Source organism: Kogia breviceps, chromosome 15 (genome assembly GCF_026419965.1).
Source record: "Kogia breviceps isolate mKogBre1 chromosome 15, mKogBre1 haplotype 1, whole genome shotgun sequence".
NCBI classification, from domain to species: domain Eukaryota; kingdom Metazoa; phylum Chordata; class Mammalia; order Artiodactyla; family Physeteridae; genus Kogia; species Kogia breviceps.
The window spans coordinates 60,821,587-60,893,394 of NC_081324.1; the positions used below are offsets into that span (position 1 = coordinate 60,821,587).

General features: G+C 42.4%; 1 protein-coding gene and 1 non-coding gene across 2 annotated transcripts; one reads left to right on the plus strand and one right to left on the minus strand.

Moving 5' to 3' along the window:
• Positions 1-4,572: 4,572 nt before the first annotated feature.
• VAPA (VAMP associated protein A) lies at positions 4,573-43,983 on the plus strand. The gene is made up of 6 exons (XM_059041271.2): positions 4,573-4,903; positions 23,813-23,965; positions 26,792-26,895; positions 27,397-27,477; positions 40,013-40,186; positions 43,224-43,983. Exons 1-6 carry the CDS (start codon positions 4,825-4,827, stop codon positions 43,380-43,382), a joined length of 750 nt encoding a protein of 249 aa, XP_058897254.1. The 5' UTR covers positions 4,573-4,824; the 3' UTR covers positions 43,383-43,983.
• On the minus strand, positions 14,162-14,268 carry LOC131742970 (U6 spliceosomal RNA). Its single transcript, XR_009331627.1, has one exon. It is a non-coding gene; the product is annotated as a U6 spliceosomal RNA (small nuclear RNA).
• Positions 43,984-71,808: the final 27,825 nt, after the last annotated feature.

A 71,808-nucleotide genomic window follows, 5' to 3' on the forward strand; every position in this document is an offset into this window, starting at 1 on the left:
ATGGTACCATAGCAGGGTAATCTATTCTATGGATTCAGCTGTTAAAAGACTGAGTTAGATCTTTGCCAATTGACCTGATCAGCTATCCATAATATACTGTCAGGTGAATAAAGTAACTGCATATGGTTTTACATATTTTACAAGAATTCTTATGAAAAAACGCAAAAGCCAAACAGCTGTTTTCGTAGGTACGGATAAAGTTGGGGAGTGGTACACAACCCAGGCAGTTAGCATTGGTCACTCCAAGTGGAGTGAAAATTGGGAGGTATAGGAGGAAACTTTTTATTCATATGCCTTTGGGTTGTGTCACTTGTTACAATAATCACACGTTGCTTTTACAGAATAACAGATTAATTGAGAAAACATTCTTCAAATTATTTTTCATAAACAAAGATTATTCATCGTATAGTTTTAACTGATTTACTTTACATAGTCACACAAAGAAAATGTCCTGGGATAAGGTTTTTTCCTAACTCTTCTTCCAGCCTTGATTTTATCTGGTGAAGCTTCCACCTGCCTTCTCTTGGAAGCTCTATTTCTCAGGGAAGTCTGACAAATATGCTACGACAAGCACCCCCATCGTACCACACTTCCATGAGCACTGCATCCCCGTGATGCTTCAGACCTCCTGCATATTTCAGGTGGTTGCCACTTTCTACCATATCTGTGTTTTAGAAAAGATCCCATGGTGTGCAGTGACTGTGTTTCGTTCCCGTTTTAGCCCCAGCGTCCCCCTTTCACTCCGTAGGGTGGATGGCTTCCCGTCCTCACCTTACAGGACCGCTGAGCAGATTGTCACACCACTGACCTCCTTCTCGGTCCGCTCCTGGCTTCCCCGTCGCCTCCCTCTCCGCAGCCCTCTGTTATCACAGGCAGGAAGCAAGGCAACCGGGGGAATTAGGTGCTTACACAGTCTGGGGAGGGGAGGAGGGGCAGGCTTTCCAGGAATGACTCCCAGGGCCAGACTGAGCCGCCCCACAGGGCAGCTGCTGTCTCCCCTGCTGCACGCCCTACCTCTGACCCAGGGATCTGGAAGCTGCACTCAAGCAGGAGCCGCTGCTCCTGCTGACCCTGCAACAACTTACCGCCTCTGGATACAGGAAGCTAGTGACTGGGTGCTGGAACGCTGCCGCAGAAAGCTTCCAGGTTCCCGGCTGCCTCAGCAGAAAACAGACAGGGGCAGAAAGGCGGCCTCCGTCTCCCTTTTAAATATCCCAGGAGTGTAACTCACTGGTCGAACTTATTCCAAGAACAGAATCCTACTTGCAAAGGAGCTAGTTCACGTTCGTATCTCCTGCTTGGACGTAAGCGTATAAGGGCAGAGACCATGTTTACCGGCTCACCACTGAATCACCTACCTACCACATGCCGGTCACAGCAGTCATTTAACATTTAACATTGATAAGGTAACAGTGGTGGAACGAGGCACTATTCCAAGCTCTTTGTGTGTATTAACTCATTTAATTCTTACAACAAACCTCGGTTATATGTTTTGTTATCCTTCCCAATTTACAAATGTAGAACAGGCACAGAGAGGTGAAGTAAGTTGCTATGACCACACAGCAGAAAATGGTGCTTGAACCCAGCCTGTACTCTGTATCCTTCTGCCTGAATGTCTGCTGAAGGTACGCTCATTTAAATGTTTACTGAGTTGAATTACACAGAGGATTGATTATAAACAAATTCATAATTACAGACCACCTCTAGAGTAAAGGTTAACATATTTAACTTTGGAGAAGAAGGTAGTTGTACTTTGTTACCATTTGCACTGGAAACTGGTGGGGTTTTAAAATTATTATTATTCTTGCCAAACGCATAAGAGATAATCTGTGCAAAGGTGAAAATTATTGATGATTCAAGTAGGCTGAAGTAATATTCAAGGACTTCATACGTCTTAGACTCATGAACACTTGGGAGTTAGAGAGTATATGCTTGAGCATATTTTTTGCTAATAACTTATTAAGGGATCTTTATGTAGCCACATTAATCAATGTAAAAATAGCAATGAACAGGGCTTCCCTGGTGGTGCAGTGGTTAAGAGCTCGCCGGCCGATGCAGGGGACACGGGTTCGTGCCCCGGTCTGGGAAAATCCCACATGCCACAGAGCGGCTGGGCCCGTGAGCCACGGCCGCTGACCCTGCGCGTCCGGAGCCTGTGCTCCGCGACGGGAGAGGCCACAACAGTGAGAGGCCCGCGTACCGCAAAAAAAAAAAAAAAAAAAAAAAAAAAAGCAATGAACATTGGGCCCCTGTTTCTCCATCCCAAACAATAGATGTCAATTACATTTAAAATTGTTGCCTTAATCACTTTTGGGTGTCATTTTTCGTGGCTTTGGGAAGAGCAAAAATGCACAGAGTAGAAAATTGCAATTTCCTTCCCCCACCTCCCTCCCCCCTCTATTTACTGACATAAGATGCTCTCACCTGTGTTTTCATTTCCAAACTTAACAACAAAAGTAACACTTGCTAATTATTATAAGGTTGTCCTGAGTAGCTGTGTTGTTTGTAAAGTTCTTGGAACTGGTAGAAGAAAGGTATTAATACCAAAGCACAAACCACTTAAATAGTGCACTATTGAATGAGGGTATGCTGTGCTCTAAAATAGTAATAGGCGAATTATTCCAAAGAAGTTTCATGTCTTCTTAGACCACCAGAATTGTAGATTCTTATAGGTTTAGACTCTATGCCATTTTTGAAGCGATACTGTAAAGAGAAAAAGTGAAATGGGCAGAGGTTTCTGAATGATATAGATGCGGAAACTGGAATACATCCAATTTCGGCTTCCTCCTGAACTCACGGTGAACACGCCAGCATTGCCTCACAGGGAACAGACTGGCAAAGCTCTCAGCATGCTGGGCCTGCTAACTGGGGTTCCCAGTTAGCTTGCTGGAAAGATAAGCGTCCATCTAGCCGCGAAGGAGCCAGTCCAGCCAGGCTAAATTGCCCATGGATAAGAGTTCTTAAGCAAGTAAAAAAAAAAAAAAAAACAAACAAAGAAAAGAAGAAAGGAGTTTGTGGCAGCTTTAGGGTTGTCTGTTCACGACTAAACAACAAACATATGTAGGAGCAAATCCCTTGAAGGGATTGTCAACCTCAACTTTTTTTTTTTAACAGTAAGGCCTCTTTTGGTAAACATAGAATTTGTGTATTCTTTAATGAGAACTGAAATTTTAAGATAATTTGGTGAATAAAAGGAACTCAAAGGAGACATAAATTTAGAATAAGCTTTTCAAACTATTTAAGAACGGTTCCCATCCTCCGAGGTTTTCCATTGCTCTCCTGTGGCACAGTCTGGTACGAATGCTATGTTGGCTGCTCTGGAGAGCTATTCCCAGTTGGGCTCCGATGGCTGGACTGCTGTGAGAACGTAGACTTTGTGCCCGCGCCTAGGCCATGGTTCCATTTGTCTCATTTGTTTTCTAGACCCACTGGGCCGCGCCTTCATGGCAGCAGCATCAATTTGTCCTTTGTTTCGTGGTGCTTCCTAGGGATTTGAATTTGAGCAGCACTGTAACGGTTTATTTACGGCACATTCATTGTTTTCATGTTCTTGTCCCCGACTACCCCGGCAATCCGTTAAAGACTGGTCAGCAACTTTGCTGTTGGGATTTTTCTCCTTCGACTCAGTTTACTACAGGCTACCGTAAATGCTGCAGATGTAATTCGTTGCCAACATGTGAACGTGACACTGTTTTGGTTTGGGCTTATCATTATCAATCAAAACTGAAGAACAGATACGGCAACAAACGTTGTAGATTTTGACTTTTATTTCCAGTTTGATAACGTGTGCCTTGTCAGATCTCCAACGACGCGTCTGCTTCTTAAAGGAGGCGTGTTTCCTCTTCGGCTTTTGCATTACTGGAGAGAATTCAGGAAGGAGAGCTTGGATTGGAGAGCCACAGAATTTAGTTCTACCGACGGAGGGATGGGTAGAATTAGGGAGCACGCTGACAGATCCACGCATGTTTTCCACAGGGCATCTTCTATATTTCTAATCAGGTGAACCTCGGGTCAGTCTCCAGAAGCTGTGTTTCTTTTTTAGTGCAAACAAGACACCATCTGGGAACCAAAATGAGTGCTGGAGCGCCCCACCCCTGCCTCCAACCGACCCTTCTCCTTCCCGCCCGCCCACAGCCGTTACTACAACTCCCAGCAAGCACCGCGCAGCGCCACAGGGGACCAGCTCCGGCGGAGGCCCCGCCCCACGCGGAGCATGCTGGGAGTTGTAGTCAAACAAAAGCCTGACCGCTCCTCCTTGTGCTATTAGGCATTCCCGCTTGAGAGATGGTAATTCGCTGCCGTAGCGGGTTCTCCAGTCTCGCAACCCTAACTGTGGCTAAACGGGACCGAGGATTGAGCCTTTCCGCCCTGTTGTGCGCGCCGCATCGGCGCCCCAGAGCTGAGCTCCGCCCCGTCGACACCCGCTCCCTTGACAGCTGGGCTGAGCTCCGAGCGCGGCGGGCCGGGGATGCGCAGGCGCAGCGGCCGGCCGCGCGGGGCGGTGTGGAGGGCGGGCCGGGCGCGTGGCCTCGCAGCAGCCGGGGCGCGCACGTAGGCACGCAGAGGCGTCACGTGGGGCGCCGAGGATCGCAGTGCGCGCGGCCGCGGCGGCTGGTGTGGGGTTGAGTCAGTTGTGAGACCCGGAGCTGCGGACGGGCGGGCGGCCCAGCCAGCGGGCGACAGAGAGGCGGGCGTCGGGTTCGGGAGCCGAGCGGTGGCCCCGCGTCAAGTCGGGCCGAGCCGCGCCGCAGCCGCCGCCGCCGCCGCCCCCCGCCCGCAGCCAGCGACCCGCCGCGGGCGCGCCCCCGCTCTGCGCTGTCTCCGATGGCGTCCGCCTCCGGGGCCATGGCGAAGCACGAGCAGATCCTGGTCCTCGACCCGCCCACAGACCTCAAATTCAAAGGTGGGTAGGGGCGGCCGGCGGGAGGGGCGGACGGGCGGGCGGTGGGGGTCGGCCGCGCCCGGTGAGCCCCCTCCCCCGCCGCCCGCGCTCGGCCCCGCCCGCGGGGGTGCGCGCTCCCTTGCCTCCTCCCGCCCGGCGCGCCCGCCGCCATCTTGCGGCGCGCGGCCGCCTTGTTGCGGCGGCGGCCTCGTCCTTGGCCCGCGGGCCGGGGCGGGGTCCGGACGTGGGCGGCGGGGCGGGTGTGGGGGTGGGGCGGGTGGCCGGGCGCGGGCCGGGCTCTGCGTCAGCGGGGACTGGCGGCCGGACGTCCTCCGCGCCGGTCGACACCTGCGCTGGGGCGACACATGCACGTGGACTCCGCGGGCTGCGGGGCCAGAGGGAGCGCCTCGGGCGGGTTTCTCCTGGGGATGCTGAGGGCGTACGGGGAAGCGGGGTCCGTCCCAGCTCCCGTCACGGGGAGACCGAATCCTTTTGTGCAGGAGTCCGTATGTTGTCCTTAATTCAGGGACTGTGCCGAGCACGGAGCCTGTGAGATGTGTGGCCGCTCTAGTGTTTAAATCAAATCCCTCGTTGTAGTCCAGGGTTGAGTCCGAAAGAAAAACAGATTGCTTTCCGTAGGAAACGCTTTTTAGGAGTTTTAAAAGGTTGTATGAGAGGAGTATTGTATAAAGCCTTCATTTTGGAAGCTCTAGCGCGTTTCCGAATTTCTTTGAATGGAAATGTCAGTGAGCTGCTTGTTAGGTAAGGATTTGGTTTTAAGACAACTCCACGAAATATTAATATGTTGAGAGGCGCTAAGTGCATTTTATTGTAGCAAGTTTATGTGAGCGGCATGATTTTACATAGTTTTAGGCGAAAGGAAAAAAAAACTTTCGGGGAATCATGAATATATCGATTTAGATAATACCTAACTCAAATACCTATTATCTTAGGGTGGAGGAATTTAATGTAAACCTTCATGGTGTGTGGTTCTTCCGAGAATTTTAGTATTTTGCTTTTATTTTTTGGGAGGCTGAGTTTACAGAGGAAGTTTCCTCTTCTGGTTAATCTGTTTGTGTTGCCATAAGGGACTTGGATGCCGTTAAAAGTAGTTTTAGGTCAGGAAATGTTCGCAGAGTTTGACGCTTTCTGCTTAGAGAAGTTGTAGTGTTTCTATAGTAAGAGACTAGTAATAGCGAAGAGGCAAGTTAAAAAAACAACCAAAAACCCTACACAGTGACTTGCCAAATAGTTAACTCATTTCAGGTATTGAAGATTTACTAGCTGTGATGATAGAACAGGTTTTTGTGTTATGGATGAAAGTAGTTCACAGGGCCTATTAAAGTTTGGACATAAGTTGACTTTAAAAAAAAAAAAGACTTTCACTGGAAATTTTATAGGGACACACATTCACTTGGGCCATTTACTTAGCAAACACTAGTGAAAGCTTTGTGCCGGGACTTCCTTGGTGGTCCAGTGGTTAAAACTTCACCTTCTAGCGCAGGGGGTGCGGGTTCAATCTCTGGTCGGGGAGCTAGGTTTCCACATGCCTCACCGCCAAAAAACCAAAAACATAAAACAGAAGCAATATTGTAACAAATTCAATAAAGACTTTAAAAATGGTCCCCATCAATAAAAACCAAATATTAAAAAAAAAAGCTTCGTGCCATCTCTGTATTTGATTAAGAGTATTCAACAATGAGTAATTTATTCAGCAGGTATCAGCTTACATTTGGGATTCACTGCTAAGCAAGGTGGAGGCAAGGTCCACAGTTAGTTTGGTTTAATGGGGTAAGCATACAATTAACAACAGTAAATGTGCTAGGTTTTATCTCAGCCCTTGAAGAACTCCTAGATGGAAAAGACGTATAGATGCTGTAACAGAGGCAAAACAAGTATGAGGAAAGAAGCCACTCTTCCTTCCCGCTTGCTTTAGGAAGCAGCTTGCTTTCAAATGGGGAAGGGGGAGGGCTGGTCAAGGGAATGGTTTGCTCCTTTACTGATGTGAGAGAAGGTTGGCTTGTACTTAAATACCCAGTGTATTGCTGTGTGCTTCGGTTTAAAAGTGGGGTAATGGGGCGGATTGGGAAAGAAGAGGAGGGGTAGGATGAATTGGGAGGTGACATTTGGTGTCATTTGAACTTCTTAGTAAAAGTTATTCTTTTAGTCAGAGGGAAGTAGATTGCTCTGATGGAAAGCTCTCTGTATTCCGAAGAGCAGTTTAACACTGAGGAGACTCAGTTAGAATCAACAATCTCTTTATGCTTCATTTGATGGTGGTTTAAAAAGTCATTTAACTCTACCGTGAATTACCCGTAATTTTCTGTTTAAGTACAAGTCTATTAAAGGGTAGTTTTGCGAAAGTCACCTGCTGGTAGGTTTATTTGAATTAGTTTGACTTTACATTTGATTAAGACGGTTTCTCCAAGAGTGAGTCATTTAATCATTCTGAGATTGGGTGGTGAATTTTTTTGTTATATGCATAACAAAGTCATCTTGATATGAATTATCATCACTTTGCACAATTGTGGAGAAGCAGATAGCAGTTTAATAGATTTTCTACATACCTCAATATTTTATTGAAGTTTATTGTTTTATACAATTGTTTATATGAAAATACTTTTATAATGATGTCATGAATTCTAAAGTAGTTCTTTTGTTACATTAGTAACAAAAAAGAGGTAGATATTTTCAAATTCTGTTTTTTAAGCCCTGGCAGTAATTTGACCTAGAATTCAGATTTGAAATTTGGTATTACATGTGAGAGACTTTTTTGTGGGGGGTCCTTAAAATGTTTATTTACTTTTATAAAATTTCTTCCTTTGTATTATACAACATTTTATTTTTCCAACCTGTTAGTAATTCTGGAGGAGAGTTTGGAGAAGAAAGTTTAGAAAATGCTAAAATAAATTGTGAACGTATTCTTCCTTCTAATGATCAGAGAAAGAGGAAAATAGACCAAAACCATTGTTTTGAAGGTGATCCATAACAGTAACATCAGTAAAGAAAACTAAGCTCTCTGAGTGACGAGGGACTTGCAGTGTGTCAGCCAAAGCATCTTTGAATAGCAGCACATCATGATGAAGAGGCCTGAGTGAGGATGGGGAATACTCCTCTTGGTGGGTATTTGGCACGTTTTTAGGTATTTCAGATCACTTCTGTTTCACAGTGGCTACATCAAATCCCTGGGGTGATTCTTCCCCTGCCCCCCGAAATAGGACATGGTTGTCTTATTACTCCATTCCTGCACAGTTTTCAAGGAGCTCTCCACTGCCCACCAGATAAAAGCCTAACTCTTAGTGTGACATACAAGCCCTTCTGTGATGTGCTGTCTCCTCTTGTTACACCTGTTCGTCGGCACACGTCCACACTTTCTTCTCTGAGAAAGAAAAACCCTTCTCATATTTAAGCTTATTTGTTCTTCTATTTTTGCTGGTTAAGGTAAAAGTCTTTCATGACTCAGACCATGTTCCATCAGATATTTTCTCGGTCATGTATTCAACCACTGGCTTCTTCCTTTAAACAGAAAAATGCACTTAAGTCTTTCATTTTTAAAAAAGCCAACAAAATACTTCCTTGACTCCCAGCTCCTTGTGGTACTTGTCCCTCCTGTGCTTCATTTCCTTTGCAGTCAGACTTCTTGGGAAAGTAGTTCATGTTCCCAGTCTCCCTATTCCTCTCCTCTTGTCCCCTGTCCTCGCTGCTTCCTGATTGCTACTGCAGTGGCACTGCCACTTTCTCTCTCCCTTGACCTCTCTTTGGCACTTGCCATTATTGACAGTTTGTCCTTTTAAAAACTCGATTTTTCTGACTTCAGTGATACAGTTGTCTTCTGGTTTTCTTCTTTGCTCTTTACTTTCTCATTTGTGACCTTTTTCTTAAATGCTCATGTTTCTGAGATTCTGACTTGGTTTCAACTTTATCACTCTGAACTTGTTCAGGCTTCCTTGTTTCGAGGGCTTCTCTTTCCCCTCCTTTCTCTCTTTTTGCACGCATTGGTACACTCCCAAATCTGTGTTGAATTCAGACTTAAAATCACCTTAGGAATACATACTAATATTGACATCTGGATTTGAATGTTGCTCAGACATCTCAAACTCCCCATATCCCAAACTGGTTTTTTACATTGATGTTAAGGGGGAGAATGGTACAGGTGTGGAGGTAGTGGAGTGATGTCATATGTGTAGTTAAGGAAAGACACTTCTGGTAGCAATATGGAGTAATATGGGAGGGAGAGATGAATTAGGCAGCTGCTGCTGTCCATGCAAGAGGTGACCGCTTGTGGGGTGGTGTAGGAGATGCAAAAAGTTAAAGAAAGTTAAAAAAAGTTAGTCAAGCTGGTGAAACCCGGGGGTCTCTTAGGTGTGCACTGGGAGAGTGTGTCTTGAAGGCTCTGATTTCTGGCTTACACACCTGGAGAGAGGGGACAACAAGCACTGGCTGTCTCATTAGAACGGGTGTGTTCTACCCAGGGGGAGTGGGGGAGGAAGGTCCTGATCTCCTTGGACAGGTTAGCTACATTTAGGTCCTTTCAGGGTTGTCCTGAGGAGGTGAATCGTAGGCCTTTGGTGGTACGGGCGTGTTACTCTGGAGTGCTTTGGGCTTAGCTAATTTCTTTGCTTCAGGTGACTCTCTTTCCTTTACTGGTCAGCAGCTGCTCTCCTTTTCTCTAGCATCCCCTCCCTCCAACCTGTCGTCTACACGGATGCTAGAAAGAGCTACCCTTTGAAAAGTGCACACCTGATACCGTTGCTCCCTGGATTGAAGAACCTGCACCATTTTCCCATTATGCACTTGACAAAGCTCCACATCCACCGCCTGCCTCTTCATTTCTCTTCTGCTGTAGCTTTGGTTATATGAAACCATCTTCCCAGACGCTCTCAGCTGTTGCAAGCCTCTCCAGATGCTCTTTTCAGAGTGTTGTCCTCCCTCCTGTCAGGCAGGCTTTCTCCACTTCAAGAGCTCCTTCCTCTTGTGCTGTCTTTGATTTTCCCAGGCCCCTTGGGTCACTGCCTTCTTCATGCCACTATCCGAGCTTGTGCTTATCTGCAGTTACAGCACTCACCATTGTGTAGTATTTATGTTTACGTACTTTTCTCTCACAATCTGTACTGTAAAGTACTTGAGGATATGCTCATTTATTTTTATGTCCATAATAACAAGATCTGGCATGGGATGATTGTCCAGTGAGTGTTGATTGCACTAATAAGACTCAGATGATTTCTCCTGTAATTCTTAAGTTTTCTGTCTTGGATCTCTTTTCAGTAGGGTTTTTCATCTGCCTTTGCAGGTACTTGTGTTTTCAGAGTTTTGTAGTTCCAGAAAAGGGTGTTTTGTTAAGAGCTGACTAATGATAGATACATTGTTCATTCTTTATGCTTCACCTTTTTCATTTGTTAAGTGAGAAGTGGGACTGGGTGATTTCTTGGGAGGTGGTCCGGCTATCAGGGTTTCTGAATGTATATGACAGTTGAGTGCAAAAGGAAGACACAATTTTTCCCTGCAAAAGGAAAACACAGTTTTTCTCTTTACATATGTAAGGAATTGGGAGACCTTGATTGAGTTAAGTTCTGCAAAGTTTGGTATTTTGTGATTGTTAGTGTTGGTAATTTTGTTGTTGGTTTACTGTACTAGTTACCTGTTAGATTTCCCTTAAGTAAGACCTTCCTTAGCCATGCAGAGATGGTCTGTGAAGAGAGTTTGTTAGCAAGGACCCTTTTATTTTCTCAGAGGTTCTTCCTGACTCTCTTTTTCTTGTTGCTTTTCTATCTTGACTGACCGACCCTTCAATGAACTCCTGTTTTTCAGAGGAGATAGTGGTTAATATAGGATGGATCCTACTTGCCTTCATAAAAAGTTGGTTTAAAAGAAAATTACATGTTCGCCAGTTTATTAAACTTTACAGACCACAAAATGTAATATTATTTTGTATAACTACTAGAGAAAAATTCTTGTTAAAAATAGATTTAAATGCAAGAGGGGGTTATTTTTGCAAATGCTTGTTTACTGGGTTTATTATAACTGAAATGTGACTCAAATTACTGTTTAAAATTTCTTACGAAAACTTTCAAACATTTATAAAAACCTCTATACACTTAACAAAACCTCTATACTCTTAAATTTAATAATTTCATATATACTTAAGTTTAATGATTATTAGTATTTTACTGTGTTTTTTTGGGGGGCGGGGTTACCGCAGTATTTTATTTTTTTTTGTTTTTTTTGTTTTTTTTTGTTTTTTGTGGTATGCGGGCCTCTTACTGTTGTGGCCTCTCATATTGCAGAGCACAGGCTCCGGACGTGCAGGCTCAGTACCACAGTATTTTAAACAAATTCTGGCTGTTAACATCTCAAGCCTAAATACCTGAGCTTGCATTTCTAATAAACAAAAAAAGGGTAATTTTATTTGCAGAATCACGACACCATTATCACTTAATAAAACCAAAAATAATTCTTCAATAATCTGTTATTTCGTCTATTGAAATCTTCCCAATTACAGTCCTGGTTTTTAGTTGGTTTGTTAAGTCTGTGCATTGCATGTGGCTGTTGTATCCAGGTCATCTTAATCTTAACAGTTAGTGCCTCCACCACTTCCTTTTTATCATGCCATTTACTTGTTGAAAAGACCAGGTCGTTGTCCAGTGGAATGTCCCATATTGATATTTCTGGTATGTAGTTCCTGTAAATTTGGATTTGGATTTAAGGACTTTAAGATTCAGGTTTCAGAATTTTTTTGGTAAAAATACTGCATAGATAGAATTGTGTCACATCAGATGTGGATAACGTCTGGTTGTCCAACTTCTAGTGATGTTAAAGTTGATTGGTGATGACCGCCTTATTCCTCCCATGAAAAGTTACATAAGTATGAGTGCATTTATGGTAATATGTGTGAGGGAAAAGATCAGAAAGAAAATAACGTTAGCAGTCATTAGTTCTACTTTAGGTTGCTTTTTTTTCTTTTTGGCGGTATGCAGGCCTCTCTCACTGTTGTGGTGTCTCTCCCGTTGCGGAGCACAGGCTCCGGACGCCCAGGCTCAGTGGCCATGGCTCACGGGCCTAGCCGCTCAGCGGCATGTGGGATCTTCCCAGACCGGGGCACGAACCCGTGTCCCCTGCATCGGCAGGCGGACTCTCAACCACTGCGCCACCAGGGAAGCCTGGGATGCTTTTGTTTTTACGTTTTTACTTTTCTGTGTTTTCCAAGATTTCTGCAATGAACATTCAGTGCTTTTAATGGTAAGAGAAAAAAATTATTTTGTTATTAGACTCAGTACTTTGAGAGATTATATCAAGTTTCATTTTGTCCTACCTGTAATACTTTGTTTTATTTTTTATTAATAATTTAAGCCTTTTATACAGGCTGAAGTCTTTTTTTTTTTAATAATAAAGCAGTCAATAGAAAACAAATCTGTTAACTATACCGCAGCAGTTCAGAAATCAAGGCATATAAAGACAAGTAGAAAATCATGTTTGTTTGAAAGCAAGTCTAATTTATATCTAACTGTACATACATCTGTTAAGTTTCATTGGGCTCTTACTGTTAGGATCAATTGGTGGTCTTTTGTGAGAGCGTGGTAGATTAGTTTGGGGTATTTATTTCTCAGAGAATGGGCCCTGCCCGTAGACTGTATTGGAGGCAAGTAGGCTAAGCAGCGTGTTAAGTTCACAGGATCCCTGTTCGTCCAGACAGTGCTGAGGGTTCAGTGGTGGGCACCTCGCCCAAGGCCAGCCAGTGTATACATACTGATGGTTGGCTAGTCACAATGTTGAAGCCTCCTCTTTAAACACGATAGGTTTTAGACTTTTAAGGTCGCAGAGACTTGGAGACAGTGGCTGATTTGGGCCATGTCAAGCAGAAGTAGCCAGTTGAGAGAGAACAGGGAGAGGAAAGCAGGCAAGAGAGGTCTCGTGGTTCCAGTATAAGTTTCTCTTGAATGCAGCCTTTTGTGAGGCCAGCTGTACCTCATGTCCTGTGTCACTGAGATTGCTTTCATCTTTATAATCAACGCTTAAGTATGATTTTATTCTTCATAATAAAATTCCTTGCTTAAGTAAAATTAGACTTCAATATTTATGAGACTGTGTTCAACTTTATGACTGTGACACATATTTCACTTTATAAAAATAACCTCAACTAATGTCTTAAATTTTTATAAATACCATTTTTGATGCCGTGTCATTAATATACCATAGTTTTTTTTAAATTTATTTTTTAAAATTTTATTTTATTTTTGGCTGCATTGGTTCTTCATTGCTTCGCACGGGCTTTCTCTAGTTGTGGCGAGCAGGGGCTACTCTTCGTTGCGGTGGGCGGGCTTCTCATTGCGGTGGCTTCTCTTTGTTTTGGAGCATGGCTCTAGGCACGTGGGCTGCAGTAGTTGTGGCACGTGGGCTCAGTAGCTGTGGCTCACGGGTTCTAGAGCACAGGCTCAGTAGTTGTGGCGCAGAGGCTTAGTTCCGCGGCATGTGGGATCTTCCCGGACCAGGGATCAACCTGTGTCCCCTGCATTGGCAGGCAGATTCTTAACCACTGTGCCACCAGGGAAGTCCCAATATACCATAGTTTGCTTAGCTACTTTTCTCTGGCATTTGGGGAGTTCTCTAGGATAGTTACCTTGAACATTTGGTACTGTTTTCAAAATTCAGTTTTAAATGAATGAGATGTTTAGTTACTTATGTTTCAGCTTTTAAAGGATGTGATTGGATTCGGTTGCCATTTTTAAAATAGTTATGTTAAAGAATTGTTAATATGAGAGAGCTTTAAAGTACTAGTTGGTAATATAAATTGACAGATTTCTTATGGGCCTACATTTTGACAGACTTTTATTTTGTAGCTATATACTTCCATATATATCTACTCACCCATATATATTTACACGTGTGTGTGTATATATATACATACATATTTTTATTTTGGTACTTGGATAATCTGACATGAATTGGAGTGACTGCTGTACCTTTAAAAGGTGTAGAGCACCTTTACATCATGGAATGTGTTTTCTGTTTGTTTTCTCTATGAACAGATTTTACTTTTATAGCTTATAGGGGAAGATGAATCCCTTGGTTTTGTTTTCTAAGTACTGTTCCCACTGCCAAAAATCTCAGTAACAGCATCTTCAAAAGATAGCTTTTTCTGAATCTTTTCAGTCCCCACCCCCCAACTTTAAAAATAAAAGATTTTTTTTTTTAACATCTTTATTTGAGTATAACTGTTTTACAATAGTGTGTTAGTTTCTCCTTTACAACAAAGTGAATCAGTTATACACATACATATGTTCCAAAAATATGGAACGCTTCACGAATTTGCGTGTCATCCTTGCTCAGGGGCCATGCTAATCTACTCTGTATCGTTCCAATTTTAGTATATGTGCTGCCAAAGCGAGCACAAAAATAAAAGATTTTATGAACAAATTAAGGTAATATGAATTCACGTTTAATAGTCCCTTCTGATTATAAAATCAATGCTTAATGTAGAAAGTTGAAAAAGCATAGAACAGTATAAAGCAAATAAAAATTACTCAATCCCTACCATCTATAAATAAACAGTTTCTTTGTTTTTTTGTGGTACGCGGGCCTCTCACTGCTGTGACCTCTCCTGTTGTGAAGCACAGGCTCCGGACGCGCAGGCTCAGCAGCCATGGCTCACGGGCCCAGCTGCTCTGCGGCACGTGGGATCCTCCCGGACCGGGGCACAAACTCGCATCCCCTACATTGGCAGGCGGACTCTCATCCACTGCACCACCACGGAAGCCCCAGTTTCTTTTTAAAAAAAATGTATATATTTATTTATTTAGGCTGCGCCAGGTCTTAGTTGCAGCCTACAGACTTCTTAGTTGTGGCATGTGAACTCTTAGTTGCGGCATGCATGCGGGATCTAGTTCCCTGACCAGGGGTCAAACCCAGGTCCCCCTGCATTGGGAACACAGAGTCTTACCCATTGGGCCATCAGGGAAGTCCCTAAATAATCACTGTTAGCAGTTGATTATTTTTTCTGTGTATGACTCTTTTATATCCTATATTTTTTAGTTAATGTTAGTGTGATAATTTTCCCATAAGTATTTTGCTTCTAATCTAACAGGAGCTTTAGATCTGTAAATGGTGCTAAACATTTATTTCAGGTTCTCCCAAAGATATCCATTTCTCTTTTATTCTTTCCCATCCTGCCTACCTAGATTTTAAAAAGTAATCTAAAGTCTTCAGATATGGAACACTTATTTCTGTTTTAACAAAGGTGTTAATTTAAGCATATTTAATGTTTAATCCTGAGTGCAAGCATGAAAAAAAATTTTTTTATGTGTGTGTACATCTTATTTTTCTCTAGAAAGTTACACAGTGGAAGGACATAAGATTTATATAAAAATGTTACAAATCAAAATGTTTCATTTCTGTGTGAAGACAGTGTTGTTTATTCTCTCCCATTTGTTTTCAGGACTGTCACAAAGACTGTTTAGGTCAGAGTGAGCAGTCTGTGCATCAAAAGGTCAGAAAAAGTACTTCTAAAATGTTTGGTAGCTTTATACAAAATGTCAGTGAGGCTGTGATCATCTAGGATTGAATTACTGGCCATGTTACCATGGAGTAGTAGGTGTTTTCTAATTAAGGCAGTAAGTAAAGTTGTTCATAAATGTCACATACTTTGAGGGCTGAGAGGAGTCTTAGAGATGGTTTTGTGTACTGAGCTAGAGTGGAGGGTTAGACTGTGCTGGAGAAGTGACATGATTTGCTCAAGATTTGTATCCCTTGATTTGTATCCCATGATTTGCTCAGTCACTTTGTTGATGGTTTTAGATTGTGAGCCTCTAACTCAGCACACTGCTTTATGCTTTTTACAAAAGTCAGTAGTACACGGTCAATAGCAGACAGTCCCCCCCGCGCCCCTGGCCCCCTTGCCCCCACCGCAGGAAGGTGATGGATGAGTATTTAACTTCGTGCTCAGAACACTGCTGCATTAACTGAAAGTGCTTAAAAAGAAAGAAAAGACATGGTTCCTGCATGTTGGTTACTTTTAACTATAATTTTAAGGCCCTAGAGTGGGAAAACTTTTTTTTTTTAATGACCACACACTACTGTGTTAAGTGGATTTTGGACATTTTTTCATGATACATTTTAAAATTCTTTGTTGATTATGTAATGTGGATAAACAAGGGCAGTGAAGCAGTTTAAGAAATCAAGGCTTTCCTTAAATAGTAGAAGGTTTAAATAAAATAGGCAAGTTTTTGGCTTTTGTATTAATCTCAGGGTCCATACTTTTGTAAGGTTAATGAAAGCTTATAAAAAGATACGTTTAGTGCTTTAATAACTAAACCATCTTGAATAGAAATGACTCATTTTGTTTCCCGGAAAGTGGTCTTCTGTTTATTTTTACACTAATGTTTGTACAGTAATATTTATTCAGTACCTACTATGCCAGGGATTGTCCAGCTGGGGATACAGCTGCAAATAGAATAGAGACCCAGTCTTCATGGAGCTTACATTCGCTCAAGTCTGAGATTTCAGAGTGTTTTGGAAAAAAATACGTAAATAAATTAAGATAACTTCATTTTTAAAATTTGTAATGAAGTTGTTTTAGGGCTTTCTTTGGTGTAAAACATAAGAACTGTTTTCTTAGTGTTTGATACTTGTTTCCAGAAATATTCATCCTGTGGAACCAAGGGAAATACAATAAAATATCCAATTAAAATCTTTTTCTTATATTACGGATTTGACTACAGTTTCATGCTTTAACACTGCAGAAATCCGCCTGGAATGGCTTATGAATTAGGAAATAAATACAGCTTAGGTACTTGCATAAAATACATAGAGAATATATGAGAGTTCAGGCTCTGGAGGCAGACCTGACTTCCCACTTCCATGACTTTATGCTTGTGTGACCTTGGACAAGTATTCTAACTTCTGATTCAGAGTTGACTCATCTGTAAAATGAGGATACGTAATAAAAATATTAGCCTTATAGGCTTGTTATTAGAGTTAGTGACATAATTCACGCAAAGTTCTTGATACATGGTGAGTGTCCAATAAAGGCTAGATTGTAAAAACTTCTGTTATCACTATTTTTACTGTTACTACTGCTACCATGCTACTATTACTGTGGGAGTTCTTAGTAGATATTCTGTACTGTACAGCATATAATTCAGATGTGTGATTAAGTTAACGTAGCAAGACGTATTCAGCAACATAACCCTTTGTTAGTGGAAAACTTTAATCAGTGATGCAGCCGTTAATTTGCTAACACCTGTGGAAACATTGAAGTAGTCATCACTGACTTCACTACAGCTACATTATTTATATATTTGAGCTGAGCATCCAGCCTGCCTTACTAGGATTTTTACTTGTTCAGTTTCAGTACAGATAGGATGGAGGAGTGAAAATGTCATGCTGGGGTAAATGATTTATGAATACCTAGAATCATAGCAGAATGTACATATTTCTGATATTTTTTGTTGTTATTGCATGTTAAGAACAATCCATGTGATTGCTCAGCCATACTCAGGTTAAGGCCAGTGTGAATTACTCCAGTTCATTCAGGGATGAGCTGGTTTCTTCTCAGGGAGCTTATAGTTAGTGGGTGATTTAAGACGTATATAAATAATAAAGTGAGACGTGCAGGGAGAGAGGTAGGGACACTGTGCTATGGTAGTTGTATGGTCACCCTTGTTTCTCCTCAGAGATGCATGCTTTGGTTCATTGCACTTTCTCCTGTTATCCTCCTGAGGTCACTAACTCAATCGGTACCCCATAGCCAAGAACTCAGAGCTTGTCCAGAACCGGAGAGTCTGAAAGGTGAGCCTGCTTCAGTGTTACAGGTGCTGTAGAAGACATGGGACTCCTGGGTTTAGAGACAAAGGATGTTATTCTCAGGGCACTGCAGGCAGCAACTTCATAGTTGTGTTGGTTTCCTTTGCCCCTCAAATTCCATGGGGGCAACACAAAGGGGTTCAGTGCAGGTGGGTGCTGCCCACCTGGTGGGTTTGTGTCATAGCTGAGAAACCTTGAGTCTAGGGCCCCTGAATCTTTTGTGATGGGCTGCACAGAAACCTGCCTGACCTTTTTCCAGAGGAGGACCTGAGCATTATCACACTGGACAGTAAACAAATCTGCCCTCTCCTCAAGAGGGAGATGCTAACAGTCAGATGCAAGACTGTTCACTATGTAGATCCTTGAAAAGGCAGTCTGTATGAAAGCCTCCAGGGCCTCCACTGGCAAAAGGTGCAGAAATGCTAGAGACCCGTGGAGACTTGTCTCCCAACAGACCTCTGGGTTGCTGGTCTAAACGATGCTACGGAGTTCATGAGTTACCATTCATGCACATAGCCTGTTTATTCTTGAGCTGCATCCCAGAGGCCTTTTCTCTTTCTGAAATGCTCCATGCTATATTCAGGGCCACTTATCCTGAAATAAAATTTGATTCTCTTCTTAGTAAGCAGATACGGTTGAACTCAAGTTGATATACATGCTGAGGTGTTTAAGAGTCTTCAGTTACTGGAATGCATCAAAATAAGATGGATGGATGGCCAGAGATGGCTAGGTAGGTTGATAGGTCTCAAAGTAAGTAACAGCAAAGTGTTAATTGTAGAGTCTAGGTTATTGGTGTATAATCATAATTGTTCACTGTTCAGTTTCTTTGAAGTTTTTCAAAATACTGGGGGAAAAGCCAAGTGCCTTCTCCCCTTATTTCCCCCAAGTCAGTTTTCTTTGCAACTAAACAAAGCCTGGCATTTCAAGAAAACTTTAACGGCAATTTACATCAAAATAGGTATATATGATAACCATTTAAGAAACTGTTTAGTCAGAGTAGTTCTACTTTTAGCTGTTTTTAGCTTAATTGTGTTCCTTTTAAGAGTGGGAGGTTTGGAGAACTATTTAAAAGGAAATAATTGCTCTAAATTTTTTTATGGCATTATTCTTTTTAAAATTTATTAATTATTTATCTTTGGCTGCGTTGGGTCTTCATTGCTGTGCGCCTTCTCTAGTTGCGGCGAACAGGGGCTACGTTGTGGTGCGTGTGGTTTCTCTTGTTGCAGAGCACGGGATCTAGGCATGTGGGTTTCAGTAGTTTGGCGGGCGGGCTCACTAGCTGTGGCTCGTGGGCTCTAGAGCGCAGGCTCAGTAGTTGTGGCGCACAGGCTTAGTTGCCCTGTGGCATGTGGGATCTTCCTGGACCAGGGCTTGAACCTGTTTCCCCTGCATTGGCAGGCGGATTCTTAACCACTTTGCCACCAGGGAAGTCCTGCTCTAAATTTTAGGTATACAGCGTTTCATGCCGGAAATATATTTTTAGGTAGAGTCAGGCTAGTCTCACTTAGGACATCCTTCTGGGTGAGCTGCCCTAAACTTTTTCTACATTTTTGAAGTTTGAGGTTCCAAGTTTTTTCCAAACTTTTTAACACAGGGACCGTATTTATGTATGTTACATTTCCATCTGGTAGAATTTGGGACTGAGAATAGGACTTTGGCTTACTGGGAATGATAATGTTGTAGAGTTAGGATGGAATACTTAGTGACAGGAAGTGTTGTGGGAGATTGAAGGAGGGCAGCCTGTGTAAAAGATGGAGTTTTAAAATTTAATTTGTTTTTTCAGTAAAAGAGTTCATGTAAATGTTATCTGTATTGTGTGGAATTTTGTTTTATATGGTATATTTTTACATATAAACAGTGAAATTCCGTCTGTAAAGTAGGAAGTATCAGGTGGTACCTGTGGTTGGTGACTAGTTTACAATCAAGTAACCATAAAATGGACTGTTGTAGTGATTGTTTCTAAATGTTAAACTAAGCATTTATATTGGACAAATGGCAGGATTTTCTTCAATTACAGGGATTAAGTTTTAGAAATCCTCAAAACTTGAGTATTTATTTCCTATATAAGTTGCTTCGAATGTTTCACTTTTTCATCAAAACACTGCTTTTCACTTTTTTTTCAGTTTTTTTTTTAAGCTTACATCAAGGGTCAGCTTTTCTTAAAAACAAAAAAAATCTTTACTGTTTTTCATAAAAGAAAAATATGTACAGTTTAAAGAATTACCAAGAAGTCAGTAGCTCTGCAGTCACTGCTCAGGTTCAGAAATAGAACTTGTGTGTTGCAAAGCTCTCCTCATACCCTCTCCCTGCAAAGTTAACTCCTGTTTTTTATGGTAACCATTTACTTGTTTTTCTTAATGGTTTAAACAACTAAGCATTACAGGGGATATTAGTAAAGCAGGAGATTATTGATATAATGCTTTTTAATTGATATAATGTTTTTAACCTTATTTGACACGATATCCCATTTTGATATTTTGTAATGCCCATTTTTCCATCCTGAAGTGAAATTCATATATAAAATTACCTACCAACATACACAGTTAAAATTTTTTAATATAATGCCCTAACTATAACATAAAGGAGAAGAAAGTGAATTTGTGATGAAATATGCATTTCAATGTGTGAATGTTTGGGCATGATTATAGTAGAAGACTAATGAATTAGCCAGATGCCTGTAACCTCTTAAATAAATGAGTTTTTATTTAAGGGAAGTTAAGGGAGGAGTTACCTGATAGAGGGTTTTCTCTAACATTTTGAAATAAGGGCAAGAGAATATTTATGCATGTGGGTAGAATCATGTGAATGTGTCACCCATACATGTGTGCTGACTGGACCAGATGTTTGTAGGGATTTAAGTGTCCTGAGTGACATTGCTGTTGGTAGAATAATTTTCTGTAATGGTGAACTCACCTTTCAGAGTTTTAGGGAAAGAGAAAAATACATCTATTGTTTTACACAATAGATGTATTTCTGGGAAAGAGGTGTTTTTTTTTTTTTTTTTTTTTTTTTAAACCAATGTGGATTTCTGGAGGGGTATGTGAGGATCTGGTGGGATGGGGGCCTAATACTGTACTTGATTGCATGGATCTACCTGGGTGTTGCGAAATGTTTGACATCCTGTTCCACTTCCCCACCAACAGTAGTAGCACCACCCACCCAGTCCTAATGTCAGGCAAAAGTACCTGACAGTGTCAGTATTACCCTGGATTTAGGCTGGTGTTGTAGCAGATAAATTACATAACTTTTCCTCTATTTTTGAGGGCCTGTAAGGGTAGATTCTATCAGGTCTGTTTAACCTGCAGGCTCCAGGAATCCACGATACACCCCCACCCCAGATTGCCCCATCTCACCCTCACCCTCCAGAAAAACCCAAGGTAAAATTGTTGTGAATTTGCCTGTGTATGTTTTTCTGGGGTAGTATATAGTTTTCATGAGATTCTTAAAGAGTTTCTGTGACCCACAAAGGTGGAACAGATGTTTCTGCCTAAGACCTCTTCAAGCTATTAAATCTGGTTATTATGCTAGTGGTCATTAGTACTTGCTGATTTTGCATTTTAACCAGGAAAATGGGCTCAGACTCTGAACTGGCTGCTGGGAGCCTACTGTGAGGCTTGGTTAGAGGGACACAGTGGAGTAGAAAATCTGAAATTCATTTGTTAGGTGGCTTTATTGTAGGCAATTTTACATTTTACTGATAAGGTTAACATATTCAGTAAAGAATTTGCCTTTTGAATTGGTGGAATTTTTTTCTTTTGACATATTAACTTCATCTTTAGGTAGTTTGCATTTTTATGTCTAGAAAGACCACAATCTATTATTTAAGATTCATAATCCCTTTTGGGCAATATAAAATGTAAGTACTGTTTCAGAATTCATATGGGTTTTTTTTGTTTTGTTTTGTTTTGTTTTGCGGTATGCGGGCCTCTCACTGTTGTGGCCTTTCCCGTCGCGGAGCACAGGCTGCGGACGCGCAGGCTCTGCGGCCATGGCTCACGGGCCCAGCTGCTCCGCGGCATGTGGGATCTTCTCGGACCGGGGCACGAACCCGTGTCCCCTGCATTGGCAGGCGGACTCTCAACCACTGCGCCACCAGGGAAGCCCCAGAATTCATATGTTGATGAAAATTGACACATGGTCATTTTCTAAGTCAGTTTAAAAAATCAGTTATTTTACCTTGCTTTGGATAGTTGGTACTTTCTCTAAAATTGGGGAAATTTTAAAAAATTGAATTTAAAATTACGAATTAAAACTTACATAATTATGTTATAAAAATATAGGATTGTTCAAAATTAAAATTTTGTAAAATGTTTCTTTTGTTATTTTACTAAGAAACTTTTAAAAATAAATTTATACTTAATGTAAAATCCTAGTTGAAATAGTCACATAAAAATGTACACATTCTCAGTTACCTGTAGTAATTTATGGATTTTCAGAATGTTAAGAAATGGAATCTATGTCTTTAAGACTTGTAGTTTTAACAGTTTAAAATGTGTCTCTAGCCAACGATTTTGTGGATTCACGCAGCAAAATGGACAGATTGGAGCTTTACCCTTCACTCCCCCAGACCAGTGTATGGTGGGGTAGCCAAAAAATGCAAGCAATTGGGATTGAAGAAGCAGCAAAGGATGTAAAATAATATATAAATGCAGTGATTAACTTGGCCATGTAATTCAAGCAAGCTGTCCAAAAGATTGTAGTTCTTATATATATTGTATATATATTTTTTAAAAATGTGTACTTGTTGATTTAAATGCTTGTTTCACATTAGAATTTTTTCCATAACTGGTTCTCTGCCTTTATATGTTTTCTTCTAATGTTCTCTTATTTCTGTCTCTTCCCTTTCATCCCAGTTCCAAATCTTTATTTGTTAGAAAATATCTTACAACTCACAAACTTTAAGCATAGGATAAAATTAATTTATTTCCTAGGACCTGAAATAAGTGCCTTTCATTTCAAGTCTCTTCTTTTCCTCTCCTTGCATCAGGCAGGTCTCCTTTCAGCCCCTGCTCTCTTCCCAGTGCCTCTTCATTGTCTGTTTGTTGTTCCCCTTCAAGCCTTTGTCTAAGATAATTTTCCAATATTCAGCAAAATGGGAAACTTTATCTGGCAGAGTTGGGGAATCTTCTCAGTCTGGACTCTATACTAGAAATATTTTAAAGTTTTAAAAGACATGCTTGTTCTGGTTTATTTAATAAAGGAAAGATAGCCTTTATAATAGTTGTCTTTGATTTCAGCCTTCTACCTTTTTTATTTTTGTTTAAAGTATAACTTAAAATTAATTGTTTTAGAAACCACTGAAAATTGCTTTTGGGTTAGTTAGACGTGTGTGGTTGTTGCTTCCATTGAGACATTCATCTTCAGTCTCCAAATTAACAGGTATTCAGTTTATTGTCTAAATCTGTATAAAATATCTTTAGGCTTTTCTTCGGCCAAGAACAAAAGTGGCGGTATTGTTCCTCCACACCCCACTCCCCCCCACCCCTGTTTTTAAACAAAAAATGGTTTAGGACTTATTTAATTCAGGCAGGACTGCATCACCTTTTGGGTTCTTTGTTTTGCAGTTTTATGTTTGGGTGTAGAATCAAAGCTTAATAAAAGCTTTGTATGTAGAGCATTTGACACAGTGCTCTTAATAAACACTTGACAAATATGTGAGTGAAAGAATGAATGAGTGAAGGGATCAAACTTAGTTGAGGTGAAGCAAGAGCACCCTGTCATTGGGTTCGTTGGCTTCTGATGGAGAGGTTTTGTGGTCGGCTCTGTCAGGTGAATCTGAAGATTGGCATTGGTTTGCAGACCACTGGAAAATCCCGATCTTTTCAGTCATGTGGTAAGAGTATACTCTAGGAATACAATTTTGGGCTTATTTCATAAATTGAAACTTTCAAAATACATTTTATTTGATACAAACAATACATGTTCATGTAGTGATTTTATAAAGTCTGGTAAGGAATGAAGAAGAAAATAAAACTCCTTTGTGAGTGTACACCTGGAGGTATATTTAGGTACACAGACTTGCAGTACGTACTCTATATAAAATTAAGGTTATGTGCATCCAGTTTTGAATTCTGCTTGTGTGTGTGAATCCAATTAAAATTTTTTTTCCCTGTTTTTGGTTTTTAAACCTTACAGGCCCCTTCACAGATGTAGTCACTACAAATCTTAAGTTGCGAAATCCATCGGATAGAAAGGTGTGTTTCAAAGTGAAGACTACAGCACCTCGTCGGTACTGTGTGAGGCCCAACAGTGGAATTATTGACCCAGGGTTGACTGTGACTGTTTCAGGTAGCAAACCATGTCCTGAATTTATGCTGTTCTTTTACTATATGCAAACTGCTGCAGGAAATGTCTTATCTTGGGGTGAGGGTGTATGTGGTCAGTTTTTAAGCAGTTACTGTCGTTCAAAAAATGTTATATCTATTCTTTATTTCTACAGCTTACTACCACATTCTCTGCCCTTATTATTTTGTCTTTGAAATTTTGTATCATTTTTGTGATTGCTCATTCTCATTCATTCAGATCTCTAGCTGTTGTTACATATTGCATGCGGCTATGGAGGTGTTATTCTAAATCTTGTGCTTAAAAATGTACAGTGCCTCTTTTTTGCCAATAGTTGTAAACTTAGATGCATCTTTCTGTCTTTTATTGTTAATGCCAACAGTGTCCCGCGCTTGAAAACTTCAGTTTTGTCACCCCCTTTTGTGTTTACTTGTAGTCCAGGGAGTGTGCTTGGTTCCTTCCATGTATGGATTGCTTACTCCTACCGTGGAGTCTGTGCTGGTGCCAGAGTTAATGCCCTCAGACTTCCCTGACGATATCCTTTCATGATAGCATCTAAAATAGCGTAGCAATAGGAAGCAAGTAGGAGGATGTAGTTTACTTATGGGAGAACTTCTCAGGCCTCACACAGAGACCATTTACTCTTATTTTCTAGCAGTAATTCTCACCTCTGTGAAGGTCTGCCATAATTGCACAGAGAGCAGGAACACACGCAGACCTTTCCAGATTAGAATCTCTGGGGACACAACCTAGACATGTGTATGTTAAACAAAACAAAACATGCCTGCATAATCCTGATAGGTATTCCTAAGATATTAAAATAATTCTGTATCAGTTTTCTAGTTTTCAAGCCCACAGCAGATTAAAAACAGAAAATTATACAAAGAGTGAGTGCCTGGGGCAGGCTCACTGAGATGTTCATCAGTGGAACCTGACTGCAGAGGCAGTCAAGGACAGACCTCAGAGTTCTTGGGGAACTTAATGCTCCCTCAGTAACTATATTCCCAAACTCAGAGCTAGGAGGCCCTAGAGAAGATGCTTTTAGTGACTCTTGTGGTGTGGTGGCCTGGCAGGCCTGCTTTCATGTTTGTCTGACCGAACTGTCAGTTCATGGGGAAGATGGGTGGGCAATAAGAAGAGTGGGCAGTGAGTACAAGTGTTCTGGAAGTTGCTCTCTTAAGTCCACAAGCCTTTTCAGCTCAATTGGAAGAAGATAAAATTATTTCTATCCATATGGTTAAAAACAGATTTTGGTGCAAACAGCTGTATCCCTAGGAATCCATGGAACTATTCAGAAGGACTTTTTCTTCAGGATTCTAGCTTTCTGAAGTTTTACTGTATTAATGTTTCTTAAGAACCTGTATACTTCTCAAAGCCCTTTCTCCCACATAAGCCCCTTGTATTGAGCACCTGACTTACTAAAAACTCCTTACACACCAGTTACTGTTTCCATGTACGCCTTGATCCCTCTCCTCCACTGAGAACTTGGCACTCCAGTTATCAGTGCAGTGCCTTTCCGGGTGAGCAGGCACTCCAGCCACACTTCCTCCAGCAGCCTTCCCTGGTTGACTCTGTCTACATACATACTCACTCCTTTTCTCCCTCTCTCCCTTTAGCATGCACCTTTATGGGTTTACTCCTTTAATCTGTGCTAAGATTGTCTTCCTCTTGTTACATGGTCTGTAGCCTTAGAAGTATGACTGTCATAAAGTCACAACCATGTTTGGAGTTTTCTTTTTATCCGGTTTCTAGTGAATAGCGTAGGGTGGTTGTTCAGTGAAGGGTGTTCCTGGAGATATATTGTGCTTTATCTGGGTTCTGAGCATTTATCCTGTGCATTTTCTACAGCTGTATATTTGGCCCTTAAAATTTTTTTTTAACCATGATGGGAGTTAATGGACTTCTCAGACATATCTTATAAAGATGTTCTTATATAATTGATATTTCTTACATTTGCTTTATTTCATCTGTCTTTGAAAATGTTGACATCTGTCTATCTTAGAAATAATCTAAATATTAGCAGGGAAGTAATCTCTACAATATTGTATACATATTGTGTACAGTTGCTGATTCATTCTTTATATTCTCTTATTAGTTTTATATTACATAATTTAAAACCACATGGAACGTCTAAAAACCCTCTTGTAGGCCAATGAAAATCATAAATACTTCGGAAAAAAATTTGAATATAATTATTAGGAAGCTGGAAAAAGTTCAGAAATCATGAGGCTGTATGGTTTCCTTGTACACTTTGTTGTCCTAGACTCATTTAAACAAATTGATAAACTCTTCTTGAATAGGTGTGTATTTAAAATCTATGTTAGAAAAATTAGTTATATCAGAGCACTAATATATGGTAGTGAGTTTTTAAGTTACTTAGAATTTCTCCTATAAATATTACAGTTGTCTAATTTTAAGAGCTGTTATCACTAAATACTAATGCAAAACCTAAGTTTATAAGTGGTTTTAATAGACAATTTACTAGATTTTGAGTTTATAGGTATTTTAATAGTTAATGTTGGCAAAGTTTTGAAAATTTTCCAAACTTAAGTTTAGAGAGGGCAATCATAGATTGATATTTTATTTTTTTAAATAGACATTTGTTTATTTTGTGGGTTGTTAAAGACTTAGCAAATCAGAAAGGTAGACAATTTAAAAATAATTGGAAACCATAAAGTTGATTCTGGATCCTTACTGGAAATAATCCAGTGTGTGGTTTCTTGCACCCTTCCTGGTTTTCTTTAAATTTGCAAATTAGTGAGTGAGTACTAGGAATGCAAAGAAGCAAACAAATGCAGAAGTCACTGTCATGTGTCCTTTCTTCTTCTTCAGTAATGCTGCAGCCTTTTGACTATGACCCCAATGAGAAGAGTAAACACAAGTTTATGGTACAGACCATCTTTGCTCCACCAAACATTTCAGATATGGAAGCCGTGGTGAGTAGAGAAGTAGAACAGAAGTTGTCTGGGGGAATGTTGTTTAAACTGTGGGTTTTGTTTAGTTCTCCATTGAGAAACCTGAGTTTTAAAATTAACAAAATCTGTAAATCTGTTCACTACAGATAATCCTCACTCATTTCAAGAACGAAGGAATTTTGAAATAGTATTGCTTAGAGACAATTTTGAAGTGCTACTATTAAGAGTAAAGTCCTGTAATCTCTAAGGATGTTAGTGTGATTTTAACGGATTGTGATAGTAGCTCTTCGTAGGGTTCTATAGGAAGTTCTGTGGCATTGCCGGTACCTGTGGTGGGTGAGAATAACTCAGAGTGTACAGGCAGCCATAGTCCTGGCTGACCTGGGGAACCCCCTGTGCGCGCATGCTTGTGCACTCTCACACGCAGCAGCTACACTAACCCTTCATTTGTCCCTTGAGGCGAAACCTATTTGTCCCCATTATATCTCCTCTGTCTCATTGTTTGGTTTTGTTTGCTTTTAGTGGAAAGAGGCAAAACCCGATGAATTGATGGATTCTAAATTGAGATGTGTATTTGAAATGCCCAATGAAAATGATAAATTGGTAAGTAGGAAAATACAAGAAAATTGGAAGCTATTAAGCTCTCAGTTACTTTGAGATTGAATTCTGCTTCTGGTTTTGGCCTTTGTGATTGTGTGATATGGCTGTTCCACTTTATCAGACTCAGTGTTTACGTTTTTTAAAAACTTAATGTGTATATGCTCTTTTCATCTCATTTTGTTCAAGAAGAAAAATACTTTTAGATACAAGCTGTATGATGGAGAAGAACCACCTAATTCTACCAAAATTTTGCTACTTAAACCACTTCAAGTTCTTTGTTAGAATGAGACATGTGTATACATAAATATAATTAAATTACAGACATAAACCACTTTTTGGCAACTATATACCTGCAGTCTGGGGATAAGATTTAATTTACATAGACAAACAGTTTATTCCAAATTTGGCTATTCCCAGGTATTTTGTTCACTATTGATTTTGGTCAAACTACATCTGATTTTATTCCTTAGTAAATAATTTTTATATTGCTTTTTGATTAGTGTGAGGCAAATACAATTTGAGGGACTGAAGTGTATGTGCATGGAGTTTAAAAAGTAGTCTTATAGAATGGGTTGTGGTCACTTTCTTCCTTTTCTGAAATGCAACTTTGAATTTTTTTCTGTGGTTTGTAGGAGGAACTTGAAGGGTAAGTAGGTGTTTGTGTTTGTGATTTAACATATAAAATAATATGGAGAAATAGAAATGTTTGGCACAATCAGGTTATAATTTTACATGACTTTTTTCTTTAATCTGGAGGCCATTTGCCCTATTGAAAAGTAAACTTGCAGATTAAATACGTGCGGTCAGTTGTTGTGTTACTCTTTAGGATAAGCTGAAATGAAGAAGTGCCTGAATGGTAATTAGGTGTTGACCAAATCATTTATTGTGTTTTTAATGCCTTATTAAAGGGATTTTGAAATATTTGCCAAAAACAAAAAAACGTGAATACATATGTTGTTACTGGAAAGTGAGATTTTGATGGCATGTTGATGCTTCCCATTTGGAGTTTACTTTCTCTTTTGCTAGGCTGCCAGGGCGCTAATAGCTTGCATAGCTCTTATTATTGGAACCAAGAAAAGAGCACATTCGTCTCGGTTGACTTATTTTATTTCTAGTTTTATTGAGCTATAGTTGACATACAGCACTGTATAAATTTAAGGTGTCAGCATAAACACTAATGTTACATATATTGTGGAATGATTACCACAGTAAGTTTAGTTAACATCCACCATTTCATATAGCTACCAAAAAAAGTTTTTCCCCCTCTGATGGGAACTCTTAGGGTCTGCTCACTTAACAACTGTCAGTATACCAAACAGTGGTGTTAGCTAGAGTCAGCATGCGGTACATTACATCCCCAGTTCTTGTTTATCTTCAGTTTCGTACCTTCTGGCACCCTTCATCCAGTCCCTCCTCCCCGTGCCGTGCTTCTGGTAACCACAAAACTGATCTCTTTCTACAAGTTTGGGGCTTTGTTGTTGTTGTTTTGTTTTAAGATTCCATGTATAAGTGAGCTCATACAGTATTTGTCTTTCTCTGACTTATTTCACTTAGCATAATACCCTTAGAGTTTCGTCAATGTTGTCACAATTGGCAGGATTTCCTTTTTTTAATGGCTGAAATAATATTCCATTGTATCTGTCTATTCCAGTCTGTATGTACATACACCACAACTTCTTTATCCATTCATCTCTCGATGGACACTTAGGTTGTTTCCTTGTCTTGGCAGTTGTAGATAATGCTGCTGTATGAACATGGGAATGCAAATACCTCTTCAACATAGTATTTTCATGTCCTTCAGATGTATGCCAAGAAGTAAAATTCATTGGAATAAGGGTTGACTTACTTTAAAAACATGTTTAGGTATTTACTCACTTTTATGAGTTTTATGCCATTTTTACAGTCATGTAATAAACATAGAGCTATCTTTCAGCTGGGCTTCTCTTATGCTCTAGATAGCAGACAGTTTGAGATTATAGTCTGAAAAGGGCTGGGAGCCAAGTATTTGATATTACTGATTGAACACGAAACCAGAAGTTGATGGAAATGATATGACCGTGATTGTTGAGCCTAGCCATCTTACTACCTCACAGAGGAGAGTAGCAGGTGTACCTAACACATAGGTATAGCCCATAGTAATCCAACAAAGTGGCTTTGCGTCTGCTAAAGGGCTTGAATAAATACTGCATGGAGATCCCAGAGCCCCCCACACACCCTGGAGCTCGAGCAGAGGTAGTTTGGTCTGGGAACTTTTTCATAGCAGGTTGTTAGTAACCCAAAGTCTGTTCAGTGATTTCAGATTACGCCAGAGAATATCCGATTCTGAGCCTGGATGCACTGGCTGCAGAATGTATTTGCACTAATTGAACTACTTGGACTTGTAGTATAGTTGTTATTGACCAATTAAATTATAGGGAATACTTGCTAAAGATAATGATTTTTTTGAAGCAGTTTATTTTGAAAAACTTTAAATACCTAGAAAAGGGGACAGTACAGTGAACCCATGGCCAGCTTTATTAACAGTGACCAGTTTATGCTTAATTTTAGTTTATGTAAACCCCACCACTTCCCATCTCACATACTGTTTTAAGGCACATCTCAGACATAATTAATTTCATCTGTAACTGTTTCATTATATATTGTTCAAAGATAAGGACTTTAAGGAAAGGAAGAAAAGAGCAATGACAATACTGTCATTAGTCTTTGAAAGCTTAATATATCATTAATATCAGACTATTCAGGCAGCATTCACATTTGCCTCACAAGTGTCATTTAAACATTTGATTTTTTTACAGTTTGTTTGATTTGAAATCAAAGTCCACATACTGCTATTAGATGATATGTTTCTTAAGTCTCTTAATCTGTAGATTCCCCCTGTTTTTCTCTTGTAAATTATTTATTAAAGAAACAAGTTTGTCCTGTAGACTTTCCCACGGACTAGATTTTGCTGGTTGCATCCTTCAGTTATCTTAACTTCTCTGCTGTCTTTGGTATTTCCTGTCATTGGATCTAGAGACTTGATTAAATTGAGGCTTATTTTTGCTGGTGAGGGAGAGGCAAGACTGCTTTGTAGGTGGTTATCTGTTCTCTCAGGGAGGTACCTAATATCTGTTTTTTTTTGTTTTGAAGTTAGCAGCTGTTGGTGTGCAGTGTGTAGATGAGTGGTCCCAGCCAGGGGTGGTTTGCCCCCCAGGGGACATTTGTCAATGTCTGGAGACATTTTTGGTTGTCACAGCTAGCGTGGAGGGGTCTACAGATGTCTAGTGGGTAGAAGCCAGGGATGCTGCTCAACTTCCTACAATGCACAGGACTGTCCCCACAACAAAGATTCTCCAGCCCCAAATGTCAGTACAGTCGGAAGTGAGTAAATACAGTTTAAGTCCATTGATTCATTCAAGGTTGCTTAATGGTGACTTTGTCATTACTGCTTCATTGTATTAGAGAGTAACTGGGGCTCATCTGATACTTGCTGATTCATTCAATGGTGGAGTTCTAAAGCTTTCTCTTAAGTTATAGACTTTCAAAAAATGAGTTGGTCACAGTGTCCCTCTGATGATGTACAGTCAGCTTTCCGTCCTTCCTTTCCTCCCCTTCCCTCGTTGCCGTGTTGTTATGGACTCACGGACTTAAACTTACTACTGTTTCAGCCCCTTGCAGTTATCGTATTGGTGCTCAGATTGGCTAGTAGCTGGGTCCTGAGTCCTTTCACCTTAGTAGTCTGGTAATTTCCTTCATGTCTAATATGGCAAGATACTTCCAGGCTCAGACCTGGGATTAGACATTTCTTCAGACCCTGGGTCAGTAGGAGATGTTATTTTGAGACCATAAGCTGGGCACTGGGAGTAAGACAGTGATTTTTAGTTTTGTGAGAATTCCTATCAAACCTTTCTTTTGGCCAAGATTCTAGGGGAGGCCTGATTGTCAGTTGAAGGCACTTTTTTTTTTTTTTTTGCGGTATGCGGGCCTCTCACTGTTGTGGCCTCTCCCGTTGCGGAGCACAGGCTCCGGATGCTCAGGCTCAGCGGCCATGGCTCACGGGCCCAGCCGCTCCGCGGCATGTGGGATCCTCCCAGACCGGGACACGAACCTGTGTCCTTTGCATCGGCAGGCGGACGCTCAACCACTGCGCCACCAGGGAAGCCCTGAAGGCACTTTTAATGGTAAAATTTTAATGGTGAAATTAGTCAGCATCACATAAATCACATAAGATGATGCTCATCCTTTTATTTCTTGAGGTGTCGTGATTGTGTTTAATAGTTGGGTTATATTCTTGAAGCTCTTGGATAATTCAAGTTGTGTAAAATCCAACACTAACTGAGAAGAATGGGCAGGTCCTCTTGTGCACCAGCTGCAGTGCTGTTGGAATATAGCAACTCATATGGGTTCTTAGCTTTGCTGTTAAGCTTCTTGATGGACATTTTTAAGTTTGGAATTCACATTTCAAGTTCGACACATAAAATGAGACTTTTAATATTTCAGTATATCAGTATTTTAGATTTATATAATTTAAATGTGCACAAATATTTGTATCTATACTAGAGGTGGCCTTAATTGATTAATGTGCATGTTAAAAAGAAGGGCTGAAATACAGCTGTGTTTTTATGAGGTGGTGTTTGCCAGAATATGTTGGTTTGGAAGGGGTCTGTGATCAGATGAGTTTGGAAAAACGCTATAAATAAGCACACTGCATATTTGCACATTAAAGGCTCTGAATAAAGAAAATCTGATTAACCTAGTATTTCTCTTTTGTTTCGTATAATGCAATTAACTTCCCACGGAATGCCAGGTGTTCTGTAAAGTACACTTTTGGAAACGCCATTCCTGCGTAAACTCATTCTTGTGGAGCTGTTAACCTGCAGGTTCTACGAGAAATCCCCATTACTGAGGGATCACCGAAGTGGGCGCAGCCTGGTACAGACCTAGTGCTGTCCAAATTGTTGATTAGTGACTTCCTGTCAAGTCATCAGCTTACTGTTGCATTGCATCCTTTACAGAAAATGTGAAACCTCAGAGTAACCAAATCTGGAGTGTTTATAATAGTATAAAATATATAAAGTTTTTGTGTATTTGTTATAATGATTAAAGATGAAACCTTTTATACATACACACACACACACACACACACACACACACACACACACACACATAAAACACCTCTTTTCTAATATTTTATTCATGTGGTAATAAAACCCTGTTGGTAAGACCCTAATGGTATCTTGCCATTTCCGGTTTAGTATTGTCTACAGATGAAGTTGATGAAACTGCTTAAAGACCATAGTATCTCTAACACACTGGTTTCTTTCTAGTATCCATAGATACAGTTACAAAATTACTTAGTATCCTTTTTCTGTATGTCTGTCTTCAGTTTAATATGAACTTTGTCTGTTAGGAAATTAGGGCATCATTGAGTAGTGTTTTACCTAGATAAAGTTTGTCAGTGTACTACAGATAAATTGGTAAGATGCCATATGAAGCTGAATCCTGACTACACAAATTGATTAAAGATGAAACGCCCTTATTCAAGGAAAACACATTTCTATATGTGGAAGATTCACAGAAATATGAGAACTGTTGGTAGCGTGTATTTTTAGAAGTAGAGTACAAAATACATTTTTTAGTTTATATAGTCATGATTGCTGTTAGTAAATTCCTATAGTGACATGGTTTGACCCCTTATTTATTTTAGTTTGTCAGTATGTTTTTAAAAGTTTGTTAATTTAAGCAAACTTCAGTTTAGTTTTTAACTAAGTTGCTGGTGACAACTTTAATACACAGCTCTCTCCAGATGGCACATGTACTTTGTGTCCAGCCTTAGTGTTCAGAGCAGTGGAGAAGCCCACGTTCAGAGCAGTGGAGAAGCCCATGTTCAGTTACACATTTACTTCAAAGAGTTGCTCATCAGAATTTATGATCTTTAGTAATCAACTTAGAAAAATTTGGTTAGCATCCAAAGCAGTTAGATAGCACAATAGCTATCATGGTTATTGATACTTTCTTCTCAGAGTTGGTATAGGTAGCAGGTAGCAAAACGTGCTGTTGATTCAGTGTTTCTTATGTTAGGTACCCCATCCCACTCTCACCCCTGCCTGCAACTCCTCACCCACCTCCCCGAGCCCCCCAAAGAAGTAGACAGGCAGTTAAGTACATTATGTAAGTATACCTTACCTGTTTGAGGATCTGGATCTTTTTAGGTGTGCTGTTAGTTCTTGGGCATTTACTGTTTCTAAAGACAGTTGGAAATGGCTGTGTTATTATTTTGTTGATTTCTTTAGGTTTTTTAGGACCTTGATACTGAATATATAACTTAGAAAATGATTGAAGTTTTTAGTCATCTTGTAGGATAAGAAAGGTGCCAGCTTTAGAAGTATGGTGGTTGAGTCCATATTTTTATTTTTATGGTTTAAAGAGATCATTTTTGTGATAAAACAGTCCTAATTTATTTGGAACCATCATTAGAATATGGGCTTCTTTTTGGAAAATAGCTCTCTGATTTGGATCATACATAGAATGACCTAGGAGTCCAAGAACCCTTTTATTTTAGAATAAAAGGAGGTACTATTAATAGTTATTCCTGGACAACAAGCATTAACTAATACTGCCCTTAGGCACTAAGGTGTGTGGTCCCCCTAGTCCTCGGGGACAGCAGGTCTTTGGATGCATTTCAGGAAAGTAATGGCTCACAGTCTTCAACTGAGTTATGTTCAGGGTTACTACTGAGAGCCACTCAGCCCATTCCCTGGGTTGTTGATGGCTGGACGCAGATGATACTGGAGTGTTGACTACTTTATATTTTACAAACTGGAGTTCTGTGAATTATTAGCTCTTTTTAGTTATTATCAACTCTATATTATGAAATCTAATGTCCAGTTAGTGGTTGTGGTATTTTTTAGGATTGAGTGTGGTTTTAATTGTTAGTTATGATGTTTTATAACCTCTTCAATTCTTTATGTTGAAATAAAAAATTTTGGGGGGTTTATTTTAAGCCACCAACTCTACTTGACATTTTCCAAATTTTAAAAAATTATTACATTTCATTTATGCACTCCATTTAACATCTGTTAATGACATATTTTCTAGGAAAAAATACTTGTCATAATGAAGCCTGAAGGACTGTTAAGAATAGGGAATTTCAGGGGTCCTATGTATAAAGACTTTTTGTAATTCAATATACATTTTCTGTTGAGACAAAGAACAGATTGGGGACAGTGCATTATTAAGTAAGATGGAGTTGTCTTAGTTATTATGTACAATGACTTGGATATCAGTAAGTATCTTTTTGGTTTGTTTTTGTTTTTGGTTGTGTTGGGTCTTTGTTGATGCGCGTGGGCTTTCTCTAGTTGCAGCGAGCCGGGGCTACTCTTCGTTGTGGTGCGTGGGCTTCTCATTGTCATGACTTCTCTTGTTGCAGAGCACAGGCTCTAGGCGTGTGGTCTTTAGTAGTTGTGGCATGCTGGCTCAGTAGTTGTGGCTCATGGGCTCTAGAGTGCATGCTCAGTAGTTGTGGCGCACGGGCTTAGTTGCTCTGTGGCATGTGGGATCTTCCCGGGCCAGGGATCGCACCCATGCTCCTGCGTTGTCAGGTGGATTCTTAACCACTGTGCCACCAGGGAAGCCCTCAGTAAGTATTATTTCAGAGTCTGCTCCAACCTTTTTGTATAGTATTATTTTTATGTGTATTAAAGGAATTAGAGAAGATAGGAAGAGAACTATTGTGGAGATACTAATGGAATACTAGAATGTTCTGTGTGTCTTTGTTTCTTGATTCTGAGGGGTAGGTGGGCGTGTGTGTGTGTGTGTTTGGGGAGGGGTGTCGTTGAATACAGGAGAGGTTTATAAATCATTGCAATTTTCGAACTCTTAAAAAAATTCATTTAACTTAAACATTGTTCATTTTGAGTGTTAGCAAAGGTAAGAAAATATGACTTCATATTTTCTTGTTCTTCAGGTGCTGACAAGTATTGAGTAGTAACAAAAATTAAGAGCCACACAGAAGGTACTCAATCTAGGACAATGTGAGGCTGGCTTAAGTTTAATAAGGTTTCTACATTTAGTTAGTGAACGTAATGCAAGTTGATTATAGCTAATTAATAGAAAAAGTTGAGAAATGTTGTATTTTTTGCTTTTATATAGCTATTATTTATTATTATTATTTCTTATGCGTAACACATCTTTATAGAATAAGGTGATTGTTTTAGAACCTAATGATTTCTGTGTTAGTCATTCCCAGTCCCACACAGGAGAAGTCAGAGCTTGGTGTGAATCTGAGAATGTGTTTCCCCTGTACCTCAGGGTATCGCTCCGCCAGGGCCGGCCCTGGCTGTTGCTCTGCCGAATGGCGGCATCAACGGCACAGTCGCAGCACCTGCCAGTTATAGCGCGAAGAATGAGCCCAGGGGACTCAGTGTGTTCAAACAGGAGAAACAGAAGGTTTGTTTCAGGGAGCTAACAGATAGACAAGTCTGCCAGTGTCACTGGTTATGGTGATGTGGTCACCCAGCACGTACGGGGTGTTGTGAGTGTGTTGTGAAGGAATTAGAATTGAAAATGTCAACTATGTTTAAAATTGCAGTAGAGCCACAATCACTTAAAAACCAGGCATACAAACTGTTCTGTTCTAAAACAACAAATACCACACTTAATAAATTCTCAGTAGTGAGCAGGACAAATGTAAGTGGGAACATTATTATGAAATTGGTGTAATTTTCCCTGTCACTGAGATTCGGGGAGCATCCTCTAAAAAAATGTGAACAGACCAGCAGGTGTAGCAGTAAAGGTGGGAGCTGGTGAATATCAATCTCCAGGCAAGTGTTTGTGTTTATATATTAAAAAAAAAAGATAAATGAGATTACTGCTTTATGTTTTCTTATCCAGTACAAATAATAGTAACCCTTCTTTAACTGTCATTGTTAGTTACAGTTCCCCAGGGTAGGAGAATTTGTGGCAAAAGCCCTAAAGATCTTAGGTCATATTTGAATTTATTCATGTCTCTGTGTGTGTGTGTGTGTGTGTGTGTACACTTAACATTCACTCAAGTACAATGCCAGCACATCAGTAGATGACAGTGACCTCCTGGTGGTGTTCTGGGTGCTGTATGATTCCCTTTCTCATTTCCTGCTTCTTGGGAACTCTGGGAACCCCACAGTTTGAACAGGCTGCTGATACTTTGATTTGGCTTTGCAGGGAATGTGTATACTAAGGCTTAAACAAAACCTGATCCTTTATCTAAATGTCTGATACTTTAAACATTTTGTGATTTTCGTTATTTACTTCTGGGAATCATAATCCTAGAGAAAAAGAGTAAGTGGGTTGTTCAGAGTGAAAATATATCTTTGGTAACTTTATTATTCAAATACTACCTCTTCCCAGTTAAGGCCTTACTCAGGCCTCCTGACAGTTTCCTGTGAGGTTTCCTGTGGCTCTTGGCCTTGCTTTTTACCTCCCTGTAATACACTTTATCCCTTACTCTTAAAAGGAGTCACGAGAATGTAGCCTCGTGTTTACATTCTTTGGCTCCTTTGTCCATCCCAAGGCTTCAATGCAAAACCGAATTTGCCTTGTATTTATATTTCCTTTTCTGAACAGTCCCAGAGTCCTCTCTTTTTCTAATTACCCCTAAGAGGAATAATTTAGAATATTGGAACTGAAATTCTAAAGGTTATTTAAAAAAAATTGCAGAAGTAAATTCAACTCATAGATGGGGGCAGATTTCTGCAGGTAGGCTAAATAATAGAAAAGAGTGGAAAATGTACGAGATACTGTGTTTTCTCTTATCTCGATACCGTGGCCTGACCGTCGAGTCTGTTCTGAGTTGCAGTGTTAGATATAATGTGCGTGCAGTGTCCCTCCTCAGGTGCCCCACAGTCAGAGCGTGTCAAGTCCCTCCAGTTTGCTTGTTCCATGGTTCTCAGAACAGCCAGTCTCCTCTTTCGGGACCAGTCTGAAGCAGCTCTCAAGGAACACGCTGTTTTCCTGGAGCCGAACCTCACCGTGGCGCTCCTGAAGGGAAGCCTGTAGCTGTCTCAGCAGCCGTAGTGTTCCCACCAGGCTCCCCAGCTTGTCTCCACACCCGTGACTCTCCCCCCACCCTACCCCCTTTAACCACCGCCCAGTTAGCTTATACATGCTTCTACTTAAATTAATTAATCAATAAATTAGATTTTTTTGCCTCTGCTCTGTATGTTGCCTGGATTGTAGGGGCCTAAATGGTCGTGAGCACATGGGGTAAGTGGGTTTACTCAGTGTGACTGTTTTGTGACTTGCTTGGCTTACTTTGGACAAGTGTTTAGGCTTCACTGTTATCGTTTGCACTCTCGTCTTAACATTTATGCTCCACAGATTGGTTATGACATTTCTTCTCCTTTTTCTTGTAAAAGCAATATATCAACATTAAGAAAAATTTTCAGTAAAAAGAGAAATCTAATTCTGCCACCATGAGAAGATATTGATTGACATGTTAATTAAAATCTCAGAGTGGGAAGCTACCCATCAGATGTCTATAACAAGAGTGAAATGTTGAAGTAATTTTAGTAAGGCACAGAATAGAATATTTAATGACATCGTGTCATTTTAAATGATAATTAAAAGATGTACATATAAATGAATAAAGATTTAAAAGTTACATGTATGCTGATTTTATAAAATATGCATATGAAAGAGAATATTGGAAGATAATATATAAATAATAGTTATTTTAGGTTGATGAGAGAATGGGAGGTAATTCCCTTTCTCCCTCTCGTAATTCTCAATTTTCTGGAATTTCAAGAATTTGTTTAAAAATAAAAAGCCAATTGTGAAGAGTTTGATGATTCCTCATTCTAATTTTTTTGTCTTCACTTTTTGGCCTTTTGTATCTCCTCGTAATTTCTTAGTCAACTTTCTGGTATGAGTGTGATATTTTACCCCAAACCTAAAGACTGCTGAGTTACCATGTTGTTGACTGTTGGTCTTCACAGAGGAAGGCTGTATGCCATTCTGGTTCCCAGAGGCTGGACTAGTTCTAGGTTGGAAAGTGCACACTTGAGAAGTCATTTTGAAATGAATTCTAATCACTGTTAAGGAAAAAAATAGGAAAAGAAATTGGTGGAGAGCAAAAACATCTGAAACAGGATTTGTAACAGTACAGTGGGATTGGTTGGGACGGGGAGGACATAGTGGAGAACAGGAGGCTCGCACAGGAAGCACAGAGCCGGATGGTGAAGCAGGCTTCCTAAAACCCGTCACGGTGGGGACGCTTCTGAAGAGAAGTGGGAAAATCTGAATGATGACTGGAACCTCAGTACAGTACTACTAATTTTTACATGGATTTAGACAGTGGCAATCAAATCACAGCCCCTTCATATGAAATACTAGTTTTGTCCCTGTTTATACTGAAAGTAAATTCAGGAGCTGGGATGCTGTGGTAGGTGTGTGACCTATAATTAAATCTTCCTGATAAGTGCTGTGGAAAATGCCATAAAGTTGATTTTGGAAATGTTCTTGTTAGAAGTTTATATCTGACTAAAGTGGTTTATACCTTTCTTTTTGAAAAGTTAAATTTTTAGCAAGTCAAATTTTAATTAAAGACAAGAATTGTGCTAGTTCTATTAGGGAGCTTGTGAAGGCAGAGATGAGATTCCGGTGTATGGGTGTTGATTTGAGGCTCAGGGACGCTTAAGCCCTGCCCTGTGCCTTTCTCTCCACGCCTTTGCCGCTAGTTCCAATGGGTGAGTGCTGGCAAGAGTTAAGATTTGGGGGCTCATAATTTTAAAGGTGCCTGAATACCACTGTGGTTCCATATTGAGTTTCATGAGTTAAAGCAGGTAGTGTTACTAATGATTTGAAGGGATTGTTTATGTTTGAGTTTAAAGTCATGAAATGGACTCCCTCCCCTCTTTTTTTCCCCATGATACATGTTTGTGTTCATTATCTCCCCTTCGATGCTCATATCCTTCAGTTATTTTTTCCCATGAATAGAAGTTAGGTTTTCTTTCAAATGTTTTTCTTAGGTAGTCTCCTGATTTCATTGCGTGTTTGCAATAACATCCCCCCTTCCCTCCAGAACCCAATTTGAATTGCAGAATCAGAGCACTGAAAATGAACTTTATGTTTGGATTTTGGTTGGCGTCACTCAGCATACTTATTGAGTAACTACTGTTGGCCACAGTGCTGGGTTTAGGGGTAAATGCAAAGAGGAATGGCTCTTGCTTTACCCAGGCGTTGAAGCATTGTAGGAAAGAACACCAAAAGTACAGTGTTGTGCTGTGTACTCAGTGCTCTGGTGGAGGTAAGTGCACAGGGTGGCGGGCACAGAGGAGGGGTGGTTCGTGTGCTTTGACCTCACTGACTGCTGGTCTTTACTGCTGTCGTCCTGTGCAGTTGTTCACAGATGACCAGACATTGGGTATTTTAAAAACTTTTAAATAATGAAATTGAAAACTATCAAAACTTTGCATGTAAATAATTTCTTGGAGATGGATGTGTGGAATTTTAAGTTGTTTAAAAACCTGTAAAGAGAGTTAGTCAGTTGAAAAACACCCCACCCGTTGTCTTTGTGCTGCAGAACGACATGGAACCCAGCAAAGCCGTTCCCCTGAATGCTGCGAAGCAGGACGGGCCCGTGCCAAAGCCACACAGTGTTTCCCTCAATGATACTGAGACGAAGAAGCTCATGGAAGAGTGCAAGAGGCTCCAGGGAGAGATGATGAAGCTATCGGAAGAAAACCGACACCTGAGAGTAAGTGCTCGCTCCTGGAAAAGGAACTTGATTGCGTTGAAGGTAGCGGGGAGGTGAACGTTGTTTGGTCATTTTGTCTGTCAGCTTTTACATTTACCCTTTTCCAGTTCTTTTTCCTTTTCCCCAATTTGCTTCTGTCCTGGCCTTGGCTCCCTGCCAGCCTCTTCTTACACTTTGGCGGTGGCTTCTCCTGTCCCATGCTCCCTTCCCAGCAGCTGGCCTGGGTGTTGGGGTCTGGCCGTGGCCTTGCTGGCTTCGTCTCTCGCTTATGCAGCCTTTGCATTATGGGCCCTGGTCCTGTCACCTGCTGCAGCAGTGCTGTCCCCACACTGGCACCCGTCGTCCAGGGCACTTGAAATGTGCTTAGTTGGAATTAAGATATGCTGTGAGTGACATAGTGCCAAAAATATCCAAAAAACCTCCTTTTTTTGGTATTGTTACATGTTGAAATAATATTTTGGTTATATTGGATTGAATATATCATTAAACTTTTGCCAATTTTTTGTACCTTTTTAAATGTGCTGTTAGAAAATTTAAAACTCCATGTAGGGGTACCCATTGGAAGTGCCTCTTCGAGTCATGTTGGTCAGCACTGGGCTGGGGGTCCTGGAGGAGCCTCCTCTGCTGTAGCAGGAGCACTTCCCTCCGAGGGCGGCCCGAAGCCCTGTCCCTGCCCACATGGCATGCACACACGCACACATGCCTCATGGTGCTCGGTTCTCATCACCTTGTCAGTGTGACCTTTTCTGGGACTCTTCCCCTGAAAAGAAAAGAGAAACAGTCTTGGAATGCTGCCTCCACTGTTAACAGGCTACTGCTTACCTCTTCCGGCTCCCATTTGTCCGTCTCCCTCCAGCGGGCTGGGGTGTCTTGGGGGCAGGGGCTGTGTTCACCGCCTCTGCGTTCACAGCACACGTGCATAGTGTTCACATTTGAGTGAGTGAGCGATGGGCTGTGGGGTAGTGTGGAGTTTACTAATATTTCAAGACCTGAAGACCTTTAACTTGCTTTTTGAGGCTTTGTTTGAAGCTTTTCATGTCAAAGTAGATAGTATTGATACTAAAATGTACCTAAAGTAAATAAGCTAAATTGTGGGACGTAATCTACATCTGATTATTTCCTACCCTGTGGAAACTACACTCTGAATCAAAGGCACTATGTTTTGGCTTGATGTGTGCTGAGACGGTGTTTCTGGCTATTTCTTCCTATTCCACAGCCCCGCCGTAGAGGCCTCTGCCCCCCAGCGCCTGTCTGGAGAGTGGAGAGGTGGTCTCATGTTACACCCACACCCATGTCCTGTGGAGTTTTAAGGGTGCTGTTTTTTGTTACTTTTCCTTTATGTGCCATGACTTCCTCAGTCCTGTACGTGATGGAAGATGTGCTCCTCAGTGTACTGAGAGCCATGGCCTGTCTCCTGGCTGGGAGGGAGAAGTGCCTGGGTCGGGCCGGGCTGGAGAGATAGGTAATAAGATTGATTCCTGGTCCCGACTCTTTATAGACTAACGTTCTGTAGATGTTATTTTAAAAAGCGTTCTGCTGTTTAAAAGAGAAAACAGAAGAACCTTGAAAACCACTGGTTTACAGAGTCAACTTCTGGACCTTTAACAGTTCACACTAAGGCCCATCGCTGGTTGCCAGGTTGACTTCCTTGAGGGGTCTCATCACTGCCCTTTATGTTCTGCAGCCCTGGCCTTCTTCATCCAGCCTGTGCATCGGAATCTGCCGTGAGCTCTTAAATACACATGTTCAGGCCTTCCTGAGACCCCGTGAGGCAGAATCACCTGGAGTAGCTTTTAAAGTTCTTGCCGGGACTGAGCATCATTGTTCTGTCCACATGCAACTAATCAGAACAAGACCCTAACTTGCAAACCCTCAGAAAATCCAGTCATGCAAATAAAACAGCATGACATCAGGTGTACTCTTCCACTGGGTGTTTTCAGTGAACACACTAGAGGAATGAATCAGTGTGAGGAAGTAAAAAGGAGCTTGTGCTGAGGGGGTGAAAGCCTGCCCTGTATTCATCTGGTTGGGATGATGGACCAGGTAAAGCCAGCTGCCTAGGTAAACCGGTGTCAGTATTTTCCCCAGGGTGATTCTGCAGCTGGTAAAGTGTCATAACAACCTCCTGCTTAGAGTGACTGCTGTCCTTTTACTGAGAAACCTGGTCCCCTAAAGTCTGACTGTCAGAAACTTCGCTGGGTGAGGCTGTGTCAGTCAGCACGGAGCAGCCACCTGGTCTGGAGGATGGGAGTCACTGTGATGGCAGAGAAGTGGCCTCTCTTTCTGGTCCAGGTGCAGAGCCTCAGGTGCGGGGCTCTGCCTACAGCATCCCACCACTGTTGTATTTGTAGTTTCAAGGAATTGATTCTGTCTCTCCTCTACAGTCCAGACCCTGGTGCTGACCCTCTTACACAAAGACCTCCAGCTTTGCTTTGAGCACATTGAAACGCTGCGTTTAAATTCCATCCTGCACTCCCCCTCCCCAGTCCTGTAGAGTCCTGTCTCTTCCCTGCGCTCTGCTGTGTGGGGCCCTGCTTGCGGCGGGTGAGACTAATGACCTAACTTTGTTTCTGGTGGTCTTTGGCTGATGGAGGCCAGCATGAAGATGCTGTTGGCCACCTTGGGGAAAGTGCACGCGTAGGATTCTTCTTTAATTGTATTAATTTTAGTGGGATTTTTCCTTCCATGTAAATATAACTAGCTGACATTTTAGTTTTTTAGAAGTATATTTTTTGGCTCTAGTTTTTAAAATCAGCATTATTGAGGTGTAATTTACATTCCATGAAGACACCCGTAGCGAGTGTACAATTCCGTGATTTTTTTTTTTAGTAAATTTATGGAATGTGCAGCCATCACTGGAATCAGGTTTTAGACTGTATCACCCTAGAAAGTTTCCTTAGGCTGGGTAGCAGCTCATCCCTGCTCTCACCCCCAGTCGCATGCATACTGACCTGCTTTCTGTCTGTATATTTGTAGCTCACTAGTCTTATGAATGTTTGTTTTTAAAACCTCTTTTTGTGCATATATTTTTTTCTAGGATGAAGGCTTAAGGCTCAGAAAGGTAGCACATTCGGATAAACCTGGATCCACCTCAGCTGCATCCTTCAGAGATAATGTCACCAGTCCTCTTCCTTCACTTCTTGTTGTAATTGCAGCCATTTTCATTGGATTCTTTCTAGGGAAATTCATCTTGTAGAGTGAAGCATGCAGAGTGCTATTTCTTTTTTTTTCTCTTGACCAGAAAAAGATTTGTTTACCTACCATCTCACTGGTAGTGTGGCCCACGGTGACCATTCTTTGTGTGTACAGCGTCATATAGGCCTCGCCTGTAACAGTCTCACGGTTAGAAACACAGTAAGAGCAGAGTGTTGGGCTCCCGGACGGCGTGAAGGTCACCAGACCATCCCTAGCAGGTGTCATTGCACATTCAGTCCTTTATGAAATTCATAAATAAAGAATTGTTCTTTCTTTGTGGTTTTAATAAGAGTTCAAGAATTGTTCAGAGTCTTGTAAATGTTATTTTAATAATCCCTTTAAATTTTATCTGTTGCTGTTACCTCTTGAAATATGATTTATTTAGATTGCTAATCCCACTCATTCAGGAAATGCCAAGAGGTATTCTGTGGGGAAATGGTGCCTCTTACAGTGTAAATTTTCTCCTTTACCTTTGCTAATATCATGGCAGAATTTTTCTTATCCCTTGTGAGGCAGTTGTTGACTGAGTTTTTCATCCTTCCAACCCTGTCCCATGGTATTTAACACAAAAATAATAAAACTGTTAACAGATTCTTGCTCGATAGCTTGTGTTTGTTGTGTCATTAGACGGGATGCCAGGGAGTGTGCTGTGTGGTGATCTGGGTTCTAAAATGCATAATTTATCTCATGGAAATCCCTGCGGATATTAGAGTATTTGTGCAAGGTTCAAAGTCCTCATTCTTTTAAGGAAAGGAATTGATAAAATTTCAGGCCGTTTTTGGAATTTTGGAAGATCATAAGCCATTTGTCCTCAAGATAATATAAAACAAGCAAATACCATGAGTATAAAAGTGCTGTAATTTCAGTCAGTTTACATGTCTGCCCTGTGGCTCTGTTGTGTTTAATTTATCCTATTCTTAATAGGTTCTTTTAGTGTCTTCTCAAGAAAGACTGATTCTCCTTGACTCTAGTCACTGCTTGTGTGTGTTGTGTGTGTGGTATGCAGGCCTCTCACTGTTGTGGCCTCTCCCGTTGCAGAGCACAGGCTCCGGATGCGCAGGCTCAGCGGCCATGGCTCACGGGCCCAGCCGCTCAGCGGCATGTGGGATCTTCCTGGACTGGAGCACGAACCCGTGTCCCCTGCATCGGCAGGCGGGCTCTCAACCATTGCGCCACCAGGGAAGCCCATAGTCACTGCTTTTTGACTAGCCTAAGAATTCCTTTTATTTTATAACATTTCATAATAATAGTTAAAGTAGGTTTTTCCCTGTCCAATGTGGCACGCCCAGTAATTTCCATTATGGAAATTTGGTATTATTGAGTAAACCTTGGGAATTTCTTTGTGAAAAATGACCTTATCCTTTGCAGATCTCTATGTCAACCACGTGAAATGCGTTTGCACTATAAATGCATGACAGGGTCTGGCGTACTTTCCTGTACTTAGTCTTAAGTCTCATTTAGTTAATCTGTGTTGGCATAGAAAATTTTGGAACCAGAAAAAATAGATTCACTTTTTCTACTAAGTACAGTCTAATACAAGTGAATTTTGATTTTTGAATATAGGTGTTGGTTTTGTGAAAGATGCACTTATATTTGAAAGGGAAATTGGACTCTGGGACTTGACATGGTGCAGTGAAGTATGTTGGCCCCAGGTCTGTGTGTACCTTTTATAATGGAGTGAGATGCTCTGAAGTATTTTGGTTGCATTTTCATTTCAAGTATGTTTTGAACTTGGCAGAGCCCGTGTACTGTGGTGTTGCGCTTTATGTTATCTTCTAGAAAACCTCTTGCTTGAGTGCAAGAGTAAGAACAAGGGCACGTCTTCCCTGCACGTGCTGCAGGTGCCGCCTGGAGCAGTCATTGTAAAAGCTCCTTCCCACTCTGGTACCTGGGAAAGCATGCCAACAAGCCTTGCATTTCCGTCCCGTCCGTGCAGAATCACTAATTCCTTGGCTTCGGTTTCTTTCTATAATCAGCATTACTGGTGATGAGCATCAGGCTTGAGATTTCATAGCTATCAGTTTTTAAACAATTTACATTCTCAACAATTTAGTAGAAGCCCGTTTTATGGGAATGCTCCTTAGAGTTCATTTTGTTCAACCTCTTTGTTTTATAGTTAAGGGATTTGAGGCCTTTGTGAGAGCTCAGAGGACTTTCCTCATGTCTCACAAGGGCAGAGGCAGTGCTGGACCTGAAACCTGCTCTCCTGACTCTAGCTCAGTGTCTGTTTCTGGTAACTTTGTAGAAAAAAATGTACCCCAATTTGATACGACTGAGTAGTGGACGTAAGATGCTCAAGAGTGTGAGATTTCCTGTCATAACACTGTACCACAGGCAGCTAGCTGTAGAATAGTCTCATGCACATGTCTGGTTTTAGTGTTTAGGCTAGAAATCCCCCCTCCCAATTGGTAATAAATAAATGCATTTTTAGGTAGGCATTTCACAAGATGCATAATGCAGTGGTTGGTCTTGAGCTAAAATGTAGTCTGAGTGTTGTTTGCAAAATAAAGTCCACATGGCTTTCTTCACTGCTTTACGTAGCAGGACATGCTCCGACTGTTCAGGAGACTCTTAACTGCTGTATGAAATGTAATCAAATTATTTTACTTCCGACAGAGTCCAACTGTATTAATTGACTGGTAATACATAGATTAAATTATTCGTCTTCTTTCCTTACATGTTCAGAAATTTTTGCTTTGTCTGCCTGCTTACTTGTGAATGTCAGCATGAGGGAAATACACTGTTGCCATCTCTGAAGCCACAAGCAAGTAACTAAGGCCTTTAAGTTCTTATCTGACACTAAATGCACTACCTTCCTTCATTCTTTCTATAACGAATGTACCTTAATTTTGCCCATTCTTGTATTTACAAGAGACAAATTTAAGAATCGTATTCTGAGTGTGCAGTATGTTACCTTAAAAGAAGAAATGACACTTGGAAAAAAATATGTATCAAATTAGGAAGTTCTCGTCAGAGAACAATAATATTCTTAATTTCTCCTTCAGTTATCTTAGTTCAAAATATGCCACTTTGAAAGCAGCCTTTATCAATAAGATAAAAAGTACAGTTCCTTATAGGGTATATCCCCCAATTTTAATCTTCTGCCAGTTTGAAAACATTCAGGTACTAGTTTTCCCAGAGCTTTTGCACATTTCTTTCAGTGATTTTGGTATGTGCATAGATTTTTAAAAATTCACCTTTATGAAAATAAGGGAAAGACCAGTTTTACTATATGGAAAAACAACAAAATAAGGTAAATAAATGATCTTCATATTCTAGCTTTCAAAGGAAAATAAACTATTGTGTGAATAAATAAACTGTTTAAAAATGTGGTGAAGTGTCATTTTCCTTTCTGAAAAGCAACAAAAAGGAATTTGATTTCAACAGACTGTGGTGTGTGTATTTATGTTCTATCAGGTAATAACAGCCAGTCACTGGGACCCGAGTCCCGCTGGCAGGTAGTCTTTTCTTAGTGACCTGGAGGTTAAGGGCTTTGTGGTAGGACATGGGGACACCTGCTTCTTCAGTTCCACATTTGAGAGCCCACCTTGGTAGAAGCTGTGCTTCTGGAGAGTTCTGTGCAGGAACCGTGGCCTCTTGGGAATGCCCAGCCTGCAGGAACTGGTGCAGAGAAGTTTGAACATCATCCTTGAAGGGAAAGAAAGTTCTAGCTTCCTACGTTTCTGCTTGTAGAAATACTGATGTGTGCATCTTAGGGAATTCAGAAAATAGTTTATAAAAAATAAATGCTGAACTCTGCATCGGCTTCTATAAACATTTATTTCCTTATAATACTGGTGCTCTTTAAGCATAATCATAAATTACATACAACCTTGTATCCTTTTTAAAAAATTTTTAATCTACTTTCTCTGGTTTATTGAAAACCAAGTATAAGTGACTGCAAAAGTACTTTTTATGATCCTAAAATATTTTTATGATCATGTTTGTGACCGTAAGGTTATGAACATTTTATTTACAATGTAAAGCTCTATTGGCCAGGTAATTCCCTTTCTAATTATGCATACACTCCTATTATCACATTTCTCTTGTTTTAAAACTGCGTTTCTTGTTTGCCAGTTGTTCCTATATGTAACACCCACCTTGAAAAAAGGTGCAGGGAACTACTCAGATAACTATTCATTATGCTATATTTTAGTGGTGGTATGCAGCTACAGCGTGTGTTAACACGTGTGATGCGCTCCAGAAAGTATCCTGACACTTGGACGGTACCTGCAGATATACTGCCTGAAGATTGGTCAGGGTGGGAGACCCGGCTCGGTCATTTGTTTTTAAGCTCCAGTCATTTTAATCTGCAGCCAAGACAACTGCTTTAGAGGCTTTTAAATGCCAAAAGACAAGATACCAAGTAGGTTCGAGTAAGACTTAGTCCTGTAATGTAGGGAACCTGGCATTTTCAGAGTTCTTTGTATGTTAATCTTAAAAAAAAAATTAAGTTGCAGGAATCAGCTTGAGGGGTTGCTTATTGGCAAGAGCTGTCTTTGTGAAGTTAGCGTTGCTAGAACACGAGTAAAGGGTTTTTGCTTGCAAATAGGTCTGAGCTGTCTGTGCAAAAATAAGTGATTTCAGAAACGTGGGGTTGAGCTTTAATTACCACTTTGCTAGCAGACACCCGAAGTGATTGCCCACCTAAGCAATTTATTTCACCCATCGTGTGTTTCTCAAAGCATGAAACGGTCTTCAAGATGCTTATCCCAGTGCGCCAGGTGTTTTATGTCAAGTCATAATTCTCCCCCGGATCCTGTGAATAGGTACTGTTCTTTTTTTTTTTTTTTGGTACTGTTCTTATCTCCTTAGTTGGGGACGAGCAGACAGGTTTAGGGAAGTTAGATATGCTCAGGTTTACACAACTTTAGGTAACAACACAAGCTCTGGATCCCGATGGTCTGGTCATAAGAGCGCAGGCTCTTAACCAGTGTAATCTACCACGCAGAGGACATGCTTTCTATCCTGTCCAAATCAGGTACTGTCTAGTGTGGTCCTTTTGTGATGCCTTTGATTCACTGTAAAGACAGTACAGTTGTCCCTCTGTGACCAAGGGCGGATTGGTTTCAAGATTCACTGTGGAAACCAAGATCCAGGGATGCCCAGTCCCTTGTATAAAATGGCTGAGTATAGTCAGCCCCCCTGTATACACTGATGCAAAGCCCACAGATAACAGAGGGCCGACTGTAACATTTCTTTGTGGAACCTTGTGGCCCTAGATTTTCTAAGACTTTTTTTCTTGGCTTTTATCTACCAAAGAAGTGAGAAGAAGTAACTGGCCACTAGCAATCTCAGCTCTTAAGCCAGTATGAGCATAACTAAACTTTATTAACGTTATAATAAAAGAAGGGGGCTGTGGAACTCATTGGTTTATGTAACCTTCAAGGCTGGAGAACGGAGTGTGACCTCAGTATTTTCTGTATATGGTCCTTAAAGATTTAATGATTATTTAAACCAAGTGTGTGGGTTTTGATAATTCATGGTCTAAAATCTCGATACTGTTTGTAATCCTACAGAGAACAAAGGATGTCAGGTAATATACCCACTTAAGGACCTTGAGAAAAAATATAGATCTTTTTTTGGGAGAGAGATTATTGACAATTAAGTTCCAAAACAAGTTATGGAGAGTTGCAGTTGCAAGTAATTGTCTATTTTACATTCCTGAGCAATAAGAATTACTCATTTTAGTACATTCCATGTTTCAAGAAGTAGAGGTTTGTCAGGAGTTATATAAAGAGTTTAATGTAGTTTTGGGGGCAAACTTGCTTTTTCATTGTGTACTATTTTCATCCAAAGTGTATATCCTTAAATGTGCAATATGTAATAGATAAATGTATGAGGGTGTGTATCAAGCTATTTTGATTTAAATTTAGGGAAATACTTAATTTGAAAAATCCAATTTAAAGATAAACTTTTGAGAAGCAAAGGAGAGCTTTGTTGCAAAGTATTTCTTTGGATGCTGTTCTGTACTTTGCCATCAACTAAGTTTTATGAAATTATTGAAATAAAATTCAGAATTTCTTGTAAAAGTTTAATGATCATGTTTAATTTATCAAATTAAATGAATTCTCATCTTCTCAAGGGAAAAATGCTCTTACACTGAGACCCGCCCTGCTCCCCCCATGGAATTTGTCAACCGGGGAATTTCCTTACATGTTTTAAGAAATCAGTTTCTTATCAAGATTCTACATTCTGTAATGAGGAAATGGCTTAATAAGAACCTTAGTTTTTAATTGGGTAAAGTGTTCCTTTGTCAGACAAGTGGTGGGTGGAATTTCAGAGAGATAAGTACATTGGAATATATACTTAGGTTCTGGATGTGAACTTTATAAAGTGCTAAAAATTTGTGTGTTCATCTTTATAATGTTTGCATGCTGACGCCATGTGGGGGACACAGCTGCCGTTCCTCAGTTTTTAACCAGTCTTATGACATCTCTGCATTTGGTTGAGGCAGTAAATGCTATAAGTGTTCCCAACGAGTAGTGTTCACACTATTTAAATATGTAAATATTTCTTTCCATCCAATACTTAGATCTCTTAACTCTAAAAAAGTACATTGCAGAAGCTGGTGTGTTCCCCACCCCACAGTGGGGGGTAAGGTAAGCTGTAGTGCCTGCAGAATGGGGTCACCTCCCTCCTTGGATTTTATTTTTTTCGCTGTGAAGTTTTCTTCAGCTTTGATGTTTTATTTTTCCATATTTGCCTTAGATTTCTCGGCTGCTTTTAAATAGTAAATCATCAAAAGTAATAACTGATGTCCCCTTTATACCCTTCCCTGATGACATTTCCCTCTGGCAGGCCACTAACCCGAAATGTTTGTGGACCATTCTCATCCTTGCATCAAGATTTTACGCCACTTGTATGTAATGGTCAGCATATAGAGTGTTTTGCATGTTTTAAACTGTGACATAAACGTGTCCTTTACTCAGAATATGATTTATCTAGTTCTCCCCTCACCTAAAAGTTCTTACTGGGAAGCGCGCACTCTTCCAAGTATCCCCTCGGGATGTCTTGTACGTGTTCCGTGACCTAATACACCATTTTCTCCTCTGCTCTCCAGCTTGGACCCATTGTAGGAATGTTTTCTGTCGCTGACAAGTCTAGCGTGGAAATTGTGACACCAGGACCTCCCAGAGGTCCCGCCACTTCTGCTGAAGCTGCATCTCTCAGGATTGGGGTTTGTTGACAAATGCTGCCCTAAAAGCCACCTGCTCTGTGTGCCTGTGGACAGAACGCGCACAGAACTAGGGAAGGAGGTCAGTCAGTCTAAGGGGAGGGAGGCGAAAGGTGCACGTTCACGTGAGGGACCCTCGCGTGGCCGCAGGTCCTTGCTGTTTTGTGTGTTTGCGCGTGCAGACTCTTACGTTCGTGTGTGTGTTGGATGTTGGTTTTTCTTGCATGTTTTGGAAATGGAGAAATGTTACATAAAAACGGGATTCGTACTTTGGAAAACCTCAAGATATGGATTTGGTTCCCAATTGCGAAGATTGACTTCCTGTTTCAGACTCTGTTTTACTTCTGAGTTAGCTGTGCAATTCCCGGATTCACCTGAGCTTGTGAACCTGGCTTAGGTCCTCATCCCATGTTACTGACGTTGACTCCTTCCCTGAGCCAGGCACTGGTGGCCGTGGGCTGGGGTGAGATGACACCAGATTGGGATTTAGTTCTGGATGGTGAGATCCAGGGGAATCCTGTTCTCAGGAAGCAAAAGATACCTAAACACACTTGTACCTTAGTCAACAGGAGGTTGGGCCCAGACGGTCCAAAACGTGGTCAAGCAGCCTTAAAATTTGAGGCGCAACGGAAGCTACTTTCAGGGGTACCCATTGTATGTCAGGTGCTTTATATAATCTCCTTTCTGGAACAAACTTTTAAACTTTGTAACAGAGGAGAGAGCTGGGAAGAACGGGCTTGTCCTGGCGCACTGTGTAGAGCCGAGTCCGGGTCCCAGGCGTGGGCCTCCCCTGTGCCCTGTGCCTTTGAGAAGGAGGAGGATGAAACTGAAAGTGGCCTAATGGCGTTCAGTAAAAACGAGAGCTCGCTTTGGTCTCAGGCGCTCAATACTGAGAGTATTAAATAAACAGTTTTCTGCTTTTGAAAATCTTGGTGTCAAGAACAATACTACACACTTACTACACACTGCATTAGTGGCTAGAAGCTGGGGCGTGGCCGCAATATGGTTTCAGAATTTAAGGTATTTTGCAGTCCAGGCTCTTTATAGCTGGGCTTTTGACCAGCTAACTTAGATGATTAGCTACATAAATGGTGTTTAGCATTATAGTTTCAAGTATGAAACATGAGTGGCTTGGGCCTGGACTGACAGGGCGTAGGTTATGGTTTGGGCTTGGTCACTTCCCTAGTTAAGACCCGGGGCGTTTCTGTTCTCTGTGCCCCAGCTTTCCCCTGGTAAGGCTGCTTCCCTGGGTGCGAAGGGGCTGGAAGAGCAGACACTGAGCAGATGGAAGCAGGTATTGTCCACCTACAAGTGAGGTGGACGGTGGGCGAGTTGTCTGATTATTTGGGTCAAGAATTCAAGTGAAATATCCAGGGAGTGGGTATTTGCTTGACATAATAAAGTCAGGAACGAGTTCTGCAGCTGAAACAGTATCTGGCCAAATGCAGACACCTTTCACTGAACCTGTAGAGGCAGCAGGACACAGCGTGGGTTTCAGAGGAGGGACGAGCGAGGATTCGGATCTCAGCTTTGTCCTCTGCAAGGCCTCCTCGTCAGCAACAGGCCTGCTGGTCACACTCCTCTGTAAGCCAGGGACAGGGTGTGGTGAGGACTGTAGGGCATTTTAAAGAACCCAGCATAGTTTTGGGAACATAATAAACATATTAAAATTGCATTTATACTCTGTCCTTTAGTCACGTATAAGAAAGGTACACCAAGAGTTTAGAAGTGTCCAACAGCTGCTTAGTGGAAATGGATGATCTTGAGTTAGAAAATGTAAAAATATCTTAAAAATTTAAAGGAGGCTGTTCTTACAGGTAAGCAGCCGGTGAGAATTTTATGTGATGCACTTTTGTTTTTTGATTTCTTTTTCTCTGAATATGAAGGTAACAACACTAATTGATTATAGAAGCTTAGAAATTATGGAAAAGCCTATAGTAGAATTCCAATATCCCAGTCCTGAGACAACTTACTAACAGCTTCTTTAATGCTGAGCTGAGTATCAAATATGTATAATTAACATAATACTTAGTGTAAATATATATTAATACTGTTAAAATCAACGTGTGTCTTTGTAAGCCAATTAACCCAATTATTAAAATAATTCACTTTTGATCTGGAAACAGTTTTTGAAATTATTGTGCACAAAAACCACTCATATACCCTTTAGGCAGATTCGTCAGTGGCTACCATTTTGCCTCATTTGCTTCAGCCTTTGTGCTCGCTCTTTCCACACACAAATACACATTTTATATGCACACGCACATGCACGCACTACTGGCGTGTGACACACGTGTACACACGTACACATTCACATGAGTGCATATATACCCATGCACACAGGCACCCACGTTTTGTTTTCTCTGAACCAGCCGAGCCTAGGTTGCATGTGGCATGGAGCACGTATGATCCATCCCTCCCCACTTCCGTGTGGTTTCCTGGGAAATCTCTCCTCTCACGGGTGTGCGGTGCAGTCAGCAACCTCAGGAGGTCGAGCGCTGATTGGACACTTTGTCCGCGTCATTTACAGCATCTCCGCTTCAGTGCAAGATCCAGGCTAGGCTCACGTGTGGTGTTTGGTCGTCCTGTCCCTCTAGGCTCCTTTACCCTGAAATAGTTCCTCAGCCTCTGACTAAATTTCATGACATTGAGGCTTCTGAAGATATAGTCATCCCTCACCTCCACCTTTTAAAATTGCTCATTTGGGCTTTCTTTGCTGTTTCCTCAGTATCAGATTCAAGAAATGGGTTCTTAGCGGGAAGACTACAGAGCTATTGTCCTCCTCAGGGTCTGGTGCCGAGGCCCACGAGGTCCTGCCCCTTGTTTGTGGATAAAGATACAACTGAAGGGGCGGTGGGGAGAGGACTCACAGGCTTTGTGGTTGAGGCTCTGGCATCAGACGGCCAGGGTTGAGCGCTGGCTTCCACGTGACCTTGGATGAGCTTTCAACTTTGCTGTCTCAGTTTCCTCATCTATAAAAAGGTGAGTGGTTCTGAAGGTGGCTCTTGAATTAAGGGAGGGAATATGTGTAGATTGTTGGAAAGAGCAGCTTTCCAGGACGAGCACCACATGGGACAGCCATCGTCATGGATGCTGACTCTTCCCATTAATGTGAAAAGTTAATAAGGTCACCAAAGCGGAAAGGTGGGGGGATAAATTAGGAGTTTGGGATTAACATAGACATGCTACTATATTTAAAACCGATAACCAACAAGGACCTATTGTATAGTGCAGGGAACTCTGCTCAGTATTCTGTAATAACCTAAATGGGAAAAGAATCGGAAAAGGGATAGATGCATGTATATGTGGAACTGAATCACTTTGCTGTACAGTTGAAGCTCACAGGACACTGTAAAACGACTCCAATACAAAATTTTAAAAATCCCCAAACAAAAAAAAGTTAAATAAGAAAGTCTCAGAAATGCTGAAATGGTAGGTGCACCGTTTCAGCTCACACAGGTAGGATTCTAAGTCTCAGAAGTTAACCCTCAGTCTCCTGATTCGTGACACCTCCAGTTTTTACATGCTCCGTGGAAGCACCTAATTACCACCGAGTAGATTTGAAAGGAGGGTTTGTTTATCCTTGTGTCGCAGGGGTGGCACCTCCAGGAGCAAGGGTGGAGGGAGTGGTTCCCACCCTCACGCTGCCTGGAGAAGCAGATGCCATGGCTGTCCCTCTGCGCCTTCGAGAAACGGGGACTCTGTCCATCGCTGTCAGAGGGAGCATCACCAGATAAAACACATGAAGTGTATTTTGATAAATCTTTGACCATTTGTGGAAAATATTTGGAGATTTTTAGTGTAATGTGCTGATTTCCAAATGGACTATCAGGCATTGTGGTAAAATTGGTAGTTTCCCTTTATGTGTGTTTGCATAGAACTGGATGATCTGGGAATATTCCTTTCTTCGTTTTTTAACGAGGCCTCCTTTTTGTGCGTTAGGACAGGCAGAGGCATGTCAAGAGCAGTCTGGTTCCTCTCCTCCCTCGTTTGCTTAGATACTCACTTAAATTTAAAACTCACCTAGGTCTCCAGCCATGTCACTTCTTATTTTGGGAAGGGGTTTGATTCCATTGATTCTGTAGGGGAACCACAACGACCTGGAAACTCTATTCCAACAGGGGCAGTAGACCCATGAGCAGAACCGAGGCTCTTCTCACGGGCGACAATTCACTCTACGTGATGCAGGAATCCTGGGCGGCCGCCCACTCCCAAGCATCTTCCTCGCAAGCCTGCGAGGTGGCACCCCCGCCTCCTGCCCTGCTGCCTGCCCCTCAATCTTCAGTGGGTTCGGACTCCAGAGTGGAGAGAATGAAAGGGACAGTGACCAGCTGTGCTTACTGAGTGGAAGACCTTCACTCCATCTTGCTGATCTTGCTGATCTCAGGCTCGGCTTGAAAGGTCAGCAGGGCAGGGCTGGCCTTTCAGGGCTGGGGAGCAGGCCAAGGCCAGGGGCTCTGGGCCCCCGCCGGCCCCACCCCCCGGGGTGTCCCTGTGAGCATTCAGGGAGCAGGCCTGGCGAAAGCCCACCATCCAGTGATGGAGATAGCGTAGCCTCAACGTGGATAATTTGGTCAGATTTATACCCGACTCTAGTTCTGTGTGGATTGTACTGGGTTGAGATAGGAATCGTCTTGGGGAGTGTTTTGGATCCTGAAGCCTGAGGATGCCCCCTGCCAAGAGCCCTTTCCCGAGACTTCAGGGAAGAGTCTTCTCCCCACCTTCACCCCAAGATGCAGCAGTGCGTCCTCTTCTTGTCCATAAATTGTTGGCTAAATCGCCTTGTCTTAGGAAATTCTCCTTAAAACCTCAGCCCCAATATATTAACTGTTGTGACATGTTTGAAATGAGGATCACCAGAATTCATTGGCTTCACGTAACACCTGTGCTTGGAGCTTCTTTCAGGTTTTCTAAAAGTAGTTAAATAACTGTATTTGGTTTCCTAACCTCAGGGCCTTGTCTATTTGGTTTTGGCTGAATGGCACGGCTGGTTTTAAGGTAAACAGAAGGATCTTGGAAGTGTGCTGCGTCCTCCACCAGGGGCACCCGGAGGCCACTTACCGGGTTCTAGGGTTCCAGGTGTCAGTAGGGTCGGGCTTTGTTCCCCAGGAAGGATGGGACTAATGGGACGTTTTGTTTTAATTCGGCACCTCCAACCCCTGTCCCTCAGACCCTTTCATTTTTCTTGAAGTTAAATGATAACCACTTTTTCATTGCAAACCAGTCTGGCAGGCTCTCAAAATGAATCATTGTAAAACTCTATCCTGCCACCAGGTGGCAGTGTGGTCTTTTAAAAAATTATTTATTTATTTTTGGCTGTGTTGGGTCTTCGTTGCTGTGCGGTGTGCGCGGGTTTTCTCTAGTTGCTGATAGCGGGGGCTGCTCTTCGTTGCGGTGCGTGGGCTTCTTGTTGCTGTGGCTTCTCTTGTTGTGGAGCACGGGCTCTAGGGGCACAGACTTAAGTAGTTGTGGCTTGCAGGCTCTAGAGCGCAGGCTCAGTAGTTGTGCATGGTCTTAGTTGCTCCATGGCATGTGGGATCTTCCTGGACCAGGGCTCGAACCTGTGTCCCGTGCATTGGCAGGCGGATTCTTAACCACTGAGCCACCAGGGAAATCCCGGCAGTGCGGTCTTAAGTCCTGAGGCTGGACCCCGGAAACCCCCAGATAGTGGGTTTATCATCTCAAACAAACGGACTATTATGTTTTTTTATTCAAAGTGTAATTACCAACCGAAAGAAACGTCTGTCTTGATTCTAAGGGTAGATATGAAACTTCTCTCCTCTCCCTTAGAAGACAACAGATAGTTGATGTAAAGTTTGTTTTTCCATTATAAAATTGGGATAATTATAGCAATAATGTGGGTAAACCCTTGTGATGTCTTTAATGAAAAGATGCTATAGAATAATACCTTTAATTTCATTGTTAACTTTCATTGCAAGCATTAAGTTTTTATAATGTCTCATAATCGCTCAAGGTGTTATGTGTTGATTTGTATCTGGTCCTTCACTCAAATGTTGAACAGCTTTTTTTTTTAAATTTTTTAAAAAAATTTTAATGTTTTGGCGATGCCCCGAGGCATGTGGGATCTTAGTTCCCTGACCAGGGATTGAACCCAGGCCCACAGCTGTGAAAACGCGGAGTCCCAACCACTGAACTTCCAGAGAAGTCCCAAACAGCTTTTTGATTTAATAATTGAAGTGGATAAATTCTGGGCTCCTTATGTATCCCTCCTGCCCCCTGGGCTAATGTGTAAGAGGCAGGTCCTGTGTACCAACTGTCAGACTGAACCTCTAGCAAAGCTCAAACAGGGGCTTAAAAACAGAAAATTTAAAAGCAAAAAGTCCTCCACTTTCTATTGTTTAAAGTGTTAATACATAATTGTCTTGAGCTTAATGTTTTGAACTCTAGAGTGGTCTCATTACCTTTCTGGTTATTTTGTGTGTGCGGTACATGGGCCTCTCACTGTTGTGGCCTCTCCCGTTGCGGAGCACAGGCCCCGGACGCGCAGGCTCAGCGGCCATGGCTCACGGGCCCAGCTGCTCCGCGGCATGTGGGATCCTCCCGGACCGGGACACAAACCTGTGTCCCCTGCATCGGCAGGCGGACTCTCAACCACTGCGCCACCAGGGAAGCCCTACCTTTCTGATTTTTGAAAGCTTTAGCTTTCCTCTGCTCTCTGCCTGGAGGGGTGGCCATGGGGGTGCTGGAGGGGTGCTCGGGTTAGAGCAGTCTTCAGGCCCCTGCTGGGTGAGGGTGGAGCCCTCCACAAACTGAGCGAACGTCAGTTCACTCACAGTTCACGCCATCCTTCCAACAAGCCCATGCCCCCCGCTTTCTCAGAGGAGAAAGCAGGTCCCCCAGAGCGGCAGGCAGAATAATGTCCACAGAGATGTCCAGGCTGTAAACCCTGGAAACTGGGTGTGCTGTGGACCATGGCAAGTGGTGTGAAGGCTGCAGATGGAATTAAGTTTGCTAGTCAGCTGATTTCAAAATAGGGCGATTATCCAGATTATCCAAGTGGGCCCCGTGGACTGGGGACCCTCCCCTGGACCCTCAGGGGTCCCCCAAGGCTGCTGGCTTTGAGGACGGGAAGGGAGCTACAGGCTGAGGAATCCGGACAGGACACTACCTGCCAACACCTTGATACCCATTTGAACTTCTGACCTCCAGACTTGTGAGATAATAAATCTGTGTTGTTTTGAGCCAGTCAGATTGCTGTGAGTTGTCACAGCGGCCACAGGAAACAAGTGCCCGGTGTCACACAGCACCGGTTCCACCCACAGGGGAGGGTGGTTCCTGCTGTCTCTTGGCTCAGGACTGAGAAATGACAATTTCTTTGTTTTATAGATGAAGTGACCATTCTCACTGACCTACTCACCTGCATGTAGAGGATGAAAGGAAATGCACTTTTAGTTCTTCCTGAAATCTAGTCTTAATCCAATAATTTTTTAAAAAATCCCTTCAGGCCATGCTGTGTTTTTTATAGTTGTTCACTCACTCCTTCCCTCCTTGGTCACCTGCTCTACCTGATGGAGTGAGTGCAGGAGGTGACTGGTGGCAGTGGGGAGGGGTCTTTGAGGCCCCTCCGTGCCCACAGGCAGGCTGGGCTCTGCAGACGCATGTCCAAGTCCACCCACCCTCCATGGATGCTGCTCCAACTGGGTCCACAGGACCTGTGACCTGTGACCCACGAGGACCCTGCCAGCTGCCGGCTGGGCTGTCCCAAGTTGGCCTGGGCCTCTCTGGTGGCCTTTCAGAAGGTTCTAGGCCTGCTGACCCTCCCGCCTCCCCCCCCCCCACCCCTCTGGTCTAGTCCCAGTGACTGGGAGGGGGTAAAATTGATTTGAGTTCTCCAACTTTGGTTTTTTAAAAACTAAAGGAAGTCATAATACCCTTCCCAACAGGTAAGCAAGCCTGGTTTTCAGGCCTCTTGCCCCAGGCCAGTCACTCTGGACACTACAGAGGAACATGGTCTTTAAAGTGGGCTGTTGCAGTGCACAAGCTAGGATTTGCTGTACGTGTCTCTATAGCAGAGGGTTACCTGTCAGTCTCAGCCTATGATAGTGATGCTCTTGGCTAAGGATGCCTGGGGCGCTCACCTGGGCCGTCCTACCTGCAGCAGCCTCCGCAGACATTTCCCTGACCAGGATCCAGTGATGGGGCTGGACCGGGCCTTGTGGGTCTTATGACTGCAGGACGCACCTCAGCGACAGTCACCAGGGAACTTTGGGCAAAAAGATTCATGACTCACAGGTCCTGGAGGACACATAGCACACCTGGGGCCACACATCGAGGTCGGGGTGGAGGGAGTGAGGGAGGGAGTGAGGACCTGGGGCTCTGCCTTTATTAAGGTCCCAGGTGGGGTGCATGAGGTTTTGTGGGTTCACTCTTTATTGGCGAATTTAAAGCATAAGAGTGGGAACTGGGGTACAGGAAGGGAGAAGAGGGGTTACTTGAGTGGTCACTTACCCGGGTCACCCAGGGCCTTCTGAGAGGGGACCTTCCTGGGTGGGTGGCCAGCTCCTCACCTAGTTGTGTAGCTGGAAGTCTTTGAAGTGGGTGCCTCCACAATCAAAAGCTAATTGTCAGGCACTTACCTGTTCCAGGGGTGCAGCTGGCATTGGATCTCTTTCCTCAAATGTGCAAACCCTACACCATGGGCAGGTGGGCAGAGGTGGAAATCTGGTCTTGTGGCCAGTCTGGAGGGGAAGGACAGTGTTGCCCTGCTGTAATGAAAGGGGTGCCTTCCCCTCTGCCTGGCACAGTGAACCAGGAAAAGGGGAATGACTGACACCCTCTGCAAACAGCTCCTTCTGAAGCTGTCTGCCTCGAAGGGAGAGCAGAGGGCAGGGGCCACTGGGACCGTCTGCTTCTCATTAGGCTGTGCAGAGAGCACAGTTGGGTGGAGTTCATTAGCACCGTTAGATGGTTTATCCTAAGGATGAGTAAATATACTTCCTCAACCTACCTCAATGGAAAGGAATGATGCCTCAGGACACTTTCAATTAAAAAAAATCTGATTTTTAACTTTTGGGGAACAGTTTTAGGTTTATTCCTCTGCATACCATTTCTAATGAAGTTCTTTGACTTCTAAGAGGACATTTTTATTGACTGTAAAGAATAAAACAATCTTTGTGGTGTCCAAACCATGTTCTACAGATTCGGCCTGGAAGCATTTGTAAAAAGCAAACAAACAAACCATAAAATGTCACACAGACTTTCAGAGAATAGAATGTAACTTTTAAGAAGATGTTTACTGCTCTGAATAAAAGACATTTTGGAAATCCAAGCAGGCATTACAATGAGTTTTTACAAAGTTAGGATAATGGATTTCCTGTGAAATTGGCATGGCTGCAGCAGCCCTACCTGCCTTTTCTCCACCCCACTCTCCCTTCCTTCTTCACCTACAGACCCTGCTGTTGTTGGGAGTAGCATTTGCTGGACGAAAACAATGACATTCCTTGTTGGGGGGATGATCATGTGCTACTGAACAGTCAGAAGTAAGTGGGAGACTGCTGGAAATTTCTGGGACATTTCATTTTCTTATTTTCGCTCCCATCACTTTTTTTCTGTTGTTATTTTCCAGACTGAAACGTGAATTTGGTTGGCTTTACCTCTAGTGGTCATGAAGCAAAGACTAAGAATCTCAGAACTTCTCTCCTGCCAGCCTCCCCATGCCTCACAATTGACCAAAGGTGTCCATACTGCTTCCAAAACCGGGCAGAGAGAGAAATGCTTCCCAAATGATGCTGCTGTGGTTGAAAAGTATTCCTGAGCTCTGATGCTTCCTAGCCTGCCCTTGCTACAGCCTGTCTTTTAAAAAATTTATCTGAAAATGTCATCATTTCACTTATATTCTGGAAGGATATTTTTGCTGGGTGTACCATCTGGGTTTGCCATTATTTTCTTTCAGTCCTTTAAAAATATGCTTCCATTGTCATTGGCTTCCACTGTTTCTGTAAGAAGTCAGCCATCAGTCTATTTATTGCTCCTTTAAAGGAATTTGTCTATTTGTTCAGGCTTCTTTAAGGTATTCTCATTGTCTTTTCGTTTTTTAGCAGTTTTACTGTCATGAAGTGAGATGTGGGCTTGTTGTTGTTTGTTTATTTGTTTGGGAATTGAGACAGTTCTTCACTTTGTGACTTGATATTTTCATCAGTTTGGGAATATTTTCCACCATTATCTCTTCTAAGACAGCTTCTGCCTAAATTCCTTCTTCTCCTCTAACGAATTTCTAATTATTTATATGTTAGACTTCCTTATTGTATCCCCTGTATATCTTACCCTGTCTCTTGGAAAACATTTTATTTATTTATTTATTTTAAAATTTATTTATTTTTAATTTTTTATTGAAGTATAGATGACATACAGTATTATGTTACTTTCAGGTGTACAACATAGTGATTTGACAATCAAATACTTTACAAAATGCTCACCCCGATAAATCTAGTAAGCATCGGTCACCTTACAGGGTTATTACAACATTGTTGATCATATTCCTTATGCTGTATATTATATCCTCATGACTCATTTATTTTATAACTGCAGGTTTATACCTCTTAATCTCCCTCATCTATTTCAATTAACCTCTCCTCTACCCCTGCTCCTGCCCCCTCTGGCAAAGACCAGTTCGATCTCTGTAAATGTGAGTCTGTTTCTGTTTTGTTATGTTTGCTCACTTGTTTTGTTTTTTTGATTCCACATATAAGTGAAATCATATTGTATTTCTCTTTCTCTGTCTGACTTATTTCACTTAGCATAATACCCTTATTTCACTTAGCATAATATTCTATTATTGTATTATTGTCAATTTCTCCTTTTATGTCTGTTAGTATTTACTTTATATATTTAAGTGCTCATACGTTGGGTGCATATGTATTTATAAGTGTTATATCTGTTTGTTGGATTGATCCTTTATGATTATGTAATGCCCTTCTTTGTCTCTTCTTATAGTCCTTGTTTTAAAGTCTATTCTATCTGATATAATTAGTATTGGTACCCTAACTTTCCTTTCATTTCCATTTCCATGGAATATCTTTTCCCATCCCCTCACTTTTAGTCTGTATGTGTCTTTTGATCTGAAGTAGGCAGCGTATATTATGGGTCTTTTTTTTTTTTTTTAAATTCATTCAGTCACCCTATATCTTTTGATTGGAGTGTTTGGCCCATTTATATTTAAAGTAATTCTTGATATAGGTACTTATTGCCATTTAAAAAATCATTTTCCGGTTATTTTTGTGGTTCTTTGCTGTCCTTTTCTTCTTTTGCTCTCTTCCCTTGTGATTTGATGACTGTGTTTAGTGTTATGTTTTATTCCTTTCTCTTTATTTATTTATTTATTTTTGTGTGTATCTATTATTGGTTTTTGGTTTGTGGTTACCATGAGGTTCTTGTATAGCAACCTATGTATATAATGGTCTATTTTAAGTTGATGGTTGCTTAAGTTTGAGTGTGCTCTAAAAGTACTACTTTTTTTTTTTTTTTTTTTTTTTCTGTACGCGGGCCTCTCACTGTTGTGGCCTCTCCCGTTGCGGAGCACAGGCTCCAGATGCGCAGGCTCAGCGGCCATGGCTCACGGGCCCAGCCGCTCCGTGGCACGTGGGATCTTCCCAGACCGGGGCACGAACCCGTGTCCCCTGCATCGGCAGGCGGACTCTCAACCACTGCACCACCAGGGAAGCCCTAAAAGTATTACGTTTTTACTCTCCCCCTACCACATTTTTTGTCTTTGATGTCACCTTTTATATCTTTTCATTTTGTATATCTCTTAACTAATTACTGTAGATATATTATGATTTTACTAGTTTTGTCTTTTAAACTTCATACTAGTGATACAGGTGGTTGATCCACTATCTTTACTATATTTTTGCCTTTACTGGTCAGAATTTTTTCTTTCATAATTTTAATATTTCTAGTTATAGTCTTTTCTGTTTCAATAAGTTCTTTTAACATTTCTTATAAGGCTGATTTAGTGGTGATGAACACCTTTAGTTTTTGCTTGTCTGGGAAACTCTTTATCTCTCCTTCATCTTTGAATGATAACCTTGCTGGATAGAGTATTCTTAGTTGTAATTTTTTTCTTTCAGCACTTGCATATGTCATGTCACTTCCTTCTGATCTGCAAAGTTTCTGCTTAAAAGTCAGCTGATAGTCTTTGGGAGCCACCTCTGAGTGTAACCAGTTGTTTTCCTCTTGCTGCTGTTTAGAGTCTCTTTTTAACTTTTGACATTTTAATTATAATGTATCTTGGTGTGGGTCTCTGGGTTTATCTTGTTTGAGGCTCTCTGTGCTTCCTGGACCTGGATGTCTGTATCCTTCACAAGGTTAGGAATGTTTTCAACTATTATTTCTCCAAGTAGGTTTTATGTTCCTTTATCTTTCTCTTCTCCTCTGGGACCCCCATACTACAAAGTTAGTAAGCTTGATGTTGTCTCTTAAACACCTTCATTTATTTCCTTTTTGCTATTCTGATTGGGTTATTTCCACTAGCCTGTCTTCCAGGTCACTGATCTGTTCTTCTGTGTCATCTAATATGCTCTTGGTTCCCTGTAGTGTATTTTTTCATTTCAGTTATTGTATTCTTCAGCTCTGATTAGTTCTTTTTAATATTTTCTACCTCTTTGTTGAAGTTCTCAATGTGTTCCTCCATTCTTCTGAGTTCAGTGAGTAGCTTTATCACTAGTACTTTTGACTCCTTATCTAGAAGGTTGCTTATCTCTGTTTTGTTTAGTTCTTTTTCTGAAGTTTTGTCTGTTTTTGTTTGGAACATACTCCTTTGTCTCCTCATTTTGCCTAACTATCCAAAATACCTGGACATCAGTATTTTGCAAAAGCTCCCCAAGTGATTTTAATGAGTACCCGAATTGAGACCTTTCCTAACATAAAATATGATAAAGATAGTACAAAAAGGGAAAATAACAGCTTAATCTGATGTACAGATATAGCTGCAAAAATAAAATATTAATATAGAAAAATCATCTGTTATAAAACAAAACTTTTGCTAAATAGACTTTATTGCAGCAACACATGAATGAGTCCCTCACAGAAAGTTTATGGGCATAATTTATTACATTGCATTTCCTGTGGAGAAAACCCATAGGAACCTATCAATACATGTTGAAATTTTAACAACCAAATAAAAACTTTTTAATAGGACTGGAAAGAAATTACAAAGATGTAATAAAGTCTGTTTGGTAGATATTATAATTCTTACCAATATCTGGTTTCTGTCTCCTTCCAGCCATCTAGACGGTTATACTTCCTGGTCCCCTTGAAATTCTATGGGTAGAGTCATGGGGAGGCGGGGTGAGAATACTGCTCTCTTCCTTCACCAGGGGATCCAGGAAGCTTTGCATTGTGATGGCAGAGCCATGGGATTGAGACAGCCTACTTTGTGTTACTTCATAGAGAACAGCATGCCTGGAGGTTGTCCAGACCCACAGCTGGCCTTTTGGGAGTGAGAAATCAATGTGTGGATCCACTGGGATTTTTGGAGTTGTTACCACAGACAGTATAACCTCTTTTGACCAGAGGTTTTTGGAAAAGTTTGCCTGCAAAGGGCCAGATAGTAAATATTTTAGATGTTACAGGACATATGGTCTCTGTCACAACTACTCAACACTTCTATTGTAGCAGAAAGCCACCACAGATAATATATAAATGAGAAAGCATGGCCTGTTCCAGTAAAACTTTATTTATAAAAATGGGTAGCAGACTTTGCCCATGGACTGTAGTTTGCTGATCTCTGTTCTTGGAAAGAAAGTTTTATTTATTGAAGTATAGTTGATTTATAATATTATGTTAGTTTCAGGTATACAACATAGTGATTTGATATTTTTATAGCTTATACTTCATTTAAGGTTATTGTAAAATACTGGCTATAGTCCATGTGCTATGCATTAGATACTTGTATCTTACTTATTTTATACACAGTAGTTTGTACCTTTTAATCCTCTTCCCCTATCTTGCCCTTCCCACTTCCCTCTCCCCAGTGGTAACAACTAGTTTGTTCTCTGTCTCTGTATCTGTGAAGCTGTTTCTGTTTTGTTATATTTATTCATTTGTTTTAATTTTTTAGATTCCACATACAAGTCAAAAGATGAAACATACAGTATTTCTTTCTGGGTCTGACTTACCTCACTTAGCATAATACCCTCCAGGTCCATCCATGTTGCTGTAAATGGCAAAATTTCACTCTTTTTTATGGCTGAGTAATATTCCATTTCACATGCATGCACACCTGTGTGTGTGTATTCACACATCCGTTCATCTGTTGATGGACATGTAGATTGTCTCCATATCTTGGCTATTGTCAATAATGCTGCTATACACATTGGGTTACATATCTTTTCTAATTAGTGTTTTCATTTTCTTTGAATATATACCAGGAATGGAATTGCTGGGTTGTATGGTAGTTCTATGTTTAATTTTTGAGGAACCTCCATACTGTTTTCCACAGTGGCTGCACCAATTTACATTCCCACCAACAGTGTATTAGGGTTCCCTTTTCTCCACACCATCTCCAGCATTTATTATTGTCTCTTTGACAGTAGCCTTCTGACAGGAGTGAGGTGATATCTCACTGTGGTTTGGATTTGCATTTCATGTGCTTGTTGAACATTTGTATATCTTCTTTGGGAAAATGTCTATTCCTCTGCCCACTTTAAAATTAAATTGTTTGATTGCTTTTATATATATATATATATATATATATATACACACACACTTTGGCCATGCTGCATGGCTTGCGGGATCTCAGTTCCCCAACCAGGGATGAACCCAGGCCTGGCAGTGAAGGCGCTGAATCCTAACCATTAGACCACCAGGGAACTCCCTGTTTGCTTGCTTTTGAGTTGTTTGAATTCTTTGTATATTTTTTTGATAGTAACTCCTTATCATATATATGATTTGCAAATATTTTCTCTTATTCCATAGGTTGCATTTTCATTTTTAAAAATATTTATTTATTTATTTTTGGCTGCGTTGGGTCTTTGTTGCTGCACACAGGCTTTCTCTAGTTTCCAGGAGCGGGGGCTACTCTTCTTTGTGGTGCGCGGGCTTCTCATTGTGGTGGCTTCTCTTGCGGAGCATGGGCTCTAGGCACGTGGGCTTCAGTAGTTGTGGCACACAGTCTCAGTAGTTGTGGCTTGTGGGCTCTAGAGCGCAGGGTCAGCAGTTGTGGCGCATGGGCTTAGTTCCTCTGCGGCATGTGGGATCTTCTTGGACCAGGGCTCGAACCCGTGTCTGCTGCATTGGCAGGTGGATTCTTAACCACTGTGCCACCAGGGAAGCCCTGCCTTTTCATTTTGTTGATGGTTTCTTTTGCTGTGCAGAAGCTTTTTGGTTTGGTGTAGTCCCATGTGTTTATTTTTCCATTTGTTGTTCTAGTATTTTGGACGAGCACGAAGGACTCTTGTTGTCAGTTGGTTAACAGGGAGAGCAGGGCAGTTGGGAGTGCAGGCTGCCCTCTGTGGTGCAGCTCTTTAGGCAAGGCAGAGTGCATGGACTTAGGAGCTCAAACGGTATAAGCGACTGGAACGCAAATACGAAAGCTTGTTCTTCCAGGAGTGCCGGGCAGGGAGGCTGTGGGCCGTGCACATGCCTCCTAGCCTGGCGGCTCAGGCCACCACTGTCACGCCTAATAATGATGGTAAATGAACTCACCTGTTATTAAGTTTGCGACTGCCCCCCTGAGAAGTGCCCAGGATGTATACTCAGATGCTTTTATGAGAAAACTAATTAGGTTGTTCAGTACAAAAGAAGCACATGTTGAAAATTTATGAAACTTCTGAGGTCCCAGATAATCAGCCTTCCTGGTGTCATTGTCAAACACCGCCAGTTGTTTTCATTTTATCCGGGGACACTACTGCTTAATTGAAACCCATCAATCAACTTAATCAATTCATCGGGATCTGTGGAGCTTGGACTCTGTGCTCCATGCCAGGCTTAGAGCCTGGGACGACAGAAACTATGTACGACATGGTCATGACCTTCAAGGAATTGAGAGTCTCTGCTTTTAGGAAGAAGTCCAAGTTTCTTAACTTATGTGGTTTTTCATGTCCTGGCCCTGCCTCCTTCTACCCCCTCTCCTGCCCCTTACCTGTGGTAGATTTTTACCTTCTTCAGGAAATAAAAAGTGGGGTGTCCTGAATCTCCCTCTGTCCATGGCATGTTGAGCGACCACATCCTCGTGCTCTCCCAAGGTCTTGGGGATGTCACTTTCCTCTTGGGAAACTGGTGGCAAGTTCTTTGTGGCTGCAAGACCTCTGGGGTCTCACCCCGAGCTTTCCCGGTTTTCTTGTCATCTTCAAGATGTCATCTTGTCTCAACTGGGAAAGCAGGAGGGGAGGATGGGGGGTGGACCCCTCAATATTTGAAAGCACCAAACCCAACAGAATTTATGTGGACATCATGATTATTACTATGCTGAATTACTGAATGCTATCCCCTCCTTTTTTGGCTGGAAGAACATAAAAATCCCGATGAAAAGAAACAGATGTCTTTGCTTTGAGCATTTCCAAAGGAAACTGCAGGAAAGTCTGAAACACGCCGTAGGAAGGCCTGCTGTGTAACTGAGATGCTCTGATAGTGTTTTCATTCGTTGGCTGTGTGCAAGTGGAGTGGGTGTCTCTGGCCAAAGCAGCCTCCACATCAGAGCAGTCACAGCAGCAGAGGCACGGAAATGTTCAGGAAAGAAGCTCACACTGTGCTTCTGACTGTGCTTGGTTTTCTTTTTAACCAAAAGCCATGTCAGAGAGTCCCAAGGAGGACTTGGGGGCTGGTAATTAAATGTGATTTATGAGCTGGGGAAGAGAAAAGACCACCATCAGGGAGAACCATCTTCAGTGATCAGTTTCTAGGCCCTGGGTGACCGGCAGGCACTCCGGGTCACCCTGCAGTGGCCGGGACCCTGTGTCCCCAGCAGGGAGGGCCATGGCCCAGGGTCGCTGCAGTTGGAGAATTCTCGGCCGGCCCTCCTGCTGGACTCTGCATCCAGGGTGTACCCTGGACAGAGGCTTGGATGCCCCGGGGCAGTCCTCTTCTCCACGCAGGTTGGAGGGGAGAATTTCTTCTCTCCCCGAGCGGAGAGGTCAGTGGCCACTGTCTCTCTTAAAGTTTGCTTTCCTACAAAACGTCAGAGTGTGGAGTTCTGTCCACATTTTAAAAGAGGCCCAGGACTCATCTTCCTTTCTCCTCCTCTCTTCCCACCACTGCAGTTTAGAGACTGAGAATCAAGGAAAACAAGACAGAAGCTCGGCACACTCCAGCACTCGAGGTGGGGAACCCAGCGGTAGCGGCGATGATTATTGGTGGTGGAGTCCAGCGGGGGTGCCCAGCCCTGGATGCCAGGCTGCTGGCATGTTGGTCCAGGTGGGAGAGCATTGGTTTGCTTGGCTCTCTGGCAGCCTCCCTGGGGCCAGGAGGCCTCCACTTACCGGGACCCCTCCGCCAGCCCTGGCCCCCGGCTGTGCTCCACAGGCCGAAGCAAGACATCGTCCCTGTCACCAGACCAGCTGCTCTGACAGATGCCTTGGTTCCTTCAGGCCTCCTGGACCCCATGGGGCTTGAATAAATCATTGACTAAAACCGATAGGGCAGCAATTGTCCAGATGAAACGTGGACTGGGCTTCATGTCAAATTGACCATTCTTGTTCCCCTGTTGGATGTTCTGAGGCAGCTTTAAAAGGACGTAGATGGGTGTGCCCTAATTTTGATTTGTGGTTTAGCTGTCTACTTTTAAATTAAAATATCCGGCAAACAAAAGGCCCAGCCCTTGGGTCCAGGAAATGAATTGTAGAAGCGCAGGGTGGGGCGACGGGAGTTTAGCGGGAAGAGGGGGTGAAGCGGGCTGAAAGCTGGTTGAAAATAAAGTTAATACTCAGCCCTGGTGCGCTGTGCCTGCCAGGAATCTGAGCCATGGCCGTGTTAATAAAAAGTGCAGTATCTGGGGGACAAGGGATCGTCTTGTTCGGGCTTAGCTGGGCCACCGAGGGAGCGCGGCTGGCTGGTTCCTGCAAGGGGCACCTCTCTTCAGAGGGGGCATAACTGATGGGGGTGCTTTGCAAGGAGAAGAGCCAGGGCCACATGGGCCCCCAAACTGAGCTGCATGAGAAATGGGGGAGGGGGACACCCACCTCGGCTAAGAGAGTTGAAGAGTGGCTGGACGGTTTGGGCACTGTTCCCACGAGGCTGGGCCAGGACGCTGCGGTGGTGACCCTCCAGCCGAGCCCTTGGAGGGGCTGAGTTTGGGGGGTGGTGAGGACTCCATGGCGGGGAGACTGCATACCACCCCGTGTGCGACAGTCAGAAAGAAGGTGGAAATAGGTGACTTTAAAGTCTTGTCCAGCTGTGAGATTTTATGATTTTCAGATGGACAAAACTATTTTTCACAGGTTTAAGTGAAACTTGGTAATTGTGTTGGGAGGAATCAAACCCCTGGGTGACCCCCTAAGAGCGGTTTGGACCAACCCGAGTGGGATTTCGACCCTGTTTGCGCCCAGAGCCGACACCCCAGGTGACCCTCGACTCACCCCGAGATCTGATGCGCTTGAGGCCCACCCTCCACGGCACCGCCATCCACGTCGTGTGTGTCCCTCGGAGTGGATGATTAGTTGTTCATAACATTTGTTGGACGTTGAGAAGTTGGTAGGGAGCACGGAACCCAGAATCCAATATGTTTTCCTCCTCTGACGTTGCTGCCCAAAGCCAGAGGCTGGGAGTGTCTGAACCAGCGCATGTTCTGTGGGAAGCGTGTGCCAGCCCCTCTGTCCTGGCTGACAGCGTGGAGAGGGATCCAGGCCGCCTCCAAGAAACCTAACACACAGGATTGAGTTGAAAGATCCGGAGCCAGAACGCGGGCTGTTTAAGCTCCAAAGGCAAATCCTCCTGCTTCGGCTTCTTGCAAGAGAGACGGAGGGTCAGTGCTGGTCGCCCTGGTGAGGAACAGGGCGACCGGGTAGAAACATCTCTGAAGGTCGTGTGTTTTCTTAAGGCCCCCAGAGAAGAAGGGACGGCAGGAAAACTAGCCTGTTGTGGACTATTTCCCCACCCGCTCTGTTTAAAACAGGTCTCAGGGCTGCTTGGAGGGAGGGAGTGTCAGACATCTGCGGAGCTCCCCTCGCGCTGCCCCACCCACTGCTGCCTGCGGGTCATGGCACCTACACCCCCGAGGCTGGACGTCGGCCCGCCTCCCCGGGTCCCGCTGGGCCCTCCGCGGGTGCTGGGTTGCCCACAGGACCCTGGTCCTCGTCCGAATGTGAAGAAAAACACAGGCGCTTGCCTAGTAGTTGCCTTTCTTCCCATTCACGATCCCGTCGGGATGGTCAGGGCCCCCCAGAAAGGCTCTGTGACTCCAACCAGTGTGGATGAGCCGCCAGCCCACGGCCCGCATCCTACGCAGGCTCTCGGCCGGGTTCACGCTCCGGGCTGACATTTGACACCAGGCTTCCCAGCTGGATCACCAGCCTGGGGTGTGGCTGGCCAGTGAGTGGGACCACAGATGTGGGAACGCAGGCCCAGCCTGCGGCAGGGGGATAACTCACATGGGCTGAGGGCCGTGCGTGCGTGTGTGCGTGTGCGTGCGTGTGCGTGCGTGCGTGTGCGTGTGCGTGCGTGTGCGGTGGGGTGGAGAAGAAGGGTCTGAGGGGGAGATAAATGATGAACTTGGAGAAAAGTTGAGCTGGATTTATTCTGACCGCCCGTGGGCCTACAACTGTCATGATGTAAATCACTGTCTTACCGAGGAATTTACTTCCTAGACTGGCCTGTGTATGAGAACAGAACCTAGAAGTCTGAGAAGAGAAGACGACGGTTTGTACAAATGTGGTTTGAAACCACAACTTGTGATCCCACCAGCGTGGGCGGAGCTGGACGGGCTTCGGCTCTCGCTCCCAGAACTTCTGAGATGGAATTTCCAAGACGGAATTTCCAAGAGCAGTGGTGGCCACAGGGCCTTGAACTCTGGGCTAAAAAGGAAATTCAAGGGAATTTGAGGTCTGGGTATGAGTCCTGGGTTGGAGCATCAGTGAGGCCTCTGTTCCCTAGAAGCAGGGTGTCTGGTGCCCCGCTCCAACCCGCCTCTCCCCCTCTGGTCCCATCTGCAAGCACATCCATGGCTCTGACACCCGTGGGCGCACACCTTGTGCCTGGAAATCGTGGCTGATTTAACGAATGAAAAATGAAATCCTGGTATCATTATAAACAGAATCACTCTGGTTCTGAGTCGACATGAAAGGTCCTTTCCTGCTTGATGTCTTTCCCAGATGGCTTTGCATTTTCCTTCTGACACTTGGCTGGTCTTGTACGTTGTGCCGTACGGAGCTTTCCTTGGGCGCAGATGCTGTGACTTCTCAGCCCATAGAGGGCGCAGCTCAGGGCCTCGCATGTGTCAGGCCCAGGTTGAAGTTAAACTGACTTGAGTTGATACCTAAGTGAGCATCTGTTAAGGTGTAACGTTTCCTTGTCCAGACAAATGGAGGAAGAGGCTCTGAAACTCTTCCCTGTGTGTGGTTCCGAGATGTATAATTGCATCTGATTCACTGCAGCTACGATGCTGGGGAGATTAAAATGAGGTTCAGCAACATGATAGAATTGGCCCACTAACCCTGGCGGTCTGAGGACCACGGGGGGACCACTTCATGTTACATCTCCCTGCCTCCCGGGTACCGTTGCTCGGATGGCGGGGTGCGCTGGGGAGTCTCACCTCCCCCCGGGGCATCAGAATGGCAGGTGCAGAGCAGACCCATCCTGTGCAAATGCTGACCGTCTCTTGGGGGTCTGCAAATTCTGTGTGATGCTGTGAGCAATGCCCTCCCCGAGGTGTGTCCGGGCAGAGGGCTGCACGAGGACCCGGGGGTGGTTGTGTGGCGCCGGCCCCACCTGTGACCTTCTCCAGGGCAAGGCTGCATGCACCTCAGCGGCTTCAAGAACCCAGTGCTCCATGGTCACCACCAGTTTTCCTTTCAAGCTCCCCAGGGAGGTCTTCGTTTGCATGGACGACGCTTTACCCACAAGTCACCTGAGATGCAAGGACCCTGCTCAGGACCACACAGCCCTCATGCCACCTGCGTGGACACAGTACCTGGTGCAACGCGTGACATGTGGCGGGGAGTGGGTTACTTGTGCGTTGATTTTAATTCAATTTCATTTCCCTTTACGTTCTCAGATCTCTCAGCGTGTTGTTTTTGTGGGCATAAGGAAACGTGCCCTGCTCACCTGTGAGGCAGAGGTGAATCTGATGCTGATAATGAGG

What these genes read in the sequence shown, in the direction of transcription:
- VAPA (XM_059041271.2), top strand. Translation starts at nt 4,825, where the DNA reads ATGGCGTCCGCCTCCGGGGCCATGGCGAAGCACGAGCAGATCCTGGTC. An exon ending in GTTGACTGTGACTGTTTCAG is followed by an intron (nt 23,966 to 26,791) that starts GTAGCAAACCAT and finishes CTTCTTCTTCAG; the next exon opens with TAATGCTGCAGCCTTTTGAC. An exon ending in TTTCAGATATGGAAGCCGTG is followed by an intron (nt 26,896 to 27,396) that starts GTGAGTAGAGAA and finishes GTTTGCTTTTAG; the next exon opens with TGGAAAGAGGCAAAACCCGA.